A 72,089-nucleotide genomic window follows, 5' to 3' on the forward strand; every position below is an offset into this window, starting at 1 on the left:
CTACTCTGGGGTCTATCTTTGGGGATGAGTCTCTTCTCCTCAGCCAGAAAAATCTTATTCACTCCTAAGAGGGAAATTTCCAAAATAAATTTCAGTTCAGCTACAGAAAATACATGAGTTCACAGACTAGCACCTCCCTTGTTTCTCATAACCAAGGATGAGAAACATTCTTTCCAAATAGATTGGTTTCTCCTGTAGGTGAGTGGTGTCTTCTGTCTGTGCTGTGTTTGGGGTCTAGCTTCGGGATATCTAAGAGCTTGTGCTTTGGGAAAGCAAGGGATCAGCTTTAGTTTCTGTTTAGAAGCCAAAGCAAAGCAAAGCCTGCTTTGGCTTCTAAAAGGTTACCGAGGTCATGGAGATAGGTTAATGGCAGCAACGTACATACATCCTCCATTCTTGCTTATTTTATTTACACCTGATCATACATCACATATTTTAACTACTTTATTTTTTTTATAATACTGTCATCTCTTCCCAAAAGAATTATTTTTAAAGTCTATGATAAAAGCATGTAGGGGCTTATTGAAGGGAGAAAATTGAATAAAGACCCAGTCACAAGACCTAGCTAAACCAGAATTTCTCTTACTCCTCATACAGCTATAGGAGGAAGGTGGAGTTACATAGATAGAATAGGGCCAACAATTCTTCACTAAGACTCTAGAAAGGGCAGGAGACCAAGTAGCTTTACATATCACAAGTGTGGAAACTGAGAGTTTGGGGATGATTAGGCTTAAGTTCATGACTATGGGGAGAACTCCATGGCCTTACATCTTGTGGTAAGAAATAGCTGACTCTTTCCAGAGTCCCTTCATTCTTGATGAAGTTGGGAGGTGGACCTGCTCCCCACCTCTTAGTTTTGCCTTAAGGAAAATGTGCTGCAGCCAACCGCTCACCTGTCTCCCTCCCTTATATATGCCCTAGAGAAGTGGAGAACACAAAAGCTGCAGTTCTGTGTGTGTGTAGCCGGGACACTCTCAAGTAAGCTTCTGTGGGCCTGTTTGCCTCCCAGACCCAAATTAAAGTGGTTCATGCTCGATGACCTTGGTCACAGGTTTACTTCCCTTCTCCTTCCATCTCCACACCAGCAATGATACAGACTCTGCATGAGAGGAACATATGTATGAATATGTGTGTGATAACCTGGGCTAGCCAATTGCTGGCCATTAGGAACCCAGGGTGGGAGTGGCGATGAGCAATGTCCCTTTTCTGTTCTTTCTTGCCCAGATCACAGAAGTCCTAATAAAAAGAGCAGAAGAAAGATCCTGGCAAAGACAGGAGGGAAAGGAGAACTCACTCTTTATAGGCTTGGGTGAAAAACAAACAAACAAACAAACAAACAAAACCCATATATCCTCAAATAGGATGTAGATAATTAATTCTTTTGCTACTAGATTAAAACTGGATTCAAAACTAGAACCATGTTCATTGATTCGTGGCCAAGGCCCACTCTCTCATCCCATGACAGTGCAGCCCTGAAAGGAATTAGGGACAGGAACATTCTCCTGAAAACAGTGATTTTTATATTTATACTAGTAGCTGGTGGCCAGTAGACACAGAGAACACAGAACAGGGCAGGCATTGGTTGGGGGTGTGTATGTGTTGGGAATATGGAGGATATTGCTGTGATGGACACTGAACCAGTGAGGACAGAGCCTAGGAACAGGGCAGATGCTGCTTAGAGACGTCTCATGTTAATCCGTCTGGGAGGAAACTGTAAAAGACAATGATTTCTCCCCACTGGGTGGGTACCTTGAAGTGGAAAACCTTTCCACAGAGTTTCCTCCTGGAGCCTGACTCGATGACATCATTGAAGAGCACAAGGTTCTCTCAACCATGAAAAGTGGGAATGTTTATTGTGAAGACACACAGTACCTGGGGAAAGATAGGGCATAGGGCAAGAAGAGGCTGGATGTGGACTAATTGGAAAACAGGCAAAACAGTAAAAAGAGGAAAGAATGGCCCAGATTGTAGGAAAGAATAGAAATGTTATCATTCACCGTTCTTGCCCCTCAGACATATACAAACCCTGATTCAGGTCTTGTCTTCTTGTGTCTTATCAAGTCAATTGTATTAGTTTGCTCTCATGCTGCTATAAAGAACTCCTTGAGACTGAGTCGTTTATAAGAAAAGAGGTTTAATTGACTCATATGGCTGGGGAGGACTCAGGAAACTTACAATCATGGTGGAAGAGGAAGCAAACACATCCTTCTTCACATGATGGAAAGGATAAAGGCCAAGTGAAGTGGGAAGAAAGCCCATTATAAAGCCATCAGATCTCATGAGAACTCACTCACTATCACAAGAACAGCATGAGGGTAGCTGCCCTCATGATTAAATTAACTCCAATCAGGTCCCTTTCACAAGTGGGGATTATGGGAACTACAGTTCAAGATGAGATTTGGGTGGGGACACAGCCAAACCATATCATTCTGCCCCTAGCCCCTCTCAAATCTCATGTCTTCACAAGTCAAAACACAATCATGCCCTTGCAACAGTCCTCCAGAGTCTTAGCTCATTAACTCAAAAGTCCAACTCCAAAGTCTCATCTGAGACAAGGAAATTCTCTTCCACCTACAAGCCTATAAAATCAAAAGCAAGTTAGTTACTTCCTAGATACAATGGGGGTACAGGCATTAGGTAAATACACCTGTTCCAAAGGGGAGAAATTGGTCAAAGCAAAGGGGTACAAGCCCCATGCAAGTCCAAAATCGAATAGGGCAGTCACTCAACCTTAAAGTTCTAAAATTATCTCCTTTGACTCCATGTTTCACATCCAGGGCACACTGATGGAAGTGGTGGGCTCCCAAGGCCTTGGGCAGCTCCATCCCCATGGCCTTGCAGAGTATAGTCACCTTCCCAGCTGTTTTCATGGGCTGGCATTGAGTGTCTGCAACTTTTCCAGTTGCACAGTGGAAGCCATCAGTGAATCTACCATTCTGGGGTTAGGAGGACAGTGGTCCTCTTCTCACAGCTCCACCAGGCAGTGCCCCAGTGGGAACTCTGTGTGGGGGCTCTGACCCCACATTTTCCTTTGCACTGCCTTAGCAGAGGTTCTCCATGAGGGTTCCACCCCTGCCCCAAACTTCTGCCTGGACATCCACACATTTCTGTACATCCTCTGAAATCTAGGTGGAGGTTCCCATACCTCAAATCCTGACTTCTGTGTACTCACAGGCTCAAAACCATGTGGAAGCCACCAAAGCTTGGGGCTTGCATCCTCTGAAACAAAGGCCTGAGCTACACTGACCCCTTTTAGCCATGGCTGGAGCTGAAGCAGCTGGGATGCAGGGCACCATGTCTCAAGGCTGCATAGAGCAGGGGGGTCCCTGGGCCCAGCCCAAGAAAGCAGTCAACTTGAATTTCTCCTCAGAAAATGGGTTTTTCTTTTCTACTGAATTGTAAGGCTGCAAATTTTTCAAACTGCTACGATCTGCTTCTTTTTCAAACATAAGTTCCAATTCCAAACCATATCTTTGTGAATACAGAAAACTGAATGCTTTTAACAGCATCCAAGTCATATCTTGAATGCTTTGCTCCTTAGAAATTTCTTCTGCCAGATCCTTGCCCTAAATTTTCTCTCTCAAGTTCAAAGTTCCACAGATCTTTAGGACAGAGGTAAAATGCTACCAGTCTCTTTGCCAACTCATGGCAAGAATCACCTTTATTCCTGTTTCCAGCAAGTTCCTCATCTCCATCTGAGACCACCTCAGTCTGGAAAACATTGTCCATATCACTATCAGCATTTTGGCCAAAGCTGCTCAAGTCTCTGGGAAGTTCCAAACTTTCCAACATCTTCCTGTCTTCTGAGCCCTCCATACTGTTCCAACCTCTGCTGTTACCCAGTTCCAAAGTCACTTCCATATTTTTTGGTATCTTAATGAAGCCCTCCACTAGTCTCAGTACCAATTTACTGATTAGTCTGTTCTCACACTGCTGTAAAGAGTTGCCTGAGACTAGGTAATTTATAAAGGAAAGGGGTTTAATTGACTCACAGTTCTGCATGGCTGGGGAGGATTCAGGAAACTTACAATCATGATGGAAGGGGAAGCAAACACGTCCCTCTTCACATGATGGCAGAAAGGAGAAGAGCTGAGCAAAAGGGGAAAATGCCTCTTATAAAACCATCAGATCTTGTGAGAACTCACTCCCTATCATTAGAACAGCATGAGGGTAACCACCCCATGATTAAATTACCTCCCACAGGGTCCCTCCCAGGACACGTGTAGATTATAGGAGCTATAATTCAAGATAAGATATGGGTAGGGACACAGCCAAATCATATCATGACTACAGAGCACACTGGTGCCATCATGGCAGAAGTGTTTATGGGCTTTTCTTCGAGCATAAAAACAACATCTGCATGGCTGTCTTTAGGCATGGTGGGAGGTAACTGAGTCATTGGGGTGGTTACCTTTATGCCATGATAATGAGTGAGTTCTCACAAGATCTGATGGTTTTATAGGGGGCTTCCCCCTCCCCCACTTTGCTCTGCACTTCTCCTTACTGCTGCCATGTGAAGGAGGATGCGTTTTCTTCCCCTTCCACCATGATCGTAAGTTTCCTGAGGCCTTCTGAGCTTTGCAAAACCATGAATCAATTAAATTTATTTTCTGTATAAATTACCCACTCTTGGGTATGTCTTTATTAGCAGCATGAGTACGGACTAATACACCTGGACTAATACACCTGGGCTCTGTCTTGGTCCCCCCCCAACACTCTATCACAGTATGCCTTTCAATGTTTTAGCCAAGTTGGTGTGACCACCAAGATGTAAAACCCAGAATAGACTACCTTTAAGAGTCAGTCAGCTGTTGTGCAAGTAGAACACTTGGAGTCAAATCTTCAACCACCCTGGGGTAGCTTTCCTGAGCCTTGAGGACCAGCTCACAATGAGTCCTAGGCTTCTGTTGTCTCTGGCTGCCTTTCTATAACTAATAAATCTACTTCATTAACTTGTTGTGTATGGTGGTGTTCTGCCTCATTGGCCTCAGATAAGTTAGTAACCAGTTCACAGTGAACCTGTTTCGCAGTTGTAGTGAGAGTAGATACTAAAGCCACTTGTGAGCCACCACTGGTCTCTCCAAAGTGGTGGAGAGAGGAAGCAGTATAGTTCATCCTGGCTCCATTCCAGTCTCTGGACCCTACTCTATATCTCATATCACGCACCTCCAGAAGCAAACTTTTATTCCTAAAGAGAGTAATCAAAGCCAATAGCCATGAAATATTTGTTTCTGCTCTTAATAACATATTTAATAATATTGCACATTCATCATTTTATTTGATTCTTCCAACTTGAAGTTCAGAGAAGCTGAGTTATCAAAGAGATGGAAAATCCAGGACTACGGAATTCAGAACACAAGACTCTCAAGTCAGTGTTCTTTATCATAAATCCATAGACAAAGGAAATCTCAACAAGAGACGTGATGGCTTAAGAAACCTGAGTGACTGGCCTTGGACTACACAGTAATCACTCCTGGCTTTCAGATATTCTGCGATCTTGAGAAACATGTGGGATGAGGCAATTAGACAGGATGTAAACACACAGGGAGGCTAGAAAGCAACTTATCCAAGATGAGATGCAGTCACAATTCAGGTGGGATCCCACACCCTCACTCTGCCTTTAGCACTGTTTCCCCTTCCCTGACTCATGACTATATGAGAAAGCAGGGGAGCCCAAAAAGCAGGAGAGCAAATTATCTTGAGTCTAGATAATTGCCAAATGTCTTGTATACACACCAGTGTCGCACAACTTCAGCGGGTGTCATTCATTCATATTTAGAGATAATGCCCCAGGGATTAATTGGCCTAAAATAGAACAAAAATGAGGCTCCCTGGAGTCAAACAACTTCAAGTCCTAAACTCCAAGCCTAATATCAGGACAATTAAGATGTATGAATGGGCTGGTACCTTGGAGATGGAGTTGATATAAGGTCCTCAAAGTCCAACTGCCAGGACAAGTCTACTGTAACTCCTAGAGGATATCTCAATGTTGGGAGTTTCCATTAAGAACTGAAATAGATTTTTCAGGCTCAGGAAAAAGGCCCAGGAGGCCTTACCTCTACTGGCAATCCAATATGATAATTAAAAGGCCTATTTGGTCATTAAAAATTTAAATTAATTATAATAAAATAAAACAAAAATTCATATCCTCAAACTACCCACATTTTAATTGTGCAATAGCCATATGTGCCTAGCGATGGCCTTGGACGGTGCAAATACAGATGTTCATCCTCACAGAAAATACTACAGGACAAAGAACTCCTATTAGTCCTTGAATCCAGAATCTACATTAGCCTCTTATTTTCCTGTGATTATTGGATATTTGCGGGTATCATTAGAGAGGTCAAGCAGATGTCTGCCAGTGGGAGAGACCTGAAATGGAAAGAATTGAGTGGTCAATGTCTGAGAATTTGGAACAGAAGAGGAGGGCCCGCTGCAAATGAGCTCTAGCAACAGTGTTTGTGAGGAAGTGGTGACAAATTCCATTAGTGACAGGGTCCCCTGTGGAAGCAACTTCTCTAGCAGGTCTTCTGTCTTGTGTTGTCACTAGAGAATAAGTCCAATTGGGTGAATAGAATCTTTTATGTAATGAGCACAAAAATGAGTTCATTTGAGGGCAATATTGTGTAGATTGTCAAAATGTTTTTCTTGTTCACATAGGGTATATTGAGAACACTGATCACCTGTTCTCTGTGTCAAGAAGAAGAGAATTTAGCCACATGAACTGTATATGCAGTCCATAAATTAAAAGCACTTGACATTTTCTATAACACATCTCAATGATATGAATCATCCACTGTCCAGTAAATGGGTTATGCTGAACACTTACATTCATTAGCTAAACTGTCATAAAGACAGAGTGTTGGAATTGCTACTTCTATTCCTAAATTCTGAGCGTTGGACACTTGGGAAACAGGCAGACTTTGCTCACATAGCCCATAACAGATCTCTTCATGGGAGCTGCCATCAGCATTCTTTCTTCTCTCTTTCTGTGCTTCTCAGTGAGTGCTGTGGAGCTAGAGAAAGCTGTCAGATCCCCTGCAAGATTAAATGAACAGCTCAAAAGAACAGAAAGGCAAAAGAAAATCTGCTCTTGCAGAGGCACACATGCTTTGGCTTGCAGCTGTCAGGAAAAGAGGAACCTCCAATGCCATAAGTAAAAATGGGTACCTTCTTCAGCCATTTAATAAGATTTTCTTAGAAAAGTACAATTTTCTCAAGTCACTCAAGCCACTTTCCGTTCATTCCCCTGGGTATGGTGTCTATTTGATCTTAAATTTCTCCAAGATCCATAGCTTGAAACCATTCATCTCTCACCTGTTTTGCCATATCTCTTTCGTGATTTTCTTCATTGACTCTGTCATAAATCCTGTGAAGTCATGCGCTACATCTGGATACAGTTTTCTCCAGCAGGAATTTATTGTTTCAGGCTTGATGGCTTTCATGGTTTTTCTATAACAATGATGGCCTCTTCAATCATGTAATCCTTCCAGAGTTTCATGATTTTTTTTCTATCAGGGCTCTTTTCCATAGCACTGACAATTCTTTACATAGATACCCTGTGTAATGAGGCTTAAAAATCCGTGACCCCTGGTCTAGAGGCTATATTTGAGATATTGTCTTTGGGGGTAAATAGAGCACTTCAGCACCTTTAGTCTTGAACTCGTGGTGTTCTGGATGGCAAGGGGCATCATTCAATATCAGAAGAACTTTAAAAAATAGACCCTTTCTGGCAAGGTGCTTCCTGACATTAGGGACAAAACATCAACACAACCAGTCCAGAAAAAGTATTCTCATTGTTCAGCCTTCTTGTTGTACAATCAAAACTGGCATCTGATGTTCACCTTTCCCTTCAAAACTCAGGAGTTAGCCACTTTGTAAATAGGGCACTTCTGATAATAAAGCCAACTGTATTTACACCATAGAGTATAATTAGCCTAACCCTTCCTGCCTTAAATCCAGATGCTTGATTTTTTTCTTAATAAGGAATGTATTTTGTGGCACTTTTTTTTTCAAAATAGAACACTCCTGTCTGTGTTAAAAACCTGTTCGGGAAGATATCCTTTCTCCTTAATGATTTTCCTAATGGTGTCTAAAAATTTGTCTGTAGCCTCTCGGTTGGCAGAAGCTTCTTTTCTTGTTATCTTGACATTGCTTAAGACAAACCTCTTTCTAAAATTATCAAACTATCCTTTGCTGGCATTAAATTCTCTAGCTTTAGATTCTTCTCCTTCCTTTTGCTTTAAGTTGTCATATAATGACTTTGCTTTTTTCACATATTAGAGTCTATATATATGCCTTTCTTATAGGATTCCTGTACCCACATAAAAGCTGCATTTTCGCTATGAGATAAAATGATATTTCACAAAAGGTACAAAGTTTTCCTGTATGGTGGTATGGATGCAATGGCAACTTCATGAATTTCCTTTTCTGTTTTTACAGTGGCCAATATGCTGGTTGCATTTATCTTGAAATAGTGAGCAATCACAGCTACAGATCTCAATCTGTGGTGCATATCAAGTAATTCAACTTTTTTCTTGTAATGTCATGACTTTTCTCTGCTACTTAGGAGCACTTTCCGCAACACTAGTGGCACTCCATATGGGTACTATGGTGTTATTTAAGGTTTACAGTATTACACTAAATACAGTGAAAAATATGTGAGAACCACAAGAATCACTTTTTATTGCAATAAGCAATTTACTGGAGAGACAAACTTCTCATGCGGAGATCATTAGCATTACAGGGTATTTTAAGTAGATATTGTAACACTTGAGTTCTCCACAATAGCATCAGGAGATGGCTACAAAATTATTACAGTAGTACAGTATGTACTACAGTTAATTTTATGCAGTTATATTTCAGTACTGCCTCTTTATCTTTGTTTACATTTCTCTTGACTAAATGGCACCATGTAAAGTCTTTGTGAGGGTAACTCTTGATAAAATGCAACTTTTTAAAATAGATTTGTGTGTATTTTATGATAGTAAAAGATAAAATAGAAAAATGCCTACATATATTTTATGCACTCATGATATACCTACCTTCTTAATTTTTTGATATTTCTAGGCTACACAATTCATTTGTAAGTTTTTTCAAATTGTTGCAAATCTCCAAAAAATGTTCCAATATATTTACTGAAAAAAAATCCACATATAAGTGGACTTGCATAATTCAAATCCATGTTATTGAAGGATCAACTATGTGTACTTATATATATACACACACATATGAAAAGAGAGAGAGAGAGTACTTGCTGATTTCCATAGTGTAAATGTTCTCTCATTTTATGTTTTTAAGCTGTGACTTCACTGTGAGTAGAATTGAGAAGAGCTGGCACAATCAGCTCTTTTTAGCCAGTGTGAGCTGGTTCTAGTGCATTGCTGAAGACTTGCATCTTTCTCTCATATCCTACATCCCATTCAGGAGTAAATTCAATTGGCTCTATCTTCAAACTATATCCAGAATCCTGCCACTTCTCAGCCCCTCTGCTACTACCATTCATGTTTAAGTCACTATCTTCTCTCATCAGAGTTTTAGAATAACATCCTAACTGATCTTTGACCCTACAGTCTATTCTGAGGCAAAGGGATCATTTTAAAACATAAATCATGTCACTCCTCCTCTCAGAACCCTCCATTAGCTTCTATCTCATCAGCATATGTGAAAACCATCAAATAGTAGTCTATTTCTACTAGATTTTTCTTATCATTTTTTGACATAGCAATTTACTAATTTACCACCTGTTATCTGCTTTCACTTTCAGGAATGTAAGCTTCATGAGGCCACAGATTTTTGTCCTTTCTGTCTGAATCCCCAGGTCCCAGAAAACTAAATAGACATAGAGCAAGCATTTAACAAATAACTATTAAATGAATGAATATATTAATAGGTGAATCCTACTTCTTGACTGCTTTGATCTGGGTCCTCATTTGCATCCTCCTGATTCCTGAATCTTACCACTCCCAACCATAGTATGTCCTGCCTCCATCCTAATCTGGATCACTGTCCTTCACTGCTTCAGACCTCATGCTTCTCACCCCTATTTATCACCCACTTCCCGTTCTGCCAGTTTTGAGCTACTTCATTGCCAGCCACAAGTTGGCATAACACATGGAATAGTCCTTTTAGGCTGCCTTCCAGCTTCTTCATATTTTTAGAAACATGCCCAAAATGAATGCTCATATAACCCATTTGCTCACATATATCTGACACTACTAGCATCACTAAAAACGAATAATTTAGATGAATGATTACACTTCTCATATATTAAGCAATGTAAAATCTAAGTAAAAGCTAAGTATCTATCATCACCTGGTACAAGAACATAAAGGGCAATTAGTGGGCGAGTAAATTATCAGAGTGATGATAACTGATATTTATTGAGCTCTTACTGTATATTGGACACATCGACTGTGTTATCTCTTTTTGCATCTTTCCATTTCCACTTTGTCAACTTAGAGCAAGAATATAGCCTTCTAATCAGAATCTTCATTTTCACCTTGTTCTTTCAATATTATTTTTCATGCTGTAGTCACTCTGAATTTTAAAAAAATTTAAAGACACGCTAGAGCCCTCTCATCATACTCAACACAATAAAAACTTTTTATCAGTATCCATTGATAATATTCAGCATTACTAGGTGCTTACTGTTTTCAAAGCTTGTTTGAATATTTCATATAATTCTGTTTAGTGCCTTCAACAATCTTATGAGGTAGGAAAAGCAGACACAAAGAGGTTAAATGATTTGCTCAGTGTCATGAATTTAATAAACGGCAGAGCTGAGATTTGAATCCATTCACAATGACTCTGCCATTCTGCCCCCTGAATGAGTGAGCTGGCCAAAGATACCACCTCAATTCTGTCTCCTACTGTGCCCTCCACCTCCTGAGCTAGAGTTCACTACACTGCAGACATACACAGTCTTTCTGCTCCTGGAACGCACACAACTTAATGTTCTTCCTCAGCAAGGCTTTCCTGAACCACCCAGTTACATTCACTCTCTCATAGCATTCAATTCTTTTCCTTCACAAGGTCAGTCACAATTTACAGATTTACTGGTTTGCTTACGTAGTCATTCTCTTTCTCCACCACCATCATACCGTGTTTCTTCAAAACAGCCTATACCCAGAACCTTCTGGTTCTTAATAAACATGTGTTGAATCCATTTGTGAATTTAGCATCATTTAATATTCATTACAAACCCTGAGGGAGGACTTCTTTTAATTGACAGAGATAGTAAATAACTTGCCCAAGGTCAAAGAGCTTGTAAGTGGGGAGGCCTGGATTGCAACCCCAACCTTTCTGGTTCCAGAACACCGGCAAGCTGCGCTCTTCCCAAGGTGCTCCGGATTTGAGGACCCTAAACAGGGAGATGACTAAAGCAGCTGGCAGATGGGCTTCATAATCTCCTCTATAATTATCTGCAAATTTGTAAACCTTGAAGTGAAAAATAAATCCTCCCTACTCAAGCTTCTTTTTGGAGTAAAGACTGAATGACCGAATGGAGCCTCATCTTGGGGGCCGCACTGAGCAAATCACAGTGCAAGGAGGCAGCTAATTGCTCAACCTGATTGCAACTGCTAATCACAGTCATAGGGAAAAAAGTGTCGGGAATTAATTAGGCAAGGACCTTCTGAACAGCAGCAGGAAGCCTCCAAGTGACCTTTATTTACAGTCAGTTAAACAGAAGTGTGACTAAAAATGCCAGGGAGCAAATCAGATTATTAATATTGATTGCTTAAAGAAAATGAATAATTTAGAAGCCGAGTCAGAATAAATATCCAGTGACAGAGATGAAAGAGCACAGCATCCCACATTTCTAACATTCATCCGTCATGCAGCAGTGTCCCCTGCTTGGAAATTGAGAATTTTCACCCTCACAAAGCACAATTAGTTTCATGACCCAGCATGATTGCCACCAGGAACTGTTCTCATTCAGCCAAGCATGGGGGAAATCCAGAGTGTTGAACTCGAGCTTTTGTCAACACTTTGCATGGTAAACTAATTACAAGTTCATGGAAGGTTTCTTTTCAATTTTTATTAATAAAACATCAACCAAAGGAAGTTGCATTGCATTTTCTGTACTAACTGAGCAAGGCTCAAGGGTTTCCATTTTTGATGTCAATATATCTCTTGTGGTGCATATATTACACAAGTTTTCAAAAAAGGGCAGAGGTCCCAGATTGTTTATAACTCAAGATTTTCAGAGGTTATCTCCAATTTTCAATCCAAGTTGCCTTTCAAATACTGGAGTCAATCTGACACCATACTTCACCAACTACACACCTCTATCCTAACCGGTGATAAGGCAGACATACAGCACTTATTTATAGCAAGATCTTGAATAGGTGCTTTTGAGTTATATGGTTTTCTTTAAGCAGTGATTTTTGACATTTTTCAGCCATGTTGAAAGTTTAAGTTATGCTTCAGGTTGTACTCTCCTCTACCTAGAAGTACCAATTAAATTTCTTAGTGGAGAGTTATTGCTATAATTATATTTTTGGGCAGTAGATATTAATAGTTTTGCTGAAGTGGGAACATTTCAGAACTACCACCGTGGTGGAAAATTCAGGCGTGTTTATTTTGGATAAGACTCAGAGAAATTAAGCTCTGTTACCATCAGATTAATGTAGCAAATTAACTAGCCGTGTTCAAGGCAGCCACAATATCTATATGACAGTAAACATAATTTGTAAACCAATCAATAAAGCAAGGCAAATCACTCATTTTCTCTCGGCATTAGTATTCATTTATGCCTATATTAATTTATGTCACTCATATTATTTATTGAGTATAAATATTAGCATTATCTCATACACATATAAGAGAAATAGATACTGAGGTGAAACATTTTCCATTTCTACACAGTGAAGAGAACTGAATTGTCCCCCCTTTTAAACACAGTTGTTTAAAGTGCATTCCTTTAATACCGTACGTTGCAGTGGAATATCAAAATGTGTATCTGGATAAACTCCCCAGATGTTGTTCCATTTCTTTACAGTTGGGAAGAAACCAAATGTAAGCCTCAGCCATGGTTGAGATTCACTTCAAGTGTGAATTTTTGACATGTATTGGTCTCATTCTATTGCCTATCAAACTTTAGTAAATACAGTCCAGCTAACTGGTCTGACCAACCCTAAGTAAGATCCATGACCGACACAGTTAAGTTCTTCTGGTCCAAAATGATAGGCACTAATGGTAGGAAGTCTGCACCAAGCATGACTGCAATCTTCCTATTTGGCTGATTATTGATTTAAACATTGAGGGAATATCTTTCAAACATGAACGAATTATCACTTCTCTGTTACAGACAAAAGTTCACAATAACATTAATCCTATTCTAAAATAAAAGAAAAAAGAAAAACACTGATTGATTATTTCCCAATAACAGGAATCACCGCTCATTTTGACCTATTTGAAGGAGCAGCCAAAGGTCATCTGGCTATGCAGCCATCTGGTTATATAGACTTTTCTTGATGAGAAATTAAATAAATATACCCCTCCTGGAAATAAAGGTCATGTAAAAATGAGACTCCTCAGTCCTCTATGGTCAAATACCAGTATGCCAACACTGCAGACTGATCTTTTTCTGCTAGAAGAATTCTCCTTCACTTGGAATGTCGCAGGGAAATAGAAGCCAGTCAGAGTTTTGTGTTTGTCCCACAATTTGCAAAATATATCCTCATTATTTATGGACTATGTCAGTGGTCCCCAAGCATTTTGGCATGAGAGAATGGTTTCGTAGAAGACATTTTTTCCACGGAAGGCAGAGGGAGGTGGGAGTGTGAGGTGGGGGCTGGGGGTTGGATACTTTAGAGATGAAACAGTTTCACCTCAGATCCTCAGATCATCAAGCATTAGTTTAGATTCTCACAAGGAGCAGGCAACTCTTGCGTGCACAGCTCATGATAGGTTTGGTACTCCTATGAGAATCTCATGCCACTGCTGATCTGACAGGAGGCATTGCTTAGGCAGTAATGCTCACCCGCTGCTCACCTCCTGCTGTGCGGCCCGGTTCCTACCAGCTCACTGGGAGTGGGGACCCCTGCGCTATGTTATACTATTTCTATTATCTCTTCCTGGATGTTAGCCTGTTGTTTTTCAAAATATGCAAAACTGATGCTCAAAGGAAATGCAACAACAAAGTACAGAGAGCTATAATTAAGTGCCAGCATAAAGCCTTGATCACATTTAGTGTTAAACTAATACAGTTTTTATTGAGGTATACTAAATGATTCAGCTAGAGCTGGCAGGTGGGTTACAACAAGTCATTAGATTGTGAGAGGATTTTATGGGTTCTTGTTTACATCTAGATACTAGCACACTGACTGGCAACCATTCTTTCCCAAAGCAATTTTTATTTTCAAAAACAACAACAACAACAACAACAATCCAGCAGAATTATGGTCCTGCATTTAGATCCCAGAAACCTACCTAAAAGGGGCTAGACGAAGGCTAGAAAACTCAGCTCACTTTTTCTGATTCTTTTCCTATTTTGGGGAAACTAAATGAATCAGGTTCTTTAGAAAAGCAATAACGGGAAAATGTGCGTCTTTTAATACATGACAGCTATTGTTAAATACACGACTGTATGGCATTCTTAGATGTCTTCCTTTTGCTTCTAGTGGGTGGTGATTTTCACATTAATTGTACGTCATTTGTAGTAGGGATACCTGGCTTTACATGCAGATGTGCCCTATTTCTTCCCATTATGGGAATCAAGTAATATGATTGCAATAATTCCTGGTTTCAGATTATAAAAACCAGCATCTTTAGAATTTGTAAATGTGATGTTTTTATTTTATTCCTTTGTTTATACACAGATTAAAACATGATCCCTCATGGCTGCAGCTTATAATTGAATTGAGTGTTCTGAGGCTGCCACAGAGCAATGGAGCAATGCTTGAGTGACTTGGGAACACAGTCAACAGTCAACACCTGAGGAATAAATTTTCTCCTTGATCTTTCACCATGGTCTTGAATCTTTTGATAATGTTGAGAAGACACAATAAAAATGGTATTTTTTTAATGAGCAAAGACATGTAGCTGACACTACACTGCCTGCTGCAGAAAAGAAGGATTTTTCAATATTATTTGAAAAATTGAGGGTGGGGGGATCTTTTACATATAATTAATTTCATCTTAATTTGCTTAGCTCTCTGTTAAAGATCATCAGGTTGGAAATGCAATATGTTTCTTTGTCTTTTTTATCCTCTTGAAGTCTCAGCATAATTTAGAACCAGGGAAAAGTGATTCTTTAGCACTTTGCATGCAAGTCACAATTTCTTTATTGGGTTCCAAAAGATCCCTGGTCTCCAAGCTCCAGTGCTCAGCTGCCACTGCATATGGTGCTGCTGCAAACTGAAACTTGCAGAAATAATCATTCCCTATGTTTGTAAGAGGCCGTGTTTAAAGCAGTACTTGACACATCTCATTTCTTTAGGGAGTTTGCATTTGTATTGCAAAACAGCAGAGCCAACAAAAGTCTAAGATTTTTTTCTCTGTTCAGTATTGAATATTAGGAACAACCCTTACTATCATTGTTAATAATCAGAACTTTTCAGCCTGCAGCTTTGTATGTACTTTCGTTTCTAGAATGAAAACACAAATCTAAATTAACACAGTATAGTAAATATGAAATATGGACACTTTTCCATGTATGTGATTTTAAAATGTATTTTGTATTTACACTCAAAATTATACCACTTATTGAAAATCATTAGAGGCTTTATTGACTTTTTTCCTTCTGTGATCTTGCTATTGATTATTTCCTTAACCATCTTTTTAAATAAAAAGTCAAAAGTAGAAAAATGATGCTTTTAATTGCTTTAATAACACGTATAGAATATATAATACTTACTGTAATTCAAGGGATATATGAGATACCTCCACACAGGTAGAGATGGCTCCAAGCTTAGATTTCTATGACTTTCTACTTGCTCTACTACATATAAATAAGACTGTAAAAATATAGCTGCCAACCAATATTTTCCAAAGCTAACACAGAGAAAGAACTACTTGAACACAGCCAAAGTCTCCATAAATGTTCAAGTTAGGTTTCTATGAGAGAACATTATATTTCAAGATCAAAAGCTTTGTTGTCAGCATCCTTACAATGTAAAATTAAAAATATATGTATTTGGAGGCAAGGTGTGGTGGCTCATGCCTGTAATCCCAACATTTTGGGAGGCTGAGGTAGGTGGATCATGACAAGGTCAAGAGATTGAGACCATCCTGGCCAACATGGTGAAACCCCATCTCTACCGAAAATTCAAAAATTAGCTGGGCATGGTGGCACATGCCTGTTGTCCCAGCTACTCTGGAGGTTGAGTGTATACATACACACACACACACACACACACACACATATATATATATATGAAAGAGAGTCTAGGCAGAGTTAGTTGACAGCCTGAAGATCAAATTATCATATTATCATTTAGGGTTTCCTACCGTTTTCTTCCAAAAAAATTCTTCATAAATAAGGATACTAAGGCTGTTTTCTCAGAAGGCCCATATGTTTTGTTGTTTTTTTCTTTAAGAAAAAAAAAACTTATTTTCCCATTCTGGACTTCTTGATTGTAAAACAGAAATAGAAAATGTTACTAAATTTTTAAAAAGTTCTAAATATGGTTTTAATTCAATAATCACTGGATTGAATTTCAAAAAAATTAAATATTTTTGTTTCTATGTTAGGAGAAAAGAGAACATAAATAGCATTTGAATATTTTAATGGCTTTGTAAATGAGTTTATTCACATTGTCTCTTCCTCTTCCAATGAAATGAAGTAATTTCTCCACAGGGCCGATTATGCCTAGTTAATTGATTTTCTTAATCAGATATTTTGGAAAAACAATTGAGTTTTATGAACTTCTGAATGTTTTTCTCACTGGAAATTTGAGAGGCACACACCCACTGTTCTTTGTACTTCTAGACTACATAATTGGAGCATGTATCAAGGCAATTTTTTCATACCTTCTGACTAATTAATTGATTGCTGATTGTGACAGTTAGCATAAGAAATAACAGAGAACTGGGTATTAGTCCTACAGATAACAGAGGGGAAGTCTGTGATCTATAGACTGTGAGGTGATGGTACCCATTAGACTTGACTGATTATGTTTACATTTGAATGCAAAATATAGAGAATTTCAGGTAGAATGGAATTCAGTAGTAATAGCCTCCTTGGCTAAGTTTTAATCAGTGTGGAAGATCTCCTATGCTTTGTGGCTTTGCTGAGTTCAGATGATGTTGCTGGATTCTGAAGCAGGAAAATAGGTATATGTTTCTTTGACATTTTTCTTAAGAAAGTTGGAAGTGCATCCCATAGGAAGAATAAGTTTCTCCTTGCCTTCTTAATAGCCACTAGAGACACAGGAAATGACCAGAATATCTACATTTGATTATTATATAACCATTCAGTTTCTGAATAATTCAATGACCTAATTTGCTTCTTAATAGAAAGATTAAGTGTCATTCATATAAAATAAATTTTAAAAAATACCTTGTCATGAACTGCTTAGAGGTGAAGAAAGCTATCCATGACTTGATCCATTTGGCTCTTTACAGTAAAAGTTTCATTGATCAGGTACTCAGCTACAAAGCTGACCCTAGAAATTCACGTGGGCAATGTTTGCCATGTCACAATTCATTTTTCATCCATGGTTGAGTTTCAACAAATTCATCTTCCTTTATCAAGCCCATTGAACATCAAAATGATTTCAGTTACAATGCTTACTAGATATGGCTGTGTTGATAAGCTTTATAAAATAATTTTTAATCTTTCATTCAATTAGCTTACATTTTCGTGAACGGTGTGAAACCACCCCCCCGCCAAAAAAATAAAAGCTTGTTTAGAATACCGGGTATGGCAAATTGGCACTACTTGGAGTTTTTATGCAGGCTTAATCATCCTGAATGAAGATTATGGCTCAAAATGCCTATAGTTCCCACAAAAATAATTTACAGATCGGAGAAGTATTTACCATTAGTTACGACATCTAAGAAAAATCCTCTATCTGATAACATGTTTACCCTCAATTGAGGTTGTAACAGAACTGTGTCTAAAACTTTACAAATGTCTTAACTTGAGAGGGAAAATATGTTTTAAGGGCTAGCTGACTAATTAATTGATTGCTGATTGTGACAGTTAGCATAAGAAATAACAGAGAACTGGGTATTAGTCCTACAGATAACAGAGGGGAAGTCTGTGATCTATAGACTGTGAGGTGATGGTACCCATTAGACTTGACTGATTACTTGTGAGAAACAAGAGACCAGAAACGCAGAGTTAGATTTGCCAGGCCTTAGAGTTGGGTAGCTGAAAGGAAAATAATTATGTGAGTAGAAATACAGGAACTAGAGGAATCTGGGGATATTATAATCAATTCAGCTTGGAATCTTTTAGTTTACCTAAACTCCCATGTAAGAATATCTAGATGAGAGATGGTAAGAGTTAATGGCTTCAAGATGTTGAAGCTAGAGATAGAGATGGAGTAGTCATCTACATTTATGTCTATATCTAGTGATTGTAAATAACAAATAAACAGAGTTTTAAAAAATTACCCAGGATCCTGCTACCCAGAACTAATCGAATAACATAACACATGCCCCAATCTTTTTACCATACAGAAATACATACAGGAATGTGTTCTTTCAGCCACTTCCTCGCATAGCATAACTATTTTATTTTGAAAACTGGTAAGAGGGAAGCTGAGATGTTTCAGCATCACCATTGTTTCCAAGCACTAGAGTTAATTCGTCACCTTATAATTGCCACCAAATTGTAGTAATAGTAACTAGAAGGAAAAAGAATAGAGTAGGAGAATACTCTTGGAAATTTAAATGTATTAAGTGCTAGTAAATAGTTTTTTAATATCATATCTTGATTCAAAGAGAATTTGAAGGAAAAAATGTAATTCAAAAACATCTCTGTATTTCATAGGTTAATACATCATATCAAAATTGTTTTCTTTATTCCCTTCTTTATCCCCACTCTCTTCATACTTGCTTCTCTTGGGTTTTGGACATGATTTCAGCCAAGTTAAAATAAATGCTGATTATGATGATCGCATAATTGGTTAGCAAATCAAATGTCTTTTTTTACATTAAGAAAAAGAGAGTTTGCTCTAAGTTGGTACACATCACAATTGTATAATATAGTCCCATTTGGACCTGCGATAACAGTTTTAGGCATTACAGCCTCAAATTGCCACATTTCACAGGCTCCAAACAGAATTGTCATTCTCTGTAATGCCTTAGTGTAAGCACACAAGAAGTGAGAAAAAAAAAATCATTCGAGGAAAATTACATGCAAATAGAAGGTATGAAAAAATTGCCTTGATACATGCTCCAATTATGTAGTCTAGAAGTACAAAGAACAGTGGGTGTGTGCCTCTCAAATTTCCAGTGAGAAAAACATTCAGAAGTTCATAAAACTCAATTGTTTTTCCAAAATATCTGATTAAGAAAATCAATTAACTAGGCATAATCGGCCCTGTGGAGAAATTACTTCATTTCATTGGAAGAGGAAGAGACACTGTGAATAAACCCATTTTTTTCTTATTGCTTTACCCTTCCACATAGCTATGAGAGAGAGAGAGAAAAAAAAAAAAAAAGGAAAAAGAGAGGCAGAAAGAGTAAAAATGAATAGATGTTGGAAAGATGCACAGAGGTGTCCTCACCTGGTTAAATCTCAGCTACCAGTTTTAAAATGCAAACCTCCTTGTAAAATTCCAATCTTGTATGTATAGCTCGGGGTAGATCTTTACTCTTTGGAGTTACCACCGGTTTTAGGATCCTGGTCTCCCAAACTAGATTCTAATTAGGAATTGACCTCTCCAGATTATTCTTAGTTTATAGATCTGGAAAACAGATGAAAACTTTTTTCAGTTTTAATTTTTATGCTAATGGTGGCTGAAAAGATAAGTAGCAACAACACTTACCACAACAAACACAAATTACAGCATTTCCAGAAATTTCCAAACTTTGTCCTCGTAATTATCTCAGATACTCAGAGACTCTTGTTGATATCTTTGGCTCCAAAGCATTAATTTAAGGAACTTTGCTTTCTTTCAGTCTCTGAACCTTCTCTAGATGATAAAGAGTACTTTGTTACTTCAAATCCAATTGGTTCAGCAGAAATCCAGTTGATTCAACAGAATGGCCACACCCATTGTGTGAGAATAGGTGTGCATCCACAGAACCTTTATGTAAACCTGTTTGATAAGGATGATTTGCATTTCTGGCAATGACAAAACTCTAACTTTTAGCTTTTAAGTGCCTCTACTCTACAGCCTCAAGGTCATAGTAGGTCATTTGTCACCATGAAAGCTCTGACCCAGCTAAAACAGAAACTGCAAACTAGATACTGGTTGGACTTCAATCCCAGCATCACCAGATGCTGCATGCGTGAGCTATTTAATCTCCCTGTGCCTTAATGTATCACCATAAAATAGGAATAATAATATTTCCCACCTCGTAAGGATGCTGTGAGAATTCAGTAAGTTAATACATTTAAAAGGCCCACAACCATGCCTTTCACACTGTAAGCATTGTGTAATTATTATCATTGCCAAGATTTACCTTGGAACAAAGTTTTGCCTGCACTGATGTTATGGGATGAATTGTGTGTCCTTCTAAAATTTACAGGAAGTTCTAACCTTCAGTACCTCAGAACATTATTGTATTTGGAGATAGGGTCTTTAAAGAATAATTTAAGTTAAAATGAGGTCATTAGAGTATGCTCTAATCCCAAGTGCCTGGTGTTTTTAAAAGAGGAGATCAGGGAAAAGACACAGAAGGAAACACATGTGAAAACACAGAGAGAAGACATCTGTACGCCAGGGAGGGAGGCCTCAGAAGAAACCAACCCAGCTGACACCTTGATCTCGAACTTCCAGAGTCCAGAATTGTGAGAAAATAAATTTCTGTTGTTTAAGCTGGGGGTCCCCAACCCTGGGCTGTGGACCTGAACCAGTCCCCATAGCCTCTTAGGAACTGGCTGCACAGCAAGAGGTGAGCGGCAGGGGGAGCAAGCATTACCACCGGAGCTCCATCTCCTGTCAGATCAGCAGGGGCATTAAATTCTCACTGTGAACTGTGCATTAAGGGATCTAAGTTGTGTGCTCCTCATGGGAATCTGACACCTGATGATCTGAGGTGGAACACTTTCATTCCAAAACCACCTGCCAGCCCCCACCTTGGCCATGAAAATATTGTCTTCCTCAGAACCAGTCCTTGGTGCTAAAAAGGTTGGGGACCACTGGTTTAAGCTACTCAGTTGTAATACTTTGTTATGGCTGCTCCAGCAAACTAATATAATTCGATTCAAGTTTTTGTCTGGGGCTGGCTCTCTTGAAAAGTCAAGAGATGTGATGACAGACATGGAAAGAGTATATGGCAGTTAAATAATACTGTCCCCTTTAAAGAAGGAATAGATTATCCAGTGGATGACAAGGCCACCATCTTCCATTTTCTCACATCCAACCCACCTCACACATTTATGTAACTCTCATGGCACCACTGGTATTTATAGCAGCTGATCTAAAGATCTAGCTCATTTTTGGCTATTTTATATAAACTAGTTCTTATTCTTCCAAATTTAGCTGGACAATCTCTGGTGTAGAAAAAGACAGCCTCCTGCCATGACACCCGTGGAAAACCTTCATAGTGATGGCAGCATATGACTTGGGGGAGGGGGGATTGTTCGCAAGTAATTACCTCTGTAATTCTACTTCATTCTTTCCTTCTCGGGAACCTTATGAAAATGCAGAAGGGTGAGAACTATAATTACACGGAACACTTTAAATATCAGTAGTAGAATACACATTTTACAATTCAATTCACGTTGTGTGTTTGTGTATGTATATATGTGTGTTGTGACTTTATATTTAAGAATTGCTTTCAACAGGATAGAAAACATTTTCCATTTTTAAACAAATTTGGATACCATGAAGCCATAGCCTTCATTTTCCTGATTCTAACTGAAAGCTCAACCACTTTTTAATGTGCAGCACATTGCCACCTCATTCCTAAAAGCTCCATCCTGTCTAAGGTGCCAATCGAAGACTCTATCTGATGTGGCCAACCAGTAAGGCTCTGCAGTAATTCCATGCTGAGCACCCTGTAATGAGAACAATTCCTGCTTGGAGGCATTTTTTTCATGGGTTGCAGCTACAACTAGAAGTACAGTTTACGTCTGCTGCTGGTTGGTCAAAGAAATACTGTCAGTTTTTTAATAACAAGCTGTAAGCACTTACAGGTGAAGGGGAGGGAGGGAGAAAAAGGAGTGTGCCCAAAGTTATTTCAATAGGCAAGCTCTAAAGTATTCTAAGGTTAATACTGACTAATTAATGACAGCACCAAATGGAGCCAAAAGTGTGAAGTCTGCAAATGCCTAGTAATGAGGGCTGGATAGATAAACCCCACTCCCACTTTCCATGTATGTTTGTAAGTCTGGCTGCAAAATGTAATTGAGGTAAATAGGGTTTTCTACTTATTGCTTATTCTTTAATACTGAGAAAGTATGTGGCTATTCTCCTTTCTTACTTCAAAGAACCGCACTCAATTAACTCTAGTAAATCTTATACCTGGTAGTATCACCACTAGAATCCATGACATAGAAATCTTTGAAGGGCATTTATAGAAGGAGGGGGAGACAGAACCACACCATACATTCAGAACACATTCATCTCTTCGCAGTTAGAACCGATGAGCCCTAACTGTTGGGGTGGGCTGGAGGAGGGGGCCTTGCTGTTTTCAACTCCTTATGCTTATGAAAACCAAGGCTCCCCATTCTTTAAAAAAGAAAAAAACACTCTCAAATCCGAATCATTTTTTAAAGCACCCTGACCCTTTAATGAAAAGAGCCAGTAAGATAGCATCTGAAAAAAGAAAGACAGATTTTAGGAACAAAGGATTTTTTTCCTTGTGCTTTGTTTTCCCAGTCTTGAATTAATCACAGCTGTCTTTCCCCAGCAAAGGTTATTTTTATCTAGCATGCTTTAAATTAAAAAACAACAACAACAAAGGGAGCAATCTGATGTTCTTCAAGCTCCCAGAGCCCTTCCACAGAAAAAGAAGCATTCACTCCGTGCAGCTAAGAATCCAGCTTTTAATTCTATCTTTCCTTGTGTTTACATAAACTTTCGTTTGCATTTCAGAAGCCTTATGGAAAGATTCCTGTGGCTGACCCGGGAGTAGTGGTGAATTTCTCCATCAAGTGAGTATTGATGAGCTGCAAAGTTCAGTGAACAGGAAAATTCTGCTCCTTTTATTGCCAATGTGACAGGTTACTTTATTACCATGCCTTTCACAGCAATTTAACAGTTACCCTGGTAACGGATTCAGTGAGGTAATGGGATCACAGGCATTGGAGCGAAGGCAGGCTGGCCGCTCGGCGCAGCCATCTGCTGGCTGCTGTTCCGAAGGCTGTCTGCCTGGAGGAGCCCTGACAGTCACGGGGCCTGCATGGCAATGAGCAGGTGAAACCGCAGGCCTGCCCTATTTAGCTGTACTCTGGTGATTTGTCTAATTCTATTGAAATAATCATCAGGATTTGTTTCTGATTAATTAACTAACCTTTTGGTAAAAAGATTAGATAACGAAATTGCTGCCTATTCAGAGATAATGAGATTTTTATTACTCTGTCAAAGGAAAAAAGTACATTTATGTGTCACCAGCCGCTGTGTCAAGAGGAAAAAAAAAAAGAGTTTTCAGTCTTTGTCAGATGTGTATATTCCTCAACAGACGAAGGGTGTGCTTAATTCTGTAGGAACTCCCCCAGCCTTGTTTGATGGCTTTAGGAAGAGTTTTTAAAACAGCAAACAAAGTAATAAACACATTTAGGCCAATAGGCTTTTGGGGAGGGTGCTAATTTGTTTTAAAATGTCTCCTAATGGGAGAAATGCTTGGGAGTCTGGGGAACTTGCCTGTACTGCGTGGGTGTATTTATGTAAGTGTGAGAGTGTGAAGAAAGCAGTAAAATCTCCATGCGAGCCTTTAAAATGACATATGTAGACAGGCTGCTTTTCCTCCGCACTACAGATATGTCTTCGGCTTGCAGTACATTTGTCTTCTGGCAGGAGTTGCACTCAGGCAACGGGAAGGGGAAATCATCCGAGCTTAGCAGGCTGGGAGGTCACCTGTGACTGTCACAGGTAGGCTGCCTTAGGAAATGAATTATTCTAACTGGCGGTGAGTAAAAAGGGAAGCAGCCCTTCTCCTGTTTCACTCCAAGACACACAGCCGGTCGATTTAACCTTTTCTCTTAAGAAGTCACAGCTCAATCCTTTGTTAAGGGGGACTTTCATTTTCTCACTCCTCTGTGCCTTCTTCAATGCTATGATGCCAAGAAAAAAAAAAAAAAAGAAACCAACCCGGGGAAAAGCGCTTTCCTTGGATAAAGAGATGCCAAATGCGCCAAATAGGCTGTGTGAGCCAGGCAGGATTGGAGGGAACAAAGCGCAGTATATTTCCAAATAAAACTTCAAAGAGCTACAATATTGTTTTAATTACTAAAACCTGAGGAGGAAACACAGTGCATGTCTCTTCCTGCAATGCAATAAAACGGAGGAGTGGGAGAAAGGGCCAAGTGGCGGGCTGGGACCCAGCTGAGCATTTTGTGAAAGTGTATTTGTGTCACTGTCTTTTCAGAGTCAATGAGACACTTATGTTTCTTGTGATATCCTGTGGCCTTGGCTGCCTCCGTTTGTGTGTGTATGAACATGAGAAGATTTCAAGTTCTAAAAATGGAAGTTTCTATTCTGAATTTCATATGGTTCACAGACAAGTTGCAACAGACCAAAGGAAAAAAAAAAGAATGTGCAGGGGATCAAACGTGAACATTCCAGAGCCCACTTTCCTGTCCTGCCTGGCGTTCCCACTCTCTATCCCTCTTTATTCCAGTCCCTCCTGCACCTCCAGTTGCCGGCTAACAGGCTCCATTCGTGATAACAGATGCTTGACAAAGAAAGAGAAATAAGACATTAAAAAAGAGTAGGTTGCTGCTGGGGGTGGGGATTTGATAGCTCATTGCCAATGGCTTTTTACAGGAACTTGCTCTCCCTGGCTCACTACCAAGACAGGGAGAGAACAAGGCGGGGGAGGGAGCCTTTGTCCTCAAACTCCCAGTGAAATATAGGGTTAATATTAGCAATTATTATTAAAATTAGCCAAATGTTATTAAATGATCTTTGTATAGAAGAATAAGTATAGTTTTCCCTTTGGCAGACAATGACATCTGCAGCTCTACATTTTCATGAAATGACTATACTTAACAAAAACATTACTTCATTTTCATGGTATTTCTTTTGTGCCTAGGAGCAACCCTGTAATTGTTCACTTCAATTACAACATTACTATTTTAAACCGAAACCCATTTTATCTGCATGCCAGCTTTTTATTTGTTTTACCAACTATATCTATTTCCATTACTGCAAGGCTGATGGTTTGTCTCAAGAGGAAATCAAATCCATTAATTCAGAAATTTCAAGCCCGACTAGCTCTGCCATAAGCAGCATTTCTTATGCTAATAGCAAATGTGCTGAGACTGAAAGGAACTGACATGGCCCTGTTTTTTATCATAACTTAAGCATTTATGTAAGAAGGCAAATCTAATAGTAGTAGGAAACTGTAAGTGTTATTATATATAATTCACTTTCCTGAGATCTGGACAGGGCTCTGGTTTGTGTAGCCATGGTTTAAATCAGGCTGCCACAAGACTTTAACTCACCTGACTTTCCCTATTCAGCCAACATATTGCTTCACAACAGATATATCTAGCATGAAACTAGATTTGTGTGTTTGTGTGTATTTGTTTTATTCTCTACTATTTTTTCCCCCTGCAAGACCAACTTTTGTCACTGCAGGGGGAAAAAAATCGTTTTGTATGCAGGGGATGTCTGAAACTTACGTGTGTAACAGCACTAGCCTGAGACAAACCTGGCCCCTTCTGTTTCATTTTTAATGCACTCTGTTTGGGTCCTATCACATGGTTTGTGTTCAATTAGATAGCTTGACTCAATAAAATCTGACTCTGACCCAGAAAAAAAGGAGAGAGAGAGACTGCTCCTGACTCCTGCATAAGCTTTTGCAGGCACTGTGACCTGTTTATGTCAATGGTAAAGTGTAAGAGATTCCTATCACAGAACCACATCATCTTCTGGGATCTTAAAAATACAGAAAGCACTTGAGGACCCTGGCCCTCCTTTGTCACTGCAAAGCCCTTCAGTGCTGTAAATCAGTCCTCATTGGGAGCTCTTATACACCAGCCATCACCGATAAGCTTTGGAGAAGTAGACAAGGCTTTTAGGAATTGCTGAACCATGAAGTTGACCTGCTTAGGGTTTTGTTGTAGACTATTAAATCCAGGATGGCCGTTTTAAGATGATTCCGCTTTCTTTTTCCCTTGGCCTGGTTAAGCAACTCTACCCCTACCTCATTATTTGACTGATTTAAAAAAAAAAAATCAGAATGGAGCAACCTGCTGTTTAAGAATACTACCTTCACACATCAATTTAATCAGAGTGACTTATGCTGACGTAGTTTACGGGCTCAAGCAACTTGACGCTAATTTTGCAGCTAAGAAAAGATTTACTAACTGTACATACTGCTCTGCTTTTGTTGGCATGGGTACCACAATTCTTTTCTCCAAAAACAAACTCTAAATCTTTTGTAAACATGCATTATTTGGTTAACACATTGTAAATGGATCCCAGTTGTGCAGCACAAGCACTCTTCACTATTATGTAAACAATTATTCACTGAAAAGCTTGCTTTAAATTGTAAATGAATATATTTCAGCTGTAATGTTGCTTTCAGACCTGCCCAGTGGTATAAATCTGGTCATTTGTTTTTTGCACTCTGCCTATTACTAACCGGTTAGAAATGTGCTGATTATTTGCACAAGCCTTTCACACTGCGGGCACAGTTAAATTGCTGTTTTATTTTTCCTGTGTTTGATGAGTGTTAACAGGAGCACCATTTGAGGAAACCCAAACCAAATACAGCTCTTTAATTGGGGTTGGAGTGTTTGGGAAAAGCCACCCGGTGAGTAATTCCACTGTTTAATGTTTGAAAGTTCATCCACCTCACTATAGGACTTATGACAAGATTAATTAAAGGGAGTTAACAAAAATGCAGGGCCTTGCTCAGCCAACCAGAATTTACGGCGCACCCAGTTGCGGGGATGTAGATTATTTCGTGCAAGGTCTAATTCCCAACCCTCTCCTTTAAACTCCTGTCATTGCCAAACAGCTCCACGTCAAGACTGGGCAATTTTAAATTCAGTATCTCTTCAAGAAAGCACAATCTGGAGAAAAACTATGACAGAGGTATCTCACTGGGCCCCTGTGACTTCCCTTCCTCACAGGGTACGCCCAGTGGCTGATGAAAGTTTCAGCTGACTCAGAAAGCCTTGTCTTTCCATTTCTCCCTAAAGAGTCAATGATTCATTTTTAAAGTTTCCCCACCCCTTGTGGTTTAATTGGGTTTCAGTAGTGTGCCGATCTGCAGAGCTTGGAAGACAGAAATAATGACCTCGGATGGTCTCATTGGTGTGCACCAGAACATGTGTAGTTTTATCTAGCTCTTTTGCTAGAACTGCAAAACTGTATGTGCATTGACTTAGACACTGCTGACCTTAGATCAAGCCTAGGAAGCTCCAGATTCCAGCCCCAGATTTGCTCCTGTCTTTGGACACTCATTTTACCTCTGTGAGTCTTGCCTGTGGCATAGCCGGGTTGGATGGCACCATCCTTAGTTCCTTCTGAAACTGAAATTCTCAGATACCTGTGGTGCATAATTCTACCTGCTCTTTCATATCTATAAATAAATAAAAGAGGAAGACTCAGTGATCAAAAGATATGGTATTTAATAGCTAAAAGGACAAGGCTTTTACTTCCATATTGAACATTAGAAAGGGAATCTGTAGTTTTTTTTGTTACTGAGAATTCTGTAGAATTCAGGTAGAATAGGTACGCTTCCTTCTGTGGCTATTCTTTGCAACTTAAATGACTATACTATCTTTAAGTAAATCACACAAGAAATATTTTGTAGATCTACAATGGTTTGTAATTATATTATTTATAATTTGTTTAATATACTTTCCCTCATAGTCATCAGGACTCATGCTACCTTTTTCTTCCTGACAAGCTACTTATTCAGATATTCTATTTTACATATTACATTCAATTTAGGTTGAAAGAATGAAAGTAATGTTCACATCAATATATGGCTGTGAAAATTAAGATAGAAGACTTTTTTTGTCTTCTCTAAAACTTTCTCTTTTCTAGATACTGACGCAAGTTATCACTAATGACAAATTGGAACCATAAGCCTTGAGTACAAAAAGTCCATTTCAGGACAATTATGAGCTTTGTCATAATGGAAAATACAGGCATTATTGATTTCTTTTCCCCTGCTAAACACAGTTTTCTAAATAAGAAACAGGCAGGCTCCTGCAGCATTTCTCTTACCTATATATATGTGTTCGATATGCAGTTCCACAGAACAAACGGAAATATTTTTAAATTACATATGTTTTAGTTAGAAGCACACTTGGAATTTTTTTAACTGTAGTTTGCAATAGTCCTGAGTCCTGGTAGTTGGTTTATTTTAAAATGTAGATGTTACACCAAATTGAAGTATTAGCAGCGCTCATTTTACGTGCTTCCCTATCTGCCCTTTCATCCAGTGCTTCCAAGGGAAATACACATTTCACACTGCTCACAGCTCTAACATTTTCTTTGCCTATTTCTGACTTCTGACCTTGTCCAGACAGACAACCATGCTATCATGACTTTACCTTTCAACTCTCCATTTTATAACACCATGTCTAGGAATGCCCCAGTTAAAAGAAGGAGCCACTTATTCAGGCCAAATGTGTGGAATATTGATAAAGTCCATTCAGAATTGAAATGTGTGCAAGGCAGCTCACAATGACCTTCTTAGAAACACATTAACGATGTACAAGTGTTTCTGGTCTTTATTAAGGTCTTGGCTATTTATATTATAGAAGGACAGACTTCGTCTGACTGGTTTTTGCTATCAAATTCAAACTTTCATGTTTATTACAATAAATAAATGGTCACTTAAGTACCTGAAAGAGTAAGAGTTCAAGTAAGATTTTACATCAGTATGTGGAATGAGTTCAAAGCATTCAAATAGTCTACTATGCCCGAGTCGAAACTCTTCTGCTGTGGTCAATGAGTCCACATAATCTAGCTGGAAAATATTCTGAGCATTTTCCTGAGCAGACAGAATTCCTGTCCTGGACTTATATCTTAGAGAATGTACAGGTGTCTAAAGAATCTTTAAAATAAAGGCCAAGCAGCCTTGGCTGATATGTTCCTCTTCAGTTACTTAAATTCTAAGTTCTTTGGGAGTAAGGAATTTATCTTCTTCATCTTTCCAATCTGACTACCTAGCCCAATGCCTCACATTTAACAAATGTCCAATAAATGTTTGTTGACCTAAATAATGATGGCATCCTGAATATTCATTCTTTACTCCATGGTAGTAGAGAGATGAGTCATGTAATCAATGTGTACAACTTACATGTATAGGAAAATGGTCATTCCTACTTACAGAATGTCCAGTTTGTGAATTCACCTAAGGCTAGACACAGTTTCAGAGGCAGAAATGTCATTCATATTGCAAAAATGAAGATTTCCCTAAAACATGATTAAACTAATACACTTATTAGAATTAAATCAATATACCAGCAGTAGAAGGGAAGATTACAAGGCACAAGGAAAGAAACAAACCTTTGCATTCAGGTGAGTCCTCATCTTAAAAAGTCTTCTATTATTATGTATTTATAATGTGTTTTTTGCATAAATGTTTGCAAGAACCTGTAGCTGCACCTTCTTCTGCTTTTAGACCTGTTGGAATGAGACTTAAATTTGGCAATCACTTATTTAAGTACTTTAGTAACAGAAAGAAATAATTTAATAGTTGATATGGTTTGGCCGTGTCCCACCCAGATCTCATCTTGAATTGTTGTTCCCATAATCCCCATCTGTCATTGGATGGACCAGGTGGAGATAATGGAATAATGGGAGCAGTTTACCCCATGGTGTTCTCGTGATACTGAGTGAGTTCTCACGAGATCTGACAGTTTTATAAACATCTGGCATTTCCCCTGCTTATATTTCTCCTTCCTGCCATCATGTGAAGAAGGATGTGTTTACTTCCCATTCTGCAATGGTTGTAAGTTTCCTGAGGCCTCCCCAGTCATGCTGCACTGTGAGTCAATTAAACCTCTTTCCTTTATAAATTATCCAGTATCAGGCAGTCCTTTATAGCAGTGGGAGAACGGACTAATACAATAGTCATTGTCATATAACATATTATTTCACTTTTCTTAAGCATATATTATTTTTATAAAAATAATAAAGCTATTTTGAAAAAGAAAGTTGAGTATGCCATTCTTTCAAATGCAGTATGATAGCAAATATAGTCAAAAAGGAATCAGGAAAGTCTGCAGATGGATGTTATAACCACACTAAGTCTTGAAGGATAAGGGAATTTAGCCTGGAGAAAGGAAGCAAGGTTCATTTCAGGCAGAGGGAAGAACATATGTTGCTGTACAGCTTTGGGTTTAAATCACATCATGTTAAAAAGGCCTTCCTTGACTATAATACAAATGTTATTTATATTTTATAGAAACAATTAATAATTTAGGAAAATTCTCTACCTCTTTCCTCAAAAAAGTATTTGCTTTTTACAAATGGAAATTTGATATTTATAATAAAACAATTAATAAATGTCTCAATGTTACCTCATTAACTTTAAATTCTTCAAAATATGTATCTTGTTTATTTGTTCGTCTATCCAACAAAATCTTATTGAATCTACATAAACTTTTCCTAAGAACTATGGTAGCTACTGTGAATATAAGGGTGAAAAGACAAATGTAACTCCATGCTGTCATGGAGCTTATAAATCTTTGAGGCCATCTCTCCTCAATCATCATGAACATAGTGAACGTGTCTAGAAGAAAATTTCTATGTGAAAACTGATATATTAGTGTTTTAGTTTTTACTTCTGCATAACAAATCATCACAAAACATAGTGTCTTAAAATAATAATTACTTATTATCTCACAGTTTCTGTGGGTCAGGAATTTCAGAGCAGCTTAGCTGGGCTATTTGGCTGGGGGGGGTCTCATGAAGTTTTAGTCAAATTTTGGCTGACTGTAATCTTTTGAAGATTAGGCTACACTAGAAGATCTGCTTCCAAGGCCATGCAGACACAAGACTGTTTGTGGGAGGCCTCAGCTCCTTGCTGGTGCACTTCTCCACACAGCTGCATAAGTGGCCTCATGGCATGGCACTGGTTTCCCCCAGAGCAAATGATCCAACAGGCCAAGTTGGAAGCTGTGGCTCCTTTTATGACCTAGCCTCAGAAAAAAACACAGGAACCCATCCATAGTATTCTACGTGATAAGCTTTGATTCAATGTTGGAGACTAAGCTAGGGCATAGATATCAGATGGTGAAAATCACTGGGGGCCACCTTGGAGCTGACTGCCACAATGACCAAGCCTTTGTTCAGAAAATCTCTACATCCGGGAATCCAGTTTGTGACATAATCATCAGTTCAAAACGCTCATTTAGTTTCATAATATCCTGAAGTTGTTGACAGCTTTTTTACTTTGAAGAATGAATCTATAAGTTTATGAAGGAAATTTTCAATAAGTCTTAGGCTTTTGTGTTTTTTGTTTGTTTTCAACTAAATAATCTTCCCTAGTACTTTGAAACCATTGTTTTCAATCAGAGAGTAAGCTTTCACTTTGCTCTGAGTGAAGCATAAGGGCCCCAATAGGTGCTGGAGTGGAAATATATTCTTCCTAAACAGTGAAAATTCTTACTTGCCAAGGAATCATTTCATCTTTTTCATCTGAGAAAGATATCAATTTTTCAAAATTTCTGTTGCCAGAAAAAGTTAAAAGTACCGATTTAATTCAAAATCTTACCAAATGAAAGAATTCTCTACACAGCATCCCTTACAGATGGTCAATGGGTAGTTGGACTACTTTTCATGACAGGAGGCTCCTTTCTTCGTGGGAAACAGTAAATTCATATTCAGTAGAGAGCCAAAATCATCAGCTTGCTGAAACCTCAACTCAAGGATTTTAATGGTGCCTTCTGGAGCAGTGTAAAACAGGTTGGCTCTCTTTTCTGCATGATAGCCCTTCTCAAAGCTGAAGATAAGCTGTCATTTCTTGCCTTTATAAACAAGTAATAAATTAACCATAAATTGAGATTCTAACTATAAGCCATTATTATTTAAATCTTCTGAGGCTACATTCTATTTATCTGGTTTCAAGTCTTCACTGCTTTTTTCTTTTTTTTTTTTTTTGAAGATATTGTTTAATTCAAAATTTATGTTATTTTTTCTTAGTCCAAAATGTGAAATTTTACTAAATGCAAAAGCAAATACTTGTTAGATGTCTTAGAGGTTGTGAATTTGATTTAGCAGTTCTCTAGAAATATGAAGCTTAACTGAAGCAAATTCCTGTTATTCTAGTTTTACATCTATTTCCCCACAGAAGGGCTTAAAAATGAGATTGCAAATCCTAACTGTTACTTTCCTCTATCTGGTTGACAGGTAGACTTGGAGTCAGAGATGAGATTACTTAATCCCAAGGGTCCTATTTTCCCTTTTGCCTAAGGCCTTCCTGGTGTTAATTAGGTGCAAGGAGAGATGCAGAATTAACACTTTCAGGAGCAACATTTACCTTCCTCTCATTAGCTGCACTGCAGCAATAATGATGTAATAACACCCTTTACTGTTAAGGTTGCCATACTTTAAAGCAGTCTCTAGTGCCCCAGACACAGTTCATAGACACTGTTCTCAGCCATAGAGTTACCAGAGAAGAGCTCGAGTTTTGTAGACAATTTGCTCAATATTATTATTCTTGAAGACTAACTACTATTGAAAAATTGTCTTGCTGTTGGTGGTTGATTTGTTGCCTTTTCTTTGACCTTCCTAAATGGTGAAATGCCTATCTTATGATAATAATATTTCCATCTGGCTCTGTACTCCTTTGAAAAGATGCCACATGGAAAGACGCTTCTCTTTCTCTTTATACATCAACAATTAAGATGGTTAATTCAGACTTTCTGGAGAGTCTTATCAATGCCAATAGCAATCATTGCACACAATGGTATTCTTTAAAGTGCCCTGTTGTATAGCAGTCTCAAAAATTATGTTGAAAAAGTAGTATCCTTATTCATATAATACGAATAGTTTTTTGTAACTAGTAAAACCAGTGATCTGTGCAGGGTCAAGAACAAGGTAAACATGACTTATCTCTGCATATTTATGCCCTGTTTACTTTCTTCCGAAAGTATTCAGGATGAGACAAAACTGAAAGAACTATATTCTTCAAATAAGAGAAGAAATGGCCTTACGAAAGACAGAGTCTGGTGAAATCAACTCTCATCTGACATGCTAAAATTCTGGGTTTAAAATGTAAATAATTTAAAACTCATGTTAAAACAGGCTGTTAATTAAGTTTATAGAGCCATGCTATGTGGGTAGGTGGAAAGTTAGACTGTAAAAGTTTAGGCCGGGCGCGGTGGCTCACGCCTGTAATCCTAGCACTTTGGGAGGCCGAGGCGGGCGGATCACAAGGTCAGGAGATCGAGACCACGGTGAAACACCGTCTCTACTAAAAATACAAAAAATTAGCCCGACGCGGTAGTGGGCGCCTGTAGTCCCAGCTACTCAGGAGGCTGAGGCAGGAGAATGGCGTGAATCTGGGAGGCGGAGCTTGCAGTGAGCCGAGATCGCGCCACTGCACTCCAGCCTGGGGGACACAGCAAGACTCCGTCTCAAAAAAAAAAAAAAAAAAAAAAAAAAAAAAAAAAAAAAGTTTAAGACTTTGAAGATTAGGCGTGGTAGGCAAATTAAAATTAAAATCTGATTCTCATTGTGACTTTTATTGCATATTTCTTATTTAAAAGCCATTAATAGAGATGGAGTATATTTCATCATTATAAGAATTTATCGAATAGCATAAACAATTCATTTCTAGGAAAATAGAGAAATTTTCTCATGATGTCTTTTGTTGGCAGCTAAACTTTGGGCTGTTTGTAGGCTATCTCTATGTTGGGAGAAACAGACTTTAAAGGGAGTAAAATGGTCTGACTGACTGACTTTTTTGCAGGTTATATCTGAAGAAAGATGTTCTAAGGAAATCATAGGAATGAAATAATGTCACATGATTTCTCCTTTTATAGAAATTAAGCTCAAAAGTTAGTTTTAAAGATAATATTACCCTATGTAAATGGTAGATTACATTATTGCCTCAAGACATTATGATCTTGATGAATCTATATACATGGTTATCAAAGAGAAAAAAGACAATGCTAAGTACTCCAAATGCTCTAAATAATGTTTAGATTATCAGGGAATGTAATGGAACCTTAGGGCTGCATAAAAAATGATTATCAGACAATTATAATGTACTTAACATGTTTAAAGCACTATGAACTCAAAATGGTCTCTTTTCTATATTATCCAACTTTTAGTGGAACATTAGGAAGTTACTAAAATTATGTATTATCTCTATTTTATAGATGACTAAACTAAAACAGAAACTTAATGACAGTAATAGATTTAGATTATAGGTCAATGAATGACTCATTTTGGGTACCTACCATTTTCCTCTCCAAATCCTCCAGGATTCTATAGCACACTATTATGAATAAGAGTAAAGATCTCTGGCTAAAATCTCTGTGGTTATATTGCCATGTATTACATATGGATTAATAAATCATTGTATGGCTGGCACATGAATTGTAAGAATTTATCAACCTAACCAGGTCAGTTTTGAGAGTGAACGGGGACGCTACTAATGATTATATCAGGACTTTATGGAGTGACTCTAAATATAACTTTGTAGTGACTCTAAATAAACTGTTGACCAAAAAAAAAAAAATTGTGTATATGTCTTTCTGTTTTGTTTTCCCAGAAGAGTGAGATTCCTTTTCTTATGCATATGTGAATTTTGCTTGTGTTTTGTTTTTGCCAGAGTAAGAGGTGTTTGAGGAACATAATTTCACTCTTAACTAAGACAAGGCAGTTGTTTCCTCTTTACTTCTCAATATCGCTGAAAGCATTATTCTGGTTAATCAGCCACATTCAATCAAATAATATGAAATATAATCATAGAGAAAACATTCCGTCTTCAGAGATTTTCCAGGATATAAATTTATGTATGTGTATTTATACACATTTTTTTTGTCCTTTTTTTTTTTTTTTTTTTTTGAGGTGACTTCTGACTCTGCAATCAGGCTGGAGTGCAGTAGCATGATCATAGTTCACTGCAGCCATGAACTCTGGGACTCAAGTGAATCTCCCATCTCAGCCTCCCAAGTAGCTAAGACTACAGGTGTGTGCCACCACACCTCGTAAATTTATTTTTTGTATAGATGGGGTCTTGCTTTTGGCCCATGCTGGCCTCAAACTCCTGTCCTCAAGAAATCCTCCTCCCCCAGTCTCCCAAAGTACTGAGATTACAGGCATGAGCTACCACACCTGGCTTTTTTTTTTTTCTCTCGAGCAAATAGATTGGGATAATGAAAATGACTACTGTTGAGCACTTTTTAAAGCATTCAAATGTTGCATAAATATTTTCAAATTTTCATTAAAACTTAATTTTGGAATGCTGAGAGTTACAATCTGAAACCAACAAATTCAGTGCTTACATTACCAGATTTTAATTTTTATTTCTCAATAACCTAAATAAGGAATTTTAATGGATTTATATTATTTCTAAAATGCTCGTTCTTATTTCTACTAGCTTCCCTTATTTTTCTCTTAGTCCATTTTCCGTTTCTTATTATTTTGCTTCTTTAGTTTTTCCTTTCCTAATTATTGTTTGGTCACATTTTATTTGATTCTTGTTTTTTTGAAATAGATAATTCTAACTATATTTTTTTCTAGTTACTATCATATATTATTAATTTTAAAAGCTCTGGATAAATTTTCCTAACAACATCAAAATCAGTCACTTTATTAATCAGCTTTGCTTCATGACAAATAACCTCCAGACCTCAGTGGGTTGCCATAAAAAGCTCATTTCTCTCTTAGGTTTTATGTCAATTTTAACAGGTTGACTGTGGCTCTCTCTCTATATATACATATATACACACATATACTCTCTCTCTCTCTCTCTCTCTATATATATATATATATATATATACTCATTCCAGAATCTAAGCTGCAGGAGCAAATCTGAAAAGGACATGCCATTCTTTTGCAACAGAAACCAGACTAAGGCACTCAAGATTCTCAATACTTCTGATTGAATGTGGTATATTTCATGTTTACTCACTGCCCATTAGCCAAAGCAAGTCACATGGCCAAGCCTAATATCAAAGGGGTTGGGATGTAAGCTCCCCCTATAAGATGGTGCTTTATGTCACATGGCAACAGGGAGGGTAGAGAATAACTGAAAATGATGGCACCATGTACTATAGTAACTCTACCCTGTTGCTCTGACAAGATAAGATCAACATGTACTGATCTCATCTAAGTGTTAGAGATACTATAAGGAATAAAGCTATCCTTTTTTATGAAATTTAAACTCAGGTTGTGATATACCTATTTCACTACTCTTCTAGCTTTGTATTGAAATTATCCGGAATTTGCACTAAGTTTTTCCAAACGTTGACTAACTCATTTGCATGCAGCAGCCTATTCTTATTTTATGAATTTGGTATCCTCTCAAATCTCTGGGGATATGAACATCTATTTTAAAATTTTCTTCTATGTCTGGTATCAACTTTACTTTGTAAGGTGAGAGAGTATCATTTTATATAGTTACGTATATCTTTATGATATGTTGACTTTTCTCATGTTCACAGTGATTGATCTATACCAAGGACTAAAGAAGGCTTCACCAGTTCAAGTAAATATCACTGTTCCCCAGGCAAGGTGTATGGATTCTGTTCAGAGGTCATCTGATTGCAGCAAATAATCAGTAGCAAATAACCAGGAAAGGGTCTGGTGGATGGAGCATATTTTCAGTTGATTTTCTTTTAAGGTACTTGGGATATTGTCTTTGGCATACAAGTGATTCTCATATATTACAAAAGGTGTTTAGGCCCCTCCTCTGTTTCTCTCCCTAAACTCGAAAGCCCATTCTGTAAGTTCCCCATGGACAAGTTGTCACGTTATTTAAATAACTTATCTCCAAGCTTTATCCTGAAGTCAAACATCAGAGCCAGTCACATTAAGAGTGGGCCCTGGCAAAGAGACTTACAAACCTTTAAATAAATATCCAAAGATGGCCTCAGAGCACACTTCTGCTGCCTCTGATCTTAAGGGGACTCCTGATATAGCCCAGAGCAAGGGGAGATTCATGAGGTGAGTGAGGTTCTTGCCTCAGGCACAAAACTTAAGCTAAAACACACAGTAATCACCATAAATAATATTCTGCTGCAATTCTTTAAAAGATCCAAAAGTAATGCAAAATTCTGTAATAGACAAAATGTCAAAACCTTAAATAAAGATAAAATTGCTAATAGTACTGTGCCAAGCCACAGCAGAGCATGAAGCAAAACAAATTCTTACTTTTGATTTTTCAAAATATTTTCAAGTTTTTTGGGGGTACGCTCTCAAATTTTATATTCAACATTCAGCTCACCCCAGTCCTGGCTCTGGCTCCTGAGAAAACCTACCATTTCTCCTCCTGAGAAAACCTACCATTTGAGCAGTACTACATTATGTTTGTACCATATGCGTAGTTCTTTAGCTTTGTTGGGTCAAGGGAAAAATCTCATCTGTCAGCTTTAGAGCTTTTACAACTTTCTCAGTCTAGTTGTCCACTGATGAAATATTTCATTTTTCTCTGCACTGATTATAGACTTCTTATTATTTTTCACGTTTTTGTTTCAGTAGGATTTTGAGAGAGAAAAAAAGTTAACTTCCACGTATACATGTGCTCAGTCAGCTATCTTGAAACAGAAGCCGGGAATAGACATAAAAGCAAGATAAAATAATGGTAAGATTAATTATCAAAATGTAAGGCATATTGGGGTACATAAAAGATATGGCATATGTAAAAAGATTCGGCATTATTTTTTAAGTGGCTATAATTCCATTTTCAAACATAATGGAACAATTTAAGGTAGGCATATTTTAGAGTTTAGAAATAAAAGGTTGAGTAAAAAGGAAATAGATAAATTTGACCATCTAAATCCAGCCATAAAGAAATACACTAGAGACACAGGGAGAAAAACTACTCTGCTTCCATTTCCTCCAAAGACTCCCAAGTATTGTATAAGACATAGTTTCATTAGAAGAGAAACACATAACTAAGCAAATAGAGAACATTTCAGAGGATTGCATTTAAAAACTTACTAAATTCAGGTTAAAAATACAGTTAAAGACATCCCAGGCTATTTTATGATGGAGACCAGACATTCCTAACCTGTTTAACTCTAGTGAAACCTTCCCGCTTCTGCCCTTGGAAGTTCATGTCAGGACATTAAATGACTAAATTATGTCTCAAACACTCAGGTGTTAAAATAAAAACATAATATTTACCCTTTGTTCATTGCTTACTATGTACCAGAAGGTGAGATATTATCTCATCTACTCTTCACGACACCAGAAAAAGTAGGAATGAAAACTTTCCCTGTTTTACAAATGAGAAGACTGAGGCTGGGGAAGTCAAGTTACTTGATCAAGATTATACATTTCATATTTGCTGAGCTGGGAGTCAAGCTCAGGCATCTGTGGCTTAAGCCTGTGCTTTCAACCATCATCTTATAGTTGTAGAAGGGGTTTATTTCATCAGTATTGGTAATCAGGCTAATTCCAAAATAAACATGGACCAATAAATAGAGAGCCCTAGTTGTCTCTTCCTCCAATAGTTTTATTTAAAACCTGTTTATTATGACTGTGCAACTGTTCTTTGTACTTCAGTTTCTCATTTGTAAAAAGAAACAATGCCTAAGGTTTCTACCCATTCTACAATTCTATGATTCTGTGATTATTATCAGCAGCAATTTGTCCTAAGTAAGATATAATTGCATAACCCAGTGACTTCAAAGGGCAAACTAAGAATAAGATGTAAATAGGCAGACTCAAAAGAAACCAAGGTAACACCCATAATTTCAAGAAGCTCGTTTTATTCTCATTCTCTACCTTTCACCTTAAATCACTTCTTACTTTTTAATTGCCCCAATTTTGCCTTTATTTTATCCTGTACTAATAGAAGTAATGTGATTCCATTTGGCCTTGCTTTTCCTACCCAGCATTTCTCTACCTTTTAAAACCAAGATAATCTTTAGCTATCAAAACACCTCATGTTTCACCTTAGGAGATTCCATACATCTCCCAAGGGGAGCAGGTCAACTTCACTCATACAGTAAGAACCTCAGAGACAGCCTATTGAGTTACTTTACCAGCTAAAAAAAAAAAAAAAAATTAAAATTAAAAAAATATCTGTTGAGCTTGGTACTCCAGAATTTGTTTTTACTAAAATTACATGTTGTCAGGCACTTTAAATTAAAATTATGAAGTTCCATCTCAGAACCATCAGACTAAAATTTGTAAAATACTGGAGAGGATATCTAGAAACAAAGACTGTTAAGGAGGGGAGTGTAAAGTGATACAACCACTTTAGTGAACAGTTTACCAAAATATCAAAAAGTTTAAGATATGCATGACCTAGGACTCAGCAATTTCACCATCAGTCATGTGCATTCAGATACATTCTAAAAGTGCTCATTGCAGCATCCCATTAGTACTGAAAAACTATAAGTAAATATTCATCAACAGGAGAGCAGATATATACATTATGATAGATGCAGAGGGTAGAATTCTATTATTTTAGTCCATTTCGTGCTGCCATATCAGAATATCACAAACTGGAGAATTTATAATGAACAGAAATTTATTTTCACAGTTCTGGAGACTGGGAAGTCCAAGAGCAAACAGTTGCATTTGTGAGAACCCTCCTGTTGCATCATCACTGGTGGAAGTCAGAAGGGCAAAAAGAGGGCAAAAGAGAAAGCAGAGGCTGAATTCATCTTTTTACAACAAACACATTTCCTTGACAACAGCATTAATCCATTTGTGAGGGTAGAGACCTCTTGACTTAAACACCTCTTAAAGGCCTCACCTAACACCTCCACATTGGGGATCAAGTTTTCAACACATGAATTTTGGGGGACACATTCAAATCATAGCGGCTATTCATCAATCAATATGAATGAGCCAGAGCTATATGCAGCAGCATGAATAAATCTAAAACATAATAATGAGGGCAATGAAAACAAGCTGCAGGGTGGTGCATACTGTATGAAGCCATTTGCATAGTTTAGAAACACATAAAGCCTGAGAATATTTTGTTTTTAGATATATAATTTAAAAACTTATCAAAAGGGCTTGGAGGATAATAAATAAGACTGAGAAAACTACCTCTTTGAAAGAAGTGATTGGATTCATGCACAGAGGGTTTCAATTATGTCTGTTTTCCTTAATTCTTAAGTGGGCAATATATACATGGTTATTTGTTATATTATTTTTGTACTTTTTGCATCAGTTTATTTTATAATAAAAATAGATATACTTCTATTTTTTAAATGTAAAATTATGAGATTCAATGTTTTTTCAAATTATACATATTTTTATCCCTAGATTCTAATGATATGTCCCCAGTGAGAATGAAAATCCGCTTTGTCAATCCACACTTACTATTGACTTAATTATCCAACAGCATTTTAAGTGCCAACTATGGGCTTAAACAAGTGCTGAATTATGTTGTTGACCACTGTGTTCACTCCCACCTCTAGGAGAGCCCAAACTTGTTGAGAAATAGTAAAGGCTAGGAGAGGCAGCATTTTAATTAGCTTCTGGCTAGATTTTACAAACCTCAACAAATTTATGCTATGCTCAGGGCTGCTACTGAATGCAATGACACTGGCTTACTCAAAATAATAGCCGGACACAGTGGCTCATGCCTGTAATCCCAGCACTTTGGGAGGCTGAGGCGGGTGAATCACCTGAGGTCAGGAGTTCGAGACCAGTCTGACCAATATGGTGAAACCCCACCTCTACTAAAAATACAAAAATTAGCTGGGCATGGTGGCATGCACCTGTAGTCCCAGTTACTCTGGAGGCTGAGACAGGAGAACTGCTTGAACCCAGGAGGCAGAGGTTGCAGTGAGCCGAGGTCACACAACTACACTCCAACCTGGGCAACAGAGTGAGAGTACATCTCAAAAAATAATAATAAATAAAAAATAAACAAGAAAAAAAATCCAAAATAATAATAATAAAGAAAACCTCTGGTCAGCAGCCCCCAGAACTCTCAAGCATGGAGGCTTGAGATAACCATTTTTTATATCCAAACTACTTTCCAAGCTGTCACGCAAGGTGAAACTAAAGAAGCAATGTATGGCCTGACTTTAATTACTCTTTACTTCATTTGCTTGTGAGTTTTGTCAGTAAAAGATCTTTAGTTAAGGTTTGATTTCCATTGCCAAGGTAACAGGAACCATTTTCTAGATGGTTTGGCATCCACTGAGACTCTGAATTCCATTTCCTCAGACCACTACACTAGCCTTGACCCTCTTGCTCTTGTGGTTAACTAATGTCTATCATCCCACATTTCTGCAGGTATTCTCTGCTCAAGAATTCACTGTTGCTTTTTTTTCCTCTTGAACTTATTAATTTAACTCCACTAATCAGTCTCTCCTAGCAAAACCTCAATACATTTCCCCACCCTGCCCTACTCCACCTTAGCCACACATTCCATTACCACATCCTGAATTCTTGTCTTCAAATGAGTCACCCCTTCATTAGCTTAGCTCATTTTGCCTCCTTCTCTCAGGTACTACCTTGTTCAACCACACTTAGCAAGAGCTCCAATTCATCATCTACACCACCACTCTTTCACTGTTGCTCGTGCTATTGTTCTTCCTTCTCTTTCCTGGGTGAGATTCTAAGATTCAACATTGAAATTCTTTCTTTGCAAAATACCCTTAATCCCCTGTCCTCTCGTCTTTCATTGCATTCATTTAGCAAGCAGTGACTTCAGTTAAACCCAGGCATTCTCTATGCTTTCTCCAAGCAACTAAATATTGCTGGGGGGAAAAAAATCACAGAATTGGTTGACTGAAATTGCTTTAAATACAACACACAAACCTCAAAACAGAATTCAACACTAACCTTGTCCTATTATATTTTTATACTTAGTATTCTTTCTCATTCTCCATGGTGACTATTTCTTGTTTTTTCCTCTACAGTTCTTAAGCATATAATCCCTTCCACCTCCCCTTCAAATTACTCACAATTTACAATCTTGCCTCATACTTGAGAAAAGGAAATGGATAAAAATAAAATTTTCTAATAATGTAGCAGACATATCTACCAACTTAGGTGTATCCATAACCATATGCTCTATCTTCTCTCCTGTTAAACAGATAGACAGATCCCTGTCTCTGTTAACACCCAATGTATCCAATTATGCTGTATATCACTTCCTAGTTTGTCTTCTCAAGGACTTTACTCTTGTGATCCATTAGTTATCTATTGCTGCATAACAGATTATTCTGCAATACCACAGCTCAAAACAACAAACATTTACTATCTGCAGTATCTAAGGGTAAAGAATCCAAGAGTGGCTTAATTGGAATGAATCTGGGTGAGATCTCTCACAAGTTTGCAGCCAAGCTATCAGCTAGGACTTCCATCGTAGCACTGATGGGCTGGGACTGAGGATCCACTTCCAAGCTCATGCACGTGACCATTGGTCAGTTTCTCACTGGAGGTCTCCATTCTCAATTCTCCACCACTTAAGCCTCTCCATAGGGTTGCTCACAAGATAGCAGCTTGCTTTCCCCAGAACAAATAATGAGAGAGAGAGAGACCAAGTGGGAGCTGTATTCTATTATAACCCAATTTTGGAAGATCTTACCCCATCACTTCTGTTGTATAGTTTTAGTCACACAAACTAACCCTGATGGAACTGGAAGAGGTCCACACAAGGTTGTGAATGCCAAGAGATGGGATCCTTGGGAGTGAGTCATCTTGGAGGATGGCTACCACATGCAGCTACCTCTGTGTAACCTAAATTATAAATTTCTCCCTTTCTATTGGAGCATTCCTAGCAGCGTACAAAGTTAGACTCCTAACAGAAAAGAAAACTCCAATGGCCTCACATTCACCTCCATCTGCCACCTACTCTATTTGCCAAATCTCAGTGCCAAACTGTTCACAGAACTTGTGAATACCCACCATCACCATGCTATAGCACTTATCATCATTTTCCATTCTCTTCCTCTGTTTTCTGGCCATAACACCCCTCTAAAATCATTCTTGTCTATCAGTAGTGATTTTATGTTGCCTATTCTAGTAGACCATTATCTGCCTTCATCTTACTATAGCTGCTAGTATCACTCAAAAATATTCTCTTTTTTTGTATACAGAGAGGAATTTAGGTTTTATGGAACTTGAAGCTTACACAGTTTTGAATCCTCATTTAAAAAGGAGTCTAATTATAATTAGAAATGAAAGTAAATATTTATTTAGGATGAAAAATAAATTATAAAATATTGCCAATATTGAAAGCTCAAAAATACCACCAATATCAAAAAAGGACAGAATACAACTCCTACAGAATTTTGTTCTCTTACAGTTTTGACTACATAATTTTTATTGCCTCTTAATATAACAATGATCTTGATATACTGTTTTCTATAATGACAGTAGAAAGATATCCAACTTCTCCCCTGAAATGGTTGACCAAAAATCCTTTTTATTTTTACATTAGGAAATTTACTCTCAGCTTCACAACTTGTTAGAATTGTCAAATTTGGGGACATTTTTTCAGGTTTATTTCATATATGAGATAAAAGGTTTTGATGAATTTTCCACTGACTAACATTGGCTCCATATATTTCACACTTTATTTCTCCTCCACTCCAATTCTTCCCACTGTAGTCCAGCTGCTGAGTGAGTTGGTACAGCAGGCACCAGGACATTCCTGGAGGCCATTCCTATGCTGGGATGGCAGCAATAACTCAATTATATAGGAAAGGGGGTGTGAGCTACATAAACTTATCCAACTAAATGTATAAATTAATACACAAATGTGCTATATTCCAATAAACACATGCATACAATATCTGCATATAAGGTTTTTATTGCTGTCTAACAAATGACCACAAACTTAGCAGGTTAAATTGGCATACAATTATAATCTCAAGGTTTCCATGGGTCAGGAAACTGGGCACAACTTAGCTGGGTCCTCCTCTGCTTAGGATCTCAAAAGGCTGCACTCAAAATGTCATCCAGGATGGGGTTCTCATCAGAGGCTCACCTGGGGGAAAAGCCTACTTCCAAGAACCCTCAGATTGTGGGCAGAATTTATTTCCTTGCAGTAAGATTCATGGCAGCCTGCCTGCCTCTTCAAAGACAGTCATGTAAGGGCTCTAGCAAGATAAATGTTACATTCTTGAGGAATCACATACATGGAATCATTTTCATTTCATTGCACTTTTTTGCAATCCATTGGTTAGAAGCAAGTCACATGTCCTGCCCATATGAAGGGGAGGGAATTACACAAAGGCATGAACACCAGGAGGTAATGATCATGGGGCTACTTTCAAGTCTGTCCACCACCGTCTCTTAAAGAATAAATATAGAAAAAATATAAAGCGATACATGTCATATTAAAAAAATCATTTTAATGAGTTCAAAATGATTCGCATGTATCAGTAAGTTTCAGTGGTTCCATGAGGTAGTGTATGTCTGCTTTCTACACAGGCAAATGAGAATATCAACTTTTTCAGATTCCCAAGCCAGCTAATTGAGCTAGAACTTGGATTTCTCAAACTTATTCTTCCAGTTTATTGCTTCATATTAGGTTCCTCTAGAAATACAAAAGAACAAAAGTTGAAACTTTTGTTCCTGGAGATAGTTTTTAAGTACAGGAACTACTGAATACATATCTTTTAAGCATAAGCTAATTATTGAGAATTAACTAGTCCTCTAGTTTACCACTTGTATACCATTAAAATACATTTTCATCTTGACATTTCTTGATGTCTCACTGAGTCTTCAGATTTATAAACCCAAAGATTATGTGGAATTTGTTCCATTTTTCTTTTACAGGTACTTGAGGCTGCTATTCTCACTTAGTACTCATCTCAGTTTTCTAAAGACCCATCTAAAGATGTTCATCTTTAATTCATCTGAGAAAAGGAGCAAGAATACTTCATGACCATAAGAGTAAGTTTATATTGGCACTAGTGGTTAAGCTATAACTTTGCTAATTCCAATGGCCCTGTGTATTTTTTTCTTCGCTATTATTCTTCACTAGGAATCAAAATATAAGCATTCTTTGTTATTATAGGCTTTATCCTCTACACAGATATGCCCTTGGATTAAAAGACCATGTTCTTAAAGCAGAGAAAGTACAGATGTTTCCACTTGCCCATTTACATCACTCCACACAGCAATGATATTAGCCTTTAGTAGTATATGCCACATTAGCAGTCTGAGTGTTTTTGAATCAAAGCCGAAATTTGTAGTGCCTCTAATGTGTAATGAAGTTGCACATTTTTACCATGCATTCACTCAAGCATATGGGTTTTATAATTGAACTCAAGAGATTGTATTTTGGATTCACTTCTGCTCTAATAAAAATGTACACATACCAATGCTTCTGTCCCCATTTGGAGACACAATTTGATACAGTTTGGTCATCTGTTATAGAGTATAGATAGGCTTTCATTCTTCTGTTGAAAATATGAAGCCATGATGACTTAATTATGTAAAATAGCATTACTAAATAGCAAACAGTTTATATTATATCTGCATATGGGCATTCCAAAAGAAATTACATGATGATATGAATTACCAGTGCCCAGAACAAATATCATTGGAATGAATATGCTTGTTTTTGAGGAGACATGGAATTTAAAAGCATTGGCTTACTTCTAATGTTATTGTTCTTAATCAACCAAGCTTTCAAATAAATGTTCACATTTCTATGACGGTTTAGATTGTGGATTTTAGGAATGCTCAGATTATACTCAAAAGCAAGTATTTCCAGATATTGCTCAAAAGGTTACTTTTGAAATATGTTTTTTTAATTGCACTTGAATGTAGTTAAATCACATCTACCACAAAAGTAGTAGTCAGAAAATTCATTTAATCATTTTAGAGTGCTTTTAAAAGATTTAAATTAAAGTTAGATCTTTGGATAAGTTCATACTTAATGGTTGTCATCTATGTACAGCGTAGTTTCAGGGATTATACTAATGTAAGTTAAACTTACTTTTTTTGCATTTACTCCTTTGTCCTAATGTGGAGATGTTTATGTACATTTTTCTCACTTCAAATCATGCCAATGAGGTATTGTAATAATATTTTTCTAATCAATTAAAAGAAATGAATGCTAAAATGATCAAAACTCTCAAATGAACATTTTTAACTTAAAATTATATCCTAGAAAGTTGGTTTTAGGACATTATGATAATTCACTAGGAAATGAATACTGTATATATTTGTTCTTTCAAGATGAGAACATAATAATCACTAAAATTTATTGGGCATTTTCCTCTCTAAGTATTCATTTCAATGAGTTAACTTACTTCTTTGTTAACTTACATCATCACAGTCACTTTATAAGAGAAGTGCCATTATTTTTCTAAGTTTGCAAAAGAGAAAACTGAGACACAGAGAAGTTAAATGACTAGTAAGAGGTAAAGTTGAGGTTCCAGCATAAGAAGTCTGGCTCTCAATGACTAACCCATGCCATCTTGAAAAAGTCAGCATAGCCTTGGTACAGTCTTCTAATGACAACTTAATCATTGTCTTCTCAAGAAAATATTTCTTTGAATAATACAAAATTCATATTTTGTCTTATCTGTTACTGAATTACATAAAAATGTATAATAAACATCTGAAGTCTACTCTGTTTTTATAAAGTAATATTCCTGCATAAATGCAAAATTATTATATTGGTTCTTTTGCTTTAATACCATTCTCTCATGGCACCATCAGTGTTGAAAATCTGTTTCCTCCATGTTCAATTCCACTTTCCTGTCCTATACAAACCAAGTAATGATAGCAGCTATCCTTTAATTGTTCAGCCAACTATTTTGCTCAATTATATTTATTAAAATAACCAAATTGATTTCCTGTCTATAAGAACAGGCATTTTGAAATCTATATGCTTCTTGGTCAAAGGTTGTGTCAATAAAATACTCAGTAAAGTGGAGATTTGGAAATCATCCAATTAATTTGATCAATAGAGAGGCAAACTCAATATGTTAAATCCTAAAGGATTTTTCCTCTTCTGAATTACTGTCTGCAGACTACATTGATACAATTAGCCAGACAATCACCACATCTCATTGCTACTTGTGCTCCATGGTTTACTCCTCAGTGTGATGAGCCATTGGTAGACATGACAGGTTTTCTCAAATTGTGACCCTTTCTCTACCACTAGTGATCAGTGGAGAAGTAAAGCAATTTCAAAAAAATGTGTGCTTTAACTGAATTGTAGCTAATTAATAAACAATTTTACTTTGACTATAAGAATATGCCAAGTAATATGAATGTTTTAGGTCATGTTTATTATCACATACAATTTTGACTTTAGCATTTCCAAATGCAGAGATTTACATGTTAATTTTTAGAAACATCTCTTTTATCCATTTTAAAACTTTACCTTAAAATTTTAGTAGAAATTTAAAGAAATAAATGGTAAATCAATGTAAAATGTTGACCTGATTTTACAGCTATAACAGTAACCAGAAATTGCTCCATTCCATTCTTAAGGGTTTTGAAATAGTAACCATCTGCAAGAAGTCTCGCTGTGTCTCTTGTTTCTTCTGTTTCTTCACAATATCCTGGTATCATAAGATCATGTTTTGTGCTGTGAGCAAGTACAAATGATTATGTAATGAAGAATCTACTATTATTCTATTAATAACTACATTTTCATAGGTAAAAATAATGTTTTTCATTCAAACCAAAAAAAAGTCAATCACTTGGCTTATGCTGCAAGCTGTTACTACATTTAGTGTCAGGGTATTAATGCATCATTTTGGCCACTTTGGGACTCAAACAGAAAATCAGTTAAAAGGAGGTTAATCACCTGCTTTTTTGAATGTGCAAATTTATGAAAAATACTAAATGGCATGGAATCACCACACCCAAAACGGTCTACAAATAAGAAGCAAAAGAGTGAAGGAAGAGCTTTTTTGCATGAATCCGTGACAAGGTGTGATTATTTTACACATTAAACTGATTTGTAACTGTTGAAACAATTGACCCATTCTCAGAAAATGAGAGTACCCAGCAAATACAAGGAAATCCAATATGAACTTTCTGGACCTATTAATGTGCTGACTAGCTTTGGATGTTTTCCTAATTACTTCTTAATGTTTTGCACAAGTCATCAAAACCTGCTAATACATCTGTCGAGTGGGTGACTGGCTATGTATATATGCAAATATATCTTTTGAAGATATAGATAAAACACACAAATATAGATTCTATGATAGTATGCAACCTTTAATACCACACTATTTACTTTTGTAAAACTACTGGAATTTGTGCAGTATACAGAATTGTTTTTTAACATTTCAGTCCAACTTTTGGGCTGTTTTCTGTTTTTACATTTCTGCTTTGTGCTGGAATTATGTCCAAAATGCCATGTGAATTTTCCCATCTGTTCTCTTTTAAATTTAAAAGCAGTTTTCCTTAATGGTATTTAGACTCCATTAAGTCATACAGGTATCTTATTTTCTTATTTTTAAAGTGCTTGCCTCATAAATATACATAAGCCAAAGTTTAATTGTTCTGGCTGGTAGGTACTACCAAAAGGATTTTTTTGAACCATTATCTTAAAAAGGAACAAGCATTTTTTTATGTTGTCTTATTCTAAGATTTAACTTAGACGTTCATAAAAATTTAACTAAGACATTCATAAAAAATACTTTTGAATAACAAATATTTTCCATTTTAACTTTTGGCCTGGTTATAGTGCAGAAGAAAATAAAAGGCTATCTGGAATCATTAAAATTTAGGGAGGGAAGAAAAAAAGGTTTTTGTAATTATTTGAATTGTTTTTACATTAAAAAAAAATGAAATAAAAGTGTTTGAGTATTCAAAATGTTACCCAAAATACTGAACCAAGGAAAAATTACAATAGATAATTAGATTTAGGATTCAATTTAAACATATCAGATTTACTACTAATACGCATTGAAATAGGAACTGTAGTTAAATAGGTCAAAGACAAGGCAGAAAAGCAAAAACCACACTAGGTATTACTGATAGAGGATATTTAATAGGGATAATTAGTAATATGAGTATTGGAATTCTGAAAAAGCAAACAGGGAAAGGTGACAAGAGATCGAACGTATAGGAAGCTGTCAGCAACTTTTAGGCTGGGGAAATGAAATGGAAGTTGTAATGTTATCAGAAAGCAGAAGATTAAAGGGGAAGCCCCTATAGGATTGGTGCTTGACACTCTGAGAGTGGACTCATGGCTACTTCTGAGGAAAATGCCAGCAGCGGGGATGGGGATCTCTAAGAGATACCTCCCCATGGATGCTCAGTCTGCAACATATTAGGGCACAGCTGGTGTTCAGAAGGCAGGGAGTGGGATGGTTGGAGGAGCAAATGGTACATCAGCCACTGAGCAGGCATAGCATAGCTGGTGCTCAGATCGCTGAAAGGCATGGACCAGATCATGATGGGAGCACCAGGTGAAATAGGAAATGAGAGCCTTCACTGTCTTTTGCTTCTGGAAACCCAGGTGGAAAATGACCTTCCAATTCCTCATGGCCGCAAACAGGGAGCCGACTAAACTCATATAGAGTCTAAAAAATGTATTTTACATCACAGGACAAAATATAAAATGATGGGTTTTAGCAGAGAAACAATAGATAAATAACAAGCACTTTGGGTAAATCCAAAGAGGAATCTGACTGGTCTCTTGCCTTCAAGGAGTAGATTCTCAAAATATATCAGGTTGTAACATGTGTGGGAACAGTCCAGACAAACGTGAAAAGAACAACACTAAGGATTTCTGCTACTTGATAGCAAATTATATTTAAAAATTACAGTTAAAATAGTACAATAAAAGCATACTGACAGACCACTAGTCATGGAATAAGTCCAGAAACACACACACACACACACACACACACACACACACGCACAGATATACAGATTTAGCTTAAGATTAAAATGGCATTTTAAATGAATTTGACAAATGGGTTAACAATTCAAAAAATCTTTTTGGGACAATTGGTTCTTCACTGAAGGAAAAAAAAAATAGATCCTTACAACACACTGCAAACACACATACAAAATTCTTGATGGATTTCTGACCTAAATATAAAATAAGAATTTTTTAAAGTAAGCAAAAGTGAATACACATATAATCTTTGGATCAAAAAGGTCTTATTAAACAAGAAATAAAATCTAAGTATAAAAGAAAAAATGGATACATTTGACTACATTGCAATAAGCAAAAAAAAAAAAATTGTCAGGGCACTATAGCAAACTGCTTTAGAAGCCAGAAGCAGGAGTCAGTGACTCTGCTTAGAATCTTGGCTGAGACTTTATCCCTTTGAGGCTCCCTTTCCACATATAATAGGGCTTTAATAGCATCTACTTCAAAGGCTCATTCTGATGATTAAATAAAATAATCCATGTGAAGTGCTTAGCACATTGCCTGATACATGGTAAGCAATTAGCGATAACTAAACAACTTCCATTTTCCTATTGAGCTACTAAAATTAATTTTGAAGATAAATTGCTATAAAAGTTATTATGTTTCATTTTCTTTTAGATTTCTTAAACTTATTTTGCATATACTATTTGGGGACTAATCCAAGAAGGCACTCTTTTTACATGTGTAGTAGAATTTCATCTTTATATTTTGATCAACTCGAAATCAAACATCATATTGTTAACCCTAACACCATAGTTGTATTGAATTGTCTCTGTGACTTTACACTTTGTGATTTAAAAAATAATTTCTGGAAATAAATATACAAAGTATTCTGATTTCTGACTATTTCATAAAAATACTTTATTTTATTAAATACAGAATGGACTCTCACTCAAAATGCTGGTCACTGCACAGAAGCAAAGATTGGAGTCATTTTCAGAGAAGTAAGAATTTCAAAGTATCCTAAATATGTGAGCAGAGTGAAATGAACTTTTTTATGAGAAAGTTATTAATTGCTAAATGAAAATAAAGAAAGAACTATAACAAAACCAATATTTATTGTGCACTTTGTATGTATAGGTTAGACATTTCTGAATGCTTGGTATATTAACTTTATTAACTTGTTAAATCCTCCCAACACTATGAAATGGATGTTACTATTATTTTCACTTTATAGATGAGGAACCTGTGGCATGAAGAAGTTAAGTAACTTGAAGGAGGCATAAGCAAGAAGGTAGTGGAGGCCAGAATTTTTTTTTTTTTTTTTTTTTTTGAGATGGGGGTATCACTCTATCACTCAGGCTGGAGTGTATGGCATGATCGTGGTTCACTGCAGCCTCAGTCTCCCTGGCTCAAGCAATTCTCACACCTCAGCCTCCCAAGTAGCTGAGACCACAGGCACACATCACCACACCTGGATAATTTTTCCATTTTTGTAGAAGCTAGAATTTAACAAAGGCAGTTTAACTCCACAAACAGCGACTTTTACTTATGACGCAATATTAGTAATTTTTGAGTCTGTTGTTTCTTTTTTGTAGTTATTGTTAAGGCAGAACTACCTGCAGTGTTGCCCCAGAAGTAAATCATTCCTCTTTGATGTGTCATTTTGAGAAAATATCAGTGATAACCTAAACACTACTCAACCAAATGTCTATAATACTACTACTGAGAATTTATATCTTAGTATATCAAACTTGTGTCATCTACAAATCTCCTAATGAACTATAAATAATATCTCCAGAAAAGGTGATGGAGTAAGTCATATCAACTTTTGTCTACCAATTTTGAACAAATAGAAGCCAAAGTTGGAGGAGGTAAATAAGGAGTGAATAAATTCACAAATGAAAGAGTACTTGCCTGCTATAAATGGACTTTACCAATAGCACAGTTTGTTCAATAGTCTCCATAATATGGGCAAGTGTAAGATGCCATGGTGACAGCTAAACCTATCTTTGTGATGACACAGGAAATTGGCTACTCAGATACTGCCTTAAATTCTTCAACAGTGACTTACTGATCCTGTAAAGTACAAACCTTTGTGGTGAGTTCCTTGCATGAACTTATACTCCCATACAAAAAGATTACAGTCCCATCTTTAACTATTGTCTTCATCTGTTTGTGCTACTACAACAAGAGACTCGAGACTGGGTAATCTATTTTTTAAAAAATAGAAGTTTGTTTCTCACAGATCTAGAGGCAGAGAGGTGCAAGATAAAGGTGTCAGCGGGTTCAGTGTCTGGTGAAGTTCTGTTCTTTACAGATGGTGCCAAGTAGGTGTCCTCACATAGCAGAAGGGATTTAAAGAAATGGCAAACTCCTTCCATCAAACCCATTTAGAAGACCATCTAATCCCGTTCATGAGAGCAAAACCTACATGACCCAATCACCTCCTAAAGGCCACACCTCCTGGTACTGTTCCACTGGGGATTAAGCTCAAACATGAATTTTAAAGGGGATAAAAACATTCCAACCATAGCACTCTTCCCCTGGATCCCCAAATTAGTTAAATTAATTAATTGGATGAATTAATCCAAAATTAATTAATGAGTCCAAAGTCTCATCTGTACACCATCTAGGTCAGTTATGGGTGAGACTCAAAGCTTTGTGTCATTTACCATAAGGCAAATTGCTATCTAGCTGAGGGCCTGTTAAATCAAGCAAGTTGTGTGCTTCCAAAATACAATAGAGCGACAGGCACAGGATAGCCATTCCCATTCCAAAAAGGAGAAATTGGAAAAAGAAAGCAATAATAGATCCCTATAAAGTTCAAAACTCAACAGGACAAACATTAAATCTCAAAGTCTGAGGATAACCTTTTTTAACTTCATGTCCCATCTTCGGGATTGGACACCCACATCCCTAGGGGGTCCCATCCCCGGGACTTTGCTGGGAACAGCACATGCCACAGCACATACTGGTTGGAGTCTTGCACCTTCAGCTCTCCCAGGCTGGAGTTGCTGATTGGTGGCTCTACAGTTCTGAAGTCTTGGGAGAGGCTCTTCCCCCACAGCTTCACTAAGCATTGCCCTACTAACGGCTCTCTGTGGCATCTTTGGAATCTAGGTGAAGGTAGCCATGCCTGCACAGCTTTTGCACTCTGTGAGCATACAGAGTCAGCACTAGGTGAACACCACCATAGTTTATGACCTCTATACCCCTGGGCCCACTTGAGCCACAACTTGGGCAGCCAAGGAGCCCTGTACCAGACTGCAGGAAGCAGACTTAAGACAGTCCTGGGCATTGAGCTCTGAGGTTCTACAAACTCCCTGAGCCCCTCTCTTATAACAATTCTGCCCTAAAAGTCCTAGCACTCTGGACCTGTGATGAGACTGGCAGCCTCAAAGATCTCCAAAAGGTCTTCCAGGGCTTCCCTCTATCCATACTAATCTTATCAGTGGATTGCTTGGACACAGCCTTGGTTTACTTTCCTTAACATGTTCTTTTAGGCTTTACATGGCCAGGCTGAGAGTTTTCCAAATCTTTACATTCTGCTTTCCTTTTTGTTTCAAATTCTGTCTTTAACTTACTTCTCTCTTGCATTTTACAATAAGCAGTTGAGAGGAGCCATGCAGCACCCTGAATACTTTGCTTAGAGATTTCTTCTGCTAAATATCCTAGATGATTGCCCTTCAATTCGGCATTCCACAAAACATTAGGACATGGGCACAATTCAGCCATCTTCTTTGCCACTTTGTAACAAGGATGGCCTTTCCTCCAGTTTCCAGCAAAATATCCCTCATTTTCATTTAAAACACTATGTGAATGATCTTTACTGTCCATACTTCTGCTAACATTCTGTTCACAATCACTTATGTATCTCTAAGACTGAGGCTTTTTCTGCAGTTCTCCTCTCCTTCTGAGCCCTCACCAGAATCACACTTAATGCTCTGTTAATGGCAATGCAGGCTTTTTCCACCATTCACTTCAAAGCTGTTTCAGCCTCTACCCATTACCAAGTTCCAAAGCCACATTCACATTTTCAGGTATTTGTTATTAGCAACAGCATCATTTTTCTAGTATCAATTTCTCTCTGAGTCAATTTCTTCTGTTCTGACAATCTGGGTATTTTATGAAGAGTGATATGTATCAGATTTCCATATTGATGGACATATGTCACACAGGATAAGCACCGAGTACATATTTATATAATTCATTAATTTGTATGAATAAGTGAACAGAGATGAAAAACTAGAATATATATGCATATGTAACATAAATTCTTTATAAATATATAGTTGAACCCTGAACAACATAGGTTTGAACTGCACAGGTCCACTTATACATGGATTTTCTTCTACCTCTGCCACACTTGAGATAGCAAGACCAACCCCTCTTCTTCCTCCATCTCCTCAACCTACTCAATGTGAAGATAATGAAGATAAAGATCTTTTTCTTTAATTAAAAAAAAAATTGTAGAGAAGGATTCTCACTGTTGTCCAGGCTGGTCCTGAACTCTTGGCCTCAGACAATTCTCCCACCTCAGCTTCCCAAAGTGCTGGGATTACAGACGTGAGCCACGGTGCCTGGCCTGAAGGTCTTTATGATGATTCACTTCTGCTTAATGAATAGTAAATGTATTTTATCTTCCTTATGACTTTCTTCATAACATTTTCTTTTTTCTAGATTATTATAAGAATACAGCATATAATACATACAACATACAAAGTATGAGTTAATCAATTGTTTAGGTTATCAGTAAGGCTTCTGATCACCAGTAGGCTATTAGTTAAGTTTCTGGAAAGTCATAATTATACATATATTTTTGACTATGCGGAGGGTCAGCATTCTCAACCCCCATGTTGTTCAAGGGTTAACCATATATGTGTAAGAGTGTGTGTGTGCACGTATGTAATCTCAACCCTGTATATATAGTATTAACGTATAGTTTGTAACATTGTACAAGATATAATCCAGAATATTGCCATCACTCCACCAAAAAAACCCACCCTTTATCCAATAGCTGTCACTCTTCATTCCTTCTTCTCACAGGCTCTGGTGACCATTAATCTACTTCCTATCTCTATGGAGATTTACATATTCTGGGTATTTCATGTAAATGGAACCACACAACACATGGCCTTTTATTCTGCCTTCTTTCACTTATTATAATATTTGGAAATGTTGTCCATGTTGTAGCACATAACGATACTTCATTTCTTTTTATGGATGAATAATGTTGCATGGTCGTACCACATTTTGTTGGTTCATTTATCAGTTGATTGACATCTGGTTTGTTTCCACTTTTTGGCTATTATGAATAATGCTTCTATGAACATTCATGTACAAGTTTATGTGTGAACATATGTTTTCCATTTTCTTGACCATATACCTAGGAGTGGAATTTCTGGCTTGTATGGTAACACTATGTTTTTTTTGGGTTTTTTTTTTTTTTGAGATGGAGTCTTGCTCTGTCACCCAGGCTGGAGTGCAGTGGCCAGATCTCGGCTCACTGCAAGCTCCACCTCCCGGGTTCACGCCATTCTCCTGCCTCAGCCTCCCAAGTAGCTGGGACTACAGGCGCCCGCCACCTCGCCCGGCTAATTTTTTGTGTTTTTTAGTAGAGATGGGGTTTCACCATGTTAGCCAGGATGGTCTCAATCTCCTGACCTCGTGATCCACCCATCTCGGCCTCCCGTTAACACTATGTTTATCTTTTGAGGAACTGACAAAATGTTTTCCAAAGCAGTGGAACTATTTTACATCTTTACCTGAAATGTATGAGAGTTTTGATTTCTCCATATCCTTGTCAATACTTGTTCATCTTTTTCATTATAGTCATCCTAGTGGCTATGAAATGCTATCTTACTGTGGTTTTGATTTGTATCTATCTAATAACTAATAACTTTCAGCATCTTTTCATGAGCTCATTGGTCACTTATATGTCTTTTTTGGAGATATGCCTATTCAAATCCTTTCTCCACTTTTAATTGCGATATTCATCTTTTTATTGTCAAAGTGGAAGAGTTCTTTATATAGTCTGGTTACTGTTCCCTGATCAGATATATGTGTTGCAAATATTTTCCCATTCTGTGTGTTTTTTCACTATCTTGATGGTGTCCCTTAAAGAACAAAAATTTTTAATTGTGATCAAGTCAAATTTATCTATTATTTCTTTTGTTGCTTGTATTTCAGATGTCTCATCTGAAAAAACCGTTACCTAAGGCAAGTCAAAATTTTCCTCTAAGCATTTTAGAGTTTTGCTCTTATGCTTAGGTCTTTGATACATTGTGACTAATGTTTTACATATGGTATGTGGTAGGGGTCCAACTTCAATCTTTTGCATGTGGATTTTCATATATCTAGCACCTATGATACAAAGTATAGGATTTACTTTAAAATAACCCATAATGGGTTATAAATAATGGGGGTGGAGGAGTGAGTAAATATGTAAGTTTAAAAAGTTGGCCATGTGTTAGTAATTGTTGAAACTGGATGATATATGCATAGAGGTTTGTTACACTGTTCTAATTTTTATATATTTGACACTTTAAATATATAAAAATAAAAAAATGAACAATCAGGTACAACATCACTATTTTACAGCTTTGGAATAAGTATATAAATGACTTGGGTTTACTTTTCCCATGTAGAAATGCTTTCCCAGTATATCTCAGAATATGTATATGTTTTTCTACTCCTAAATTGTGAAAAACGAATAGTGAAAAAAATCAGGAAAACAGGAGATAAGCATTTCAATGCTCCTATAAGATCTGGAGCTTGACAATCAACATAAGGACAATATGATTAGAAGAAATTACTGATGTCAAGTTGAAAGCAAGAGCTGGGAATGCTGACATGGGAGTCAAGGGTTAAGGTTGACATTTTCATGAATAGGAGAAAAGCACATAAGAGAGAAGTAGTTCTCATCTGGTCACTCTTACTTGTAGTTGGAGAGAGTTCCTGGCTCTGACTGCTGCAAACAGTGAGTCATTTTCACAAATAATATAAATATTAATGAGCTTATTCACATAATATACTTTATACAGATTCTATCAATGGTAGTCCAAGAAATAAGCTTTAGAATCAAAATAAGTCCTCAAATTCATAATTTTGATATACCATTCTATGTGTTGCTATTATCCTTGCTAGAATATTTAAATGTTATGCTATTTGAATACTACTTAATCATATTCTCTGGCTTTCCCCGGAAATGGGGTAAATGCTATGATAGAGTTTCTTGTAAATACTTAAACATAAAAAAATGCAAATAGAAAAAGATGTTATTGTGGAATGTTACAACAGGAATTCAGAAATTGATCTAAAATCTCTATTAACAAAAGCAGTGTTAATTTAAGTGACAACATCCAAATCAATGTCAAGCAAACAAAATGTTTGCATTATTAAAAAAGTGAGATTCATGAAGCAACATATATCCTAATGCATAATGTTAAGAAGCTTGTGGACATATTCTTAACCAATTTGATCAGCATTTTTGAAAAATACGTGAAACTTTTCCGGACTGGAATATTTGTGAAAATTGACAATGAAAAAATGAAAAAAAGACCAAGACTCTAAATAGGCAATTAATGCTTTGTAAGTTTTAAAACTTCATCTTAAGAAAGATAACTTCTAATTATTAAATATATGTGGCATTTCAATTATTTAACTGGCTTTCATCACTTATTTCATATAAACGTTTTCTTTAATGTTTCTATTATCCAATTTCCATGCCAGGTGGAGATCATTTTTATATATTACCGAAAGATACAATGCTGTGAAAACCATGCTTTTATTATGATATTTTACATAAAAGCTATTAAATTTTTATATAAAAATTGTTCATAGTTTATTGTTACCACTCATGAACACAGGAAAAGTATTATGAAAAATGGAAAAAAAAGTATTATTTCAGGACTATCTGAGAATTTCCAGGAATTTCTATTTCTAGTTCCAGAATCCTGAAGATTATGATATCAGGAATTTGGAAATACTACCTAAATTCTACTTAGAGTGAAAAGTTGTTGGACGAAGACTAGCAGCCTGGAAGAGGTAGGCTGCTGTGCTCCAGAAGGCAGTGGCCTGAACTAGGAAGCTTTTAGACATTACAAGTAATCACTCAGACTCAGTTAATGGAACTATTCCTCAGAGATATCCAGAAACTCAGAGGGGAAGGAGACTTTGTAAACGACCAGACATCCTGTATTCTATGGAATCGGTGCTGAAAATACTATTTGGTCATTATGGGGAAGGATGACTCCTAAAAGAACAGTTGGGGACATCTTATTTGGAAAGCATTTAAGTCCCAAAAGGAAGAATTATATGAACACTGGCCATTCACCCTACAAGAGAGAAGGGGTAATTCAATCACTATTGTATAGGGAGTGTCAAGCTGTTCTTGACTACCATGGACAATCTCATAGAAGGAAATAGAACAGTTGTTCAAGAAACAACTAAGTATCATTATGATGTTAACTGTTTAAGAAAGGTTGAAAATTACTCCTTCTGAATGGTAAAATTTGTCTGAAGTAGAAAAGTTGAGATCTTTATGTCCTTCCAAAGTTATTATTCTATAGATCTTAAGCAGAAGTTAAGGTTTTATTTACTTTAGGCCACTACAAGCATCTATTAGGATCTTTTCCCTGTGCCACAATCCAATATGAAATAAATCCATACAGTTAAACACAGATCATCTTGCAATCTAAATCAAAACAAATATTTAATTTAGTTGGGTATATTTCTCTTCTCATACTTTTTTTGTGTTTGTGTGAGATGGAGTCTTACTTGTTGCCCAGGCTGGAGTGCAATGGCACGATCTCGGCTCACTGCAACCTTTGCCTCCCGGGTTCAAGCAATTCTCTTGCCTCAGCCTCCCAAGTAGCTGGGATTACAGGCGCATGCCACCACACCTGGCTAATTTTTTATATGTTTGGTAGAGATGGGGTTTCACCATGTTAACCAGGCTGGTCTGGAACTCCTGAACTCAAGTGATTCATCTGTCCTGGCCTCCCACAGTGCTGGGATTGCAGGCGTGAGCCACCTGTGTCCGGCCTCTCTTCTCATTCTTAGGGCATTAGTGGTAGAGGCTTGAGGGAGGGATAGTGTGTGTGAACACATTAGTTTGAAAGTGTGTGTGTGTTTGCGTGGGTAGGCAATGTATGAAGTAGGGAAGAGGTGATGTTACATGTTTATGTCAGTCCCACACTGTTACATAAATTCTTGCTGATGAACGTGAAGCAGTACTTAAGAACATGAAAGATTTATTGCACCTTCCAAGAGAGGGCAGTTCTTTCTCTATTAGCCAAGATAATGAGGCTCAGTGCCTATTTCACGGATGCAGCTGACTTTTTGCAAATCGAAAACCAGCATGGACAAGCTTTTCTGTTTTCAAATGATTTTCAGAGTCAAAAGAGAATGCTGTACCCACAAATTTGCTTACTTGAAATAGAAGAACATTTCCATTTATTTTTCACATGAGAAGTTTTGACAGTTGAATTGAGGTGAATTGACTGGCAATTTTTCTGTTTGGCTTTTAATACTTACTGCTCTTTTAAAGAGAAACTTAAAGATCACTTAAGTGTATTATACTATTTTGAAATTGTATAGCATTTAACTAAAAACCTGAAAGCAATAATGCTTTTCAAGAATGGAAAAGAGGCATAATAGTCCATTAGAAGTGGGTTATTTGTATCATTAAGGAGAATTGTTATGTGCTTTTGAATGAGAAAACACACTGAAGAAACAGAATTTGATGGTGAATGAACATTTGGTTAATAGTTATGCAGCATACATTCAAGAAGAAATAAAGATATATGTATGTGACTAATAGACAAAAGAATTTGAAACATAAGTTGCATATACCATTAAGGTACAATTATTCCTGGAAACCCCATAAGAAGATTTTGTATCCACTTATATCATCATGTTAATATCCATTTTTCAAAGCTATCAATTTTGAAATATAATATGCTGTTTCCTCTAGTATTAAAAAGTGAAATTGCTGCCTCTGAAGAATTTATACACCTGCCAGATGCTGCACAATTCTTCAGTCAAAATATAAGTATCTCAATCACAAACCATATGTACTTCCTCTTCTGTACTATGAACCACAATTTCATCTTCATCCTCAACCAACCATGAGACTTGAAACATAGCCTGCCAATTAAATGGAAATGTACAGAATTGTACCGGGTTGCAGAGTGCTGGCAGTTAGGTGTGAGTGTACCTGACATCCTTTTAGACACATACACACGAATGAGACTTACTGTCTTCATTTCTGTCTCCTAATTGTTGAATTAAAGCAACAACCAAAATTCTCAAAAACTAGTTTTAAATATGAACTAAAAGGAAGGCCTAAAGAAATCCATACGAGTGAAACCATCTCATATGGGTGAGATTACAGGTTTTTATTTCCTAGATTGAAAAATGAACATATCACTTACATTAAAACTCTCAGTAGGCACTTTCTAGGAGCAGAGAAAAATGTTTTTCTTTTGATAATCTCAAAAAGAAAATCACTAAATTAGCTTATTATCTCAATCTATTTAGTATTATCTTAAAAGCCCTGAAGGAGGGAATCTCTCCCTCTCCCTCCTCTCTCTCTCTCTCTCACACACACACACAAATACTACACACATACAATAAAATAGGATGATCAAAGGCAGCACAGTTCTGCATTGTAAAATTAAGAATTTTTTTGTGACATTTATTTGTCCCCTGGATTTGAGTGTTACCAAGAGACCATCTTGTCCAGATTAATTTTTGCTTAGCAGGTTCCAATTTTTATCATGTGTTCTCATGTTTCACAGCATCTGAACACTAAGCCTCTAGAAATTCTCTTTCAGCCTCTAATTTGTGGCTTCTAATCTGCTGCAGTTTGGGAAATCAAATAATGCATCTTGCTATAATTGTATCCAATATCAGATAAAAGGGAACATGTCTGGAATGGGGGCCTAGAGGGGCCTCAGGTGACCTTCTGATGAACTTGATAATAGTTCTTCATATAGCCCTGGAAAATCACTTAAACTCTCTGAATTTCAGTTTTTTTCTTCTGTAAAATATGGAGCTGGATTCAGTGGTCTTTAAGCTCTTTAATAGCTCTGGGACTTGTTTTGGTTCTCAATGGCAATATTTTTGTTGTTATTTTATGATTCTTGTTTCTTTTCTTAGTTTGCTGAATAAGAGACCTTTTGAAGTGTTACTGTGTTTCATTCTCACAATTATTAATGGCAAGGTCTTTTCTAAGAATTCAAATAGAAAATGATACTCAGCAGATAGGTCATATAAACTATCCTGTTGTGGCATTTTAAAACATTCTATAGGTGTCAATGTAAAGATTTACAATAATGGATTTGTATCATCCTATCGAGTCACATTATATCATTAATAAATGTTTGATGTTTGGATGAGTGAATGAACATGTAACAGACTAGGTCAGGTAGTATCATGCATCAATTAGAGAATGGAATTTAAATTTTAATGACTTTTCCATCATTCTTCAATTTTTTTTCCTTTGGTTGTTTAGTTTACAAAAAAGTATCTGTCTCTTCCAAATTTATATGTAAATAATATTTTTCAATCTATATGAACACAGAATAATTATTTTTATAGAAGTGATTCTTCACTAATATATTTGTTATTTGGCTTTCCTGAATCTCCCATAACTAATATTGTAACTGAAATAAGCCATTCTGATATATATATACACACACACATATATATATAAAAATGAGGAAATGACTAACAATGATTAGTAGTTTATTAAAAGGATTTTTTTAAATAAGTAGCTGTGTGCAGTGAACTTAATTTCTTTCTTTTTACAACTTCCCTTCTATTACAAGCTGTTAAGCTCAGAGCCTAGATCAGCTAAACAGCAGACTCAGTAACAGTAAATGAAGTGCTGTGAGTTTACATCAGACTAATTAGTCTAAGGGATAAAAAAAGGGGGGTGGGGGAAGGGCTTGGGAAGACTTTTCAGGTTGCTTTGTGAAAGGCAGTTTGCTTAATTAAGCCAACCACTAATTGTTAAATATTTTTTAGGCATTAACAGAGCTACTCTGAGTGTAATTAAATTTTGATTTTAGTGGTATTTGCCGGGATTAAAGTCACAATCTGCTGAGGCACTGGGGTTAGTTAATATTCACTTCACTGCCACAGCTGTCCTCCATTACAATACAAAGGACAGGAAAAGAGACAGCAGAGTGGGGGTGAAGTCATGAGAAAGCTATTCATTCATCTGAACCAGCTCTGCACTCCATAGCCTTGTGCAAATGGGTCTGAGCTGGATGACACACCACCAGGCATTAAATCCAATTTAATTTCATACAATAAAGGGATAGCTAAGCCCTGCACGTTTTTTATTTTTATACATGAGACTATGGAATGTATTAAAAAATCATCATGTGATTATCATATGTTTCCATCCAAGTAGTATTTCTGGATTTATTAGCTCCGTAGGAGTCCACCAGGATTGTAAACCAATTCATGCTAGGCCATTATTTGTCCCAGCTGAGCATGAATAAGTGCTGTGGACGGTGGTAGTGACTTTAAATCCCTGGTAAAATCTAACCTGGCATGATCAATGTTTTGAGGGTTTTTTGGTGGTTTTGGTTTTTTGTTTTTTTTTTTTTTTGGACCAAGACTGACAAAAAGAAAAACCAATGGGGTTATGTGCGCTTGAGATGGTTGAAGCTCAGCATTCTTGCCGTGACTGACAAGGAACATTTCTACTGCTGACTCATAACATTGCTGGCATTTCATGTGTTTTTTGGTCATTTTAATTAAATAGCTTTAAGCAATGCCTTGCAGTTATTACATACGGTTATGACATACTCTGGGTAGGCATAAAAAGAAATCATTTTGTCCTCTGTTCCACTCCCCCCACTCCACAAAATAAGCTAATCAAGAATCTACCATAATTTAGTGTTCAGTTATTACACTGGCTAAAGTAGAACTTTCAGAATAAAATACAATGTAGGGTCCCTGCCTCTACATAGAGGCCATCTGTGGTATTAGGCTCACCATATACACAAAACACCAGCCTTGGAACTAGCTTTCCAATACAAGTTAGAACTGGATGTATTAAGTGTGAAGGATCAGGTTACTTATGTCTTATTTAGGCAAAATATATATATATATTTATTTTTAAAAAGTCACTAAGAACTGGAGTTTACCTTGACATTAGAAGAAAGAGAATGAAAATGAAAAATAAAAAGGGAGAGAAAGGACTGGACACGGTGGCTTACACCTGTAATCCCAGCACTTTGGGAGGCCAAGGCGGGTGGATCACAAGGTCAAGAGATCCAGACCATCCTGGCCAACGTGGTGAAACCCTGTATCTACTACAAATACAAAAAATTAGCCAGGCATGGTGGTGGATACCTGTAGTCCCAGCTACTCAGGAGGCTGAGGCAGAAGAATCACTTGAACCTGGGAGGTGGAGGTTGCAGTGAGCCGAGATTGTGCCACTGCCCTCCAGCCCGGCGACAGAGTCAGACTCCATCTCAAAAAAAAAAAAAAAAAAAAAAAGCAGGGAGAGAAAGGAAGGAAAGAAGGAACTGAAAGGGAAAGGAAGTGAAGACAAGAGAAAGAAAGAAAACAGATCAATCTAGCACAATTTCATCTCAAGGGAATTTGAAGTCAGCAGTTCTATTCACAATCAAACAAGTTCAAAGACCAACTTGTTTCTATTAGTCATAAGATATCTTCTGTAATTTCATTGAATTATTTTATAGTGAACCCAACATTTGCATTTGTGCTTTAATAAAAATTACTGTCTGTTTCTGCAGGCAAGTGAAGTAGAGAGATGAGTGGAGTATATAGGGCAAACGCCTTGAATTTCAATTAATATTACAATAATTTAATTCTAGTATTAAGATGACCTTGGCCCAAAGGACTGTGCAATTTTTTTAAGGGGCTTTTATTTTCACTTGAAGCCCCCACTCAGAAAGTGCAAAATAATTTCTATGGGATAGGTCAAAGCTTCCTACTGAAAAGAACACAATACAGTACTTTAGGAAGAAATTTAACTGAAAGCAACAAGCGTTAACCATACAGTCCAAATATGCTGTGTAAATATCTCACAATGCCTCAATCTCTTGGGTCTCTAAATGACTAGAGGTGACAGAACATTCTTCTCCCTACATTAGTGATGCCTCTGCCGTGTGACACTTTCTTCTAACTGCTGACATAGAAAACTCTCCTGGTGCTTAGATGGCCATGTGGTGGTCATTTCTTACTCCCCTCCTTTTCCTTTCTTAGATGGCTGTAGAGTTTTCATTTAAAACTTTTAATCTTAGCAAAGGAAATAGCTCTTTATTTCCTATACTGCAGTTACATTAGTAAATTAATTAATAAAACAAACAAAAAACAAAACCACTCCCAAGCAGGGCATTTTTCTCTTCTGCCTTCCTCTTGTTACTAGTCTCACGGGCTAATCACCACCCCCAGTCCCAAGGGAAACTGCAATTTTCTAGTTATTTCTATTGCAGATCTGGAAGCCCTTCTCTTTACCACCCTTTGGCTGGGGAGCAGGAACAGACATTCTTTGCTTCAGGGTACTTTACCCTCAATGTATTATCCAAATAAAAATCTAAGCAAGAGAAACAAAATCCTATGATTTCCATGAATAATAATAATATTTACTATTACCATCCCTTGGATGCAAAGATAAAGCCTCAGATTCACCATCTAATAGGGGCACATGCTTTTATTCTCAAGAGACAGAAGCCTAGATGTGTTATGCTAATCAGATCACAGTCCTCTTTGTTGGTTCCTTGCAAAGAACAACTGTGGACAATTTTAGGATGGTTGTTCATGAATGGGGTGTCCCAGTACCATGAAAAACACCAAAGCTAGCTAGCTACCCACACAGCATAGATAGTAGCCATCTCTATGGTTAAACTAAAGAATCATGCTTAAATAAACTGAGCTACTTATTCACAGACAGGGTTGAATTGACTCTGGTTCACACTGTCCAAATTCATGAAGGAAAATTTCCATTTGCCTATGGAAATACAAACCTGTCTGATTTATAATTTGCAGTTGCCATCATAGCATAATATAAGCTTACAAAGTAGAGTTTGTTTGATATTCCAGATCTCTTCCAACCAAACCAATACATTAATGTTTCACTCTTTGCTGGAGTTTACTTTAAAAGCCTCCCTTTCTCTTCAACGTTATCAATCTTTCTTACTCATCTCTGTTTAATAGGTTTAAGAACACCTTGGGCAATATTTGGATTACTATTATATTTCTTTTTAAATTATTCAGTTCATGCTCCAAGTAGAAAATTGGTAGCGTCTATGTAAATTTATATTCATTTGATCCTTAAAGTTCTATAACACAATAAACTTGGAACTAGGAAGTAGCATTATTCTGTTGGCATGTATGATTTGTTAGATAATCTAAGCATATTTTGGAAGCATTTTGCAAAGCTTCAGTTAAAGGTTTTCATAACAAGTATATAATGTACTAAAATTTAGGCCAAAATTTGTGCAGGAAGTTCTTAATAGGGTATGAAGCTAAAGCTAAATCAGATTTCTTGTTTTAATCATACACTCCATTCTTACAGAGTTTTCTCTGTATATTCTGACAGGAAAAATTACTTCATTGTGATAGTAACAAATGATATTTGTTATTTCCTGTTTTGCATCTGAAGAGCGGGTAGGGGTGGCCAAAGTCATGTCATGACCTGTGCCAGCCATATTGTACATTTCTCCTGCTTTTTGTGAGATACAAATACATATATCATACGATGGCTTTGCTTTTCTATTCAGAATTCTGTGCTTAGAAGACCACAGACATTAAGTGATAGTAAACAGCACAATTTGAGTCCTGTGGCCACTCTGGATGATCAAGTTGGAAGAAGTTGGACTGCAAGAAAGTAAATGCTGGTTTAACACATGTATGATATAATTATACTGTAGGGAAATTATCCAAAGCACATAAGAATCAAATAGATTCACTTTAACAAATACAAAAACTCTGTTCAAATAAAAGCTTTCTGTGGCTTTGTAAGGGCTCATATTGGAAAAAATGGGGGAGGGGAATAGATATTATAATTCACTCTGAAACTATATAACATAAGTAAATGAACAATAAAAGTGATAAATTGGGCAGTAAAGAAGATTATAGAAATAATGCTTTCACATATCAGGCATTCATTAAATTGACTTCTCAATGTAATTACTTTAACATTTCTACTTCTGATTCAGTACAGATTTTTGGATCATTAAATAAGAGAGTAAATATTAAACATTTTTCAGGAAAATAATTTATGGCCTAACAAATTTTCCAACAGAAAATCACAATGTCGGACAACCAGACTAGCATTTTTTGTAGTCAATTTTTGGACTTAATTCTTCAAAACAGTTTCAACAAATCTGTACTGCACACCAGCTATGCACTAAATATAGTGTGGTAAACTAGCACATTAATAGACATATGGCAATTGTTTCAGGTACTCCTGTATTTCCAAGGGATTTTGTGGATATACTTTATACTTTATATAATATATACTCTATGCATGATATAATAATTTCTTTGGGTATGAGGTTTTTATTCCCAACTAAACTGTGATGGCAATATCACTGCCTCTAAGGAATGCACAATTTAAGAAGAAAAGCACATATACAACTAAATATCAACAAAGTACTATAAGAAGACAGATGATTCCACTGGGTGACTATAGTCAATAATAACTCAATTTTACATTTTAAAATAACTAAAAGACTATAATTGGATGTTTGTAATACAAAGGATAAATGCTTGAGGGGATGGATACCCCATTGTCCATGATGTGGTTAGTTCACATTGCATGCTTGTATCAAAACATCTCATGTACCCTATAAATATATACACCTACTATGTATCCACAAAAATTAAAAATATTAAAAGAAAAAAGAAAACACATGATTAATTCTTCCTGAAAAAGGTTTTTAAAAAAAAAGGCTTTAAGAAAAATGGTGTTTGATTTAGATCTTCAGAATATAGGAATTCACCCAACAGTGAGGTGAGTGAAGAACATCCAAGCCTGGAAACAGCATAAGGCAGACAGGTAGAAGCACGTGGCATCTACGCTCAATGATGGAGCCTTGCTACTCCAACAGAGGCTTAAGTGGAGGCATTGGCATCACCTGGGAGCTTGTTAGAAATGCAGAATCTCAAGCTCCATCCTTGAACTTCTGAATCAGAATCTCCATTTTAACACTATTTCTAGGTGATTTGTATGCCCACTTGAGATGAAAACACACCAGTTTAGAGGGCTTTCGTTGTTGGAGTGTTGGAAGTCCATGCAGCTGGAAAAGGTGGACAGAAACTAGATAGGGACACAACAAGACTACAATAGTTAGAAGCCTGAAGTTCATCCCATAGCCATGAGTAAACCACCCAAAGTTTTGTGAAGAGCAGAATAATATTACAAAAATCAACATTTTAGGATGCGAATGCTTTTAGAAAATAGTGAAGAAGAAAACTACCTAGGGTATTTTTGTAACAATTTAGATAAGAGATTATGATAAATCCCTGGCCTGAGACAATGGTAGTAAAAATGGAAAGAATGAGACATATTTCAGACACATGCCACAAAAAGGATTGCCAAGATTTTATCATAACTGTAAGAGGCCATATTAGAGAGGGAAGACTGAGAAAAGGACTCACTCTAGGAAGTGACTAGTTTCAAGATGAACTATAATATATTGCTGAAGGCAAAAGTAAGTGAAAGCTGTAAGAGCTATAAAGGGAAAGACACTTCAAAACTAGGATGCCAGATGGGTCAACGGTAATAACACCAGTCATTTATTCAGTCATTCATTTATTCAAAAATGTTTGTTAATTGCCTGGTAATTGCCAGTTTCTTATCAGCACTGAGGAAACTGAGTCTCTGTCCACAGGATTTCATGTTCTAGAAGAGATGGAAAACAAATAGGTAGATGAATGAATATGCAGTATTTCTCCAGGTGGAGATTAGAGTTAGTGTTTTTTTTGTTTTGTTTTTTATTTTTTATTTTTTTGTTTTTTAAGTATGGTAAGCTCAATAGAAGCTATTTTAATTTTTTTTTTTTTTTTTTTTTTTGAGACGGAGTCTCGCTCTGTCGTCCAGGCTGGAGTGCAGTGGCCGGATCTCAGCTCACTGCAAGCTCCGCCTCCCGGGTTTATGCCATTCTCCTGCCTCAGCCTCCCGAGTAGCTGGGACTACAGGCGCCCGCCACCTCGCCCGGCTAGTTTTTTTTTGTATTTTTTTTTAGTAGAGATGGGGTTTCACCGTGTTAACCAGGATGGTCTCGATCTCCTGACCTCGTGATCCGCCCATCTCGGCCTCCCAAAGTGCTGGGATTACAGGCTTGAGCCACCGCGCTCGGCCAATTTTTTTTTTCTTTTTCTGAGACTGGCTCTTGTACTATCAGGAGGCTGGAGTGCAGTGGCATGATTATGGCTCACTGAAGCCTCAACCTCCTGGGCTCAAGCCATCCTCCCACCTCAGCCTCCCAAGTAGCTGAAACTACAGACTCATGCCACCACACCTGGCTACTTTTTTTAAAAAATTTTTTTCAGAGATGGGGTCTCACTATGTTGCTCAGGCTGATCTTGAACTTCCGGCTTCAAGTGATCCTTCTGCCTCAGCCTCCCAAAGTGCTTGGATTACAGGCGTGAGCCAGTGAACCTGGACTCAGAGGCCATTTTAAGTACAGAGGTCAGGAAACGGCTCTGTGAGCATGGCCTTTCATGGCAAAGGAAAAAGGTGATATATCTAGAACTGACTTGGGAAATTCAACTACTTTAAGAAAACATTTATTTTGTTTCACTGTTTTGCAGAAAAAAAAAAAATAGAGTCAAAATTATTTTAATAATAACCAAGATGATAACTTACATTTCCATGATTTTCATAGTTTTATACTTTTACATATGTTATCACATCTGACTCATATAATCCTTTTGAAAGGGAGAGAGGACAACTTTTACAGATAAAAAGTCCAAGTTTAAAACAGGTGGGGTAACTTGGTCAAGATTTCATATCTAAAAATTATGAGATGTTTTGATTTATAGATGAGTTAACTATTAAATGATTAATTATACAATAAAGTTTGTTAAGCTTACAAAAGAGAGAGACTCAGGCTACAGATCTAAAAATATAAACTTCCTTATGTTAAAGATGGCTGCAATTCTTTTTTCTTTTCTTTTCTTTTTTTTTTTTTTTTTTTTGAGACAGAGTCTTGCTCTGTCACCCAGGCTAGAGTGCATCGGTACAATCTCATCTCACTGCAACCTCTACCCTCTACCTCACAGGTTCAAGGGATCCTCCTGCCTCAGCCTCCCAAGTAGCTGGCATTACAGGCGCCCGCCACCACGCCCAGATAATTTTTGTATTTTTAGTAGAGACACGGTTTCACCATGCTGGCCAGGCTGATATTGAGCTCCTGACCTCATGATCTGCCTGCCTCGGCCTCCCAAAGTGCTGGGATTACAGGCATGAGCCATGGTGCCCGGCCTGGAGTGAAGGGCACTTCCAGGAGTGAAGTCTAATTCCCATCCTTTTGTATCTGGGTAGGTGTAGTTACAAATTACAAATGAAATGTTGAGATGATGATAAGATATACTTCATGACTAGGCTCCTTCGTAGGCTACACCCACAGAAGCCTAGCAGCAGGATTCTGTCTCTCTAGCTAACATCACTCACTCTGGGGAAAAGCCAGCCATTATGTTAGAAAAAAAAAAAAAAGAAAGAAAGAAAAAAGAAAAGTCTAAGCATTTTGAAACCCCTATGCCATGAGGAAGATCAGTGAACCATGTGGGGAAGCTGCATGAGGACAAATATCCAACTTTTACCAGCTACTCCAGCCATGCCAAGCCCCAACCCAAGACATGTGAGTGAAGATGCCTTCAGATTACTTTAGATTCGGCCACCTCTAGCTGCTATGTCATGGCAACCACATAAGAAATCCCTAGTGAAAACTGCCCTACTGAATCCGGTCAACCCACAGAACTGAGATAGTAATAAATTATTGTTTGATGCCATCAAGTTTTGGGGAAGTTTCTTACACAGCAATAGATACCCAGAACACCCATTATTTTTTAAAGGCATGCAATAGCATTAAAAACATAAATAAATGGATACTAACTGAGCAAAGGACTTTGAAATTAATTTTTTTTTCTTTCATAGGTATCACATTCTACAACAACCACATAAACGTCCACATAATTCAAAGGATATTTTAAAAAGTAATGACTTTCATTTTGGATGCATAATGTGTTTTAGATGTAGTGCTCTGAGAAAACAATACAGCATCAAAGAGTGTTAAATCTAGAAGATGTCTTTCTTAGAAGCCATTAGTCTGATTCTCTCAATTTGCATATGAGGAATGAGAGAGAGAGAGAGAGAATGAGAAATTCCATTATTTACGGAAATTCATGCAAACCTTGTGAAAAACCGTGAAAACCCAAGGCCTTTGGACTCATGTTTTCCTCTCTCAGAAGATGTTTTAAAAATCAGTATTCAACAGATGAATGAAATTGGCATAGTATTATTTAACTAGTAATTAAATTTTATATTGTTAGATGAATCCAAGCTTTATAAAATTAGACCTAAGTCTTCAACTCCAAAGGCAATACTATTTGTTTTTCTGATGTTCTGTACAATATTGCATGGCAATTTAAAAACAAATGTGTTTAGAAAAAAACTCGTCAATTGGAAAAAACATCAGAAGATTGGTTGCCTGTAGGGTGGAATGGAAATTGACTAGATGGGCACAAAAGTACTTTCTAAGGTGATGAAAATGATACATATATTTTAATTGAAGTATAGGTTACATGGGTGTATATATTTACAAAACTCATGGAACTGTTTTCTCAAGATCTGAGCATTTCACTGTATATAAATTAGTCCTTAATTTAAAAAAAATAAGAATTAAAAAGAGACTTTTCTCCTTCACAAGAGAAAATAACTTATCAACAGTTGGTTTGCCAATAGTGTAGATGGTTTGAGTCTGTTTAACTTACCACTTTCTCTGTTTTCCAATTATGAAATGGATGGACAAAGTCAGTGTTATGTACACCTGTGGTCAGAAAACAAAGTAAAGCTAACAAAGCCACTCAGAAGCTAAACATATGTGACCACAAAACATATGAGTTAAAAAGGATCTGATAAATTATCTAATCCATTTTTTTTTATTTTGTAGATAACATTGGCCTTGCTAACAAATTTAATAAACAGTGGTACTTTTTAAAAACTTGATGGTAAATGAAGATGTTGAGCCATTATTTGTAGAGTAGAAGCTCACTTATCCAGCAGAATTAGATCAGTACGTAAGAATGAGTTAAAGCTGGTATTCACAAGGAAGAGAGGAAAATGGCAGATAGGAGACAGGACTAATGTGAAGCTCCCACTTGGACAAACAGAACAGCACCTGGAGACGCACATCATGAACCTTTGCTCCAGGAACTACAGCAGGAACATAACAGGAAAACTGAAAGAATTCACAGACCCTTTGAAAGAAGAGGCTTGCTGCTGCAAACTTCGAGACAGCTGAAAAACTGTGAGTTTTCAAAGTGTGAAGAGGGGGAAATGTCTGCCTCTGAACACACATCCCCACTGGGGAACCTAAAAATCCAGATCATGAGAGAAAGATGTAACCTTACCTAGAGCAGAAACAGATTCAGAGAACCAAACAAAATATGAAAGTAGAAGAAGCAGCGGGAAGAGCCCTGTAGGCACTCCTGGTCCCGCGCTCGAGCCCAGGGAAGCTATCCCTGGCTTTATCTCACAGCAGCCCTTAGGGAGGAAGCCAGCAGAACGGGGGAGAGGCCACAGTTGAAGGAAGCTTCTAGCAGAGCTTTAATAATTTTTGACTGAGCACAAATTTTCTGAGCAGAATCCAGGGAAGTGAATGGGAAGTGCAGAGAGGAGTGCAGAAGCCACTGCTGAC

General features: G+C 37.1%; 1 long non-coding RNA gene across 1 annotated transcript; it reads left to right on the top strand.

Moving 5' to 3' along the window:
• The first annotated feature begins 23,092 nt into the window (after window positions 1-23,092).
• Window positions 23,093-51,229, top strand: LOC105463156 (uncharacterized). The gene is made up of 5 exons (XR_976183.2): window positions 23,093-23,224; window positions 36,884-37,062; window positions 37,920-38,022; window positions 45,147-45,263; window positions 51,112-51,229. It is a non-coding gene; the product is annotated as an uncharacterized lncRNA (long non-coding RNA).
• Window positions 51,230-72,089: the final 20,860 nt, after the last annotated feature.

The sequence above is a fragment of the Macaca nemestrina genome, chromosome 6, assembly GCF_043159975.1.
Source record: "Macaca nemestrina isolate mMacNem1 chromosome 6, mMacNem.hap1, whole genome shotgun sequence".
In the NCBI taxonomy this organism is placed as follows: domain Eukaryota; kingdom Metazoa; phylum Chordata; class Mammalia; order Primates; family Cercopithecidae; genus Macaca; species Macaca nemestrina.